The sequence below is a fragment of the Temnothorax nylanderi genome, unplaced genomic scaffold, assembly GCF_030848795.1.
Source record: "Temnothorax nylanderi isolate EJ_2023f unplaced genomic scaffold, tnyl_v1.0 TNYL_tig0340_pilon, whole genome shotgun sequence".
Lineage (NCBI taxonomy): Eukaryota > Metazoa > Arthropoda > Insecta > Hymenoptera > Formicidae > Temnothorax > Temnothorax nylanderi.
The window spans coordinates 8385-69470 of NW_027249402.1; the positions used below are offsets into that span (position 1 = coordinate 8385).

Below are 61086 nucleotides of genomic sequence, written 5' to 3' on the forward strand. Positions count from 1 at the left end.
GATGTTTGTCATTTAGCTAAAGCAACGCGCAATAATTTAATGAAATATATTTTCGAGTTTTGTTCAAAAGTTGCTTCGTGGGCGCATATCGTTCAATTTTATGAAAAAGATAGCAAACAGTGGATAAGAGCTGCTCATAAATTATCGAAATGTCATATTGAACCAAATGGATTCCAAAAAATGAAAGTCAAATTTGCTGTGCAAGTATTTAGCAATCATGTAGCTGCGGGCATGTGTACCCAAATGTCATCTGGTTTTCTTCCATCTGAAGCAATTGGAACTATTGAGTTAATAGATCGTTTCGATAAGTTATTTGATATTTTAAATTCTTCTGCGATTGTTAGTCCGAAAGAATACGGAAGCGCTTACACTGGAAGTGAAAAACAAAAACAATTTTTAGAGGATATGCTTGAATTTATAAAAGCAATTGTAGTAATTGATAAAAATGGTTCGCCTGTTAAATCAGTAAAATGCTTTCAATGCTGGCAGATCACAATCAATAGTATAATGCAATTGTGGGATACATTAAAATGTCACAACTTTTCGCAACTTTTTACCCGCAGATTAAATCAAGATTGCGTAGAAAATTTTTTTGGTTCAGTTAGACAACAAGGTGGTAATTGCTTAAATCCAACACCTATACAATTTGTGCGCGCTTTCAAAAAACTTTTTAGCATAAAATTTATGAAACATACTGATGATACAACAAATTGTGCTCCAGATAATGATGAAATGTTAAATGAAATTGGAGCAGTTACAGAATCTATAGTATCAGAATTTACTCCATCTACGCCATGCAAAATTTTAAATATACCGAACCATGATTATTATACACTAGATCTGCCAGAAGAGAATGCATTTAAATATGTGTGTGGATTTTTAGTCAAAAAATGTTTAGAAATACATCTTTGCGATACATGTGCAATGTATTTAAAAGAAAATAAGACTGTTTTAGATGATACAACAATATATTGTTCTTTTCGAGCATATCAAAGTCAAGAAGATAATCAATATGGGAAATTGACTGTACCAAGTAATAGTTTTTGTGATTATGTACGTCAATTAGAAAAAATATTCGTAGAAAATTTTGAGAGTAATTGTTTCCAAAAAAATGTTGGCAGTTATTTGCTTGAGCTAACACAGAAAGTAATTTTTAAACCTCCATGTTCTGACTTTCCCATTTTATTTCTCATTAAATTGTTTTTGCGCATGCGAATTTATTTTACATTATCACAACATAATAAATCAAGCAAAAGTATAAGCAATAAAGTAAAGAAAAAAAATAGAAAACTTTTAAATATTTTACATCTCTAATTGTATTTTTATATACATATATAAGTGTGTCCTTTTCATTTCATCTATCACAGTCTTGTTTTATATAATATGCGTGCAATGTATTAATATGTTTTTTTCTTTGAATTGCAACAGTTTTATTAATAATGTAATTAAATTATTATATAATCAATTGCATGTTTTTTCACAGTGTGTTTTTGTTATGTTCTAATTGCATGTATAATTGATATACATATAGTTTGAACATTTTTTAATATTAATGTTTTTGTAATTTTTTTCTCTTTTTTTCTCTCTTTCCAATTTGTATTGAGGTGGATCAAGTAGCTGAGATACGAAAAGGAAAGAGAGTTAAAGAAAGAGAAAAAACGTTTTAATGTATAAGGTGCTGTATGCGTATATACATATGTGTTTAAGTACATTTTAAGGCGTTATTTTTTTAGCATGTAACTAAATAAGTATATATATATGTAAGGTGTGTTATGTAAGATGGGAGGTTTTAGTGGGTAGGGCCAGTTTCGGTGACGACGGGCTGGAGGAGTCCCACACTACCCCGGGCTTTCGCGGCGTCCCGGGATGTGCCTAAATGCATTTTCTCCTCCCTCCTTTAAAAAAGATTTTAAATAACGATATATTTATTGTTTGCCAAAACTAAAAATCGATTATTTATATATATAATGTATATGTTTAAGAAATTCTTTTCATTATAATATTAAAAAATGTTTATTAAAAATTGTTGTAATTTTGCATATATTAATTGTATTGTATAAAAGATCTTTTCTCTTTTCTCTCCTGTGTAAAATTTAATATTTAATATTTAATATTTAATATTATATTTAATATTTGTCCTATTATGCGCAGGCCCTAATATTAATAAGTACAAAATATAAAATTGGAAAAGAATAAACTTAAATTTTTTTATTCCAAAAACCAAAAAGCTTTAACGTGATAAATATATGTTTATTTTTTAATATACATTATTTTTAAGAATTTTTCTGAGAAAATTAGCCTTAGGTTCCTGAAATTATTGATACAGCCTGATACAGAGGGCGCTACTGTCACTTGCCCTAAGTCGCGCATGACCGTGGTCAGCTTGGCTTCACCAACATCAAAGGTGCCGACACAGAGTTGCGCTACTGTATAGTGCGTGTCAGGTCAGGTCAGGATGTAACCGTGTAACCCTGAGTCAGGTCAGGATGTAACCGGACACGGCTAAGTGACGGCTCAGATTCGCGAATTATATGAATCTACTGCCCGGTCGCCACTCGGTTTAACAAAAAATCTACCGAGAAGGTTTAGCTTTTATATCTCGTTAATGTTAGATTTCGATATTAACCATCTTTTCTGTTTCAGGTTCCTGCCTTCGATGGATCGTCGCTGGACAACGACAGATTACCAACAATGTGACTCTGGATCGCCGCTGGACAACGCTGGATCGTCAATTGAATCGCCGCTGCTGGACTTCCCCGGATCCTCGCCTTACCGCATACCGGATTGCCGCTGTGCAAGACTGGAACGTCAATTGGATCGCCGCTGGACAACGAATGGATCGTCAACGCCGGATTTGGTTCGCCGCTGGACAACGCGTCGTCAACATCAAAGGATCAGGTAAGTATCTGGTAAGTATTCACTAACTCTCGACACTTTTGGTAAATGTGCAGAATAGTGGCCTCCTCACCGATTTCGTTGAATTTAGGCTTAATCGACGCGTTTTTGCGTGAAACGAAAGAATCTGGCAGAAAAAAGGGCTTAACTTCCAAATAGCCCCTACCTCCGAATTTGATGAAATTTTCAGCAAATGTTGACCATTAGAGGACACGTTCGTACCATAAAGGATTTTGTACGGAAACAAATAGGAACGGAGAAATTGGCGTCAAAAATTCAAAATTTTTATTCTAATTTATTGACAATCTAGTGGTTAAATTTTGATGAAACTTGTGGAAATAGTACATGTATGAAGAAAGGAAAGTCTTTTAAAGCAGCGAATGGAAATTTTAAAGCAGTGAAAAGCCCACGCATGTACTTTGAAGGCACACTATGTGTCTAGTTTAACAATAGTGGAGCCCCCCGCAGGGGGGCGGAACCTACTGCCTCCACGCATACACTTTTCACGCGAGACGAGTTGTCACATGGGTTTACAACTTTCCACGCGTGGAAAGTCCATGCATGTACTTTGAAGGCACACTACCCAGGTAGCAAAAGTAGGAAGTTAGTCACTACATGTTGAGGACAGCTATTTAACTACCGTAGGACTGTACACGCTATTGCACGCGTGCACATATCCGTAGCATGCAAGATTTCATTATAAAATCGTGCTACTGCTGTGGATCAGAGATGCCAATGGTGCTGTTTTGCCCGCAGCCTGCGCGCCCGGTGGGGGACACGCACACAGCTGACGGAGCCGTGTACGTGTGCGCTGGGCGCTCGGCGGCGGCTCGGTCTGCTTCGGGCGGGTAGAAGAGTGCAGACATACACTCGGATGTCTCGTTCTTCCGCGAGTCGTAGCGTAGCCATAGCCGGTTCATCGAAAGTCGTATGCGTTAGCGCGTCGGCTGACTTGGCTCGTCTATTATGTCTCGCGTATCCCTTCTGATGTTGATTTATGAATAAAACTAGCTGGTTACCCGGGCTTCGCCCCGGAGGACATATCTAATAAGACACACAAATACTCTCTCTCTCTCTCTCTCCCTCTCTCTCCCTCTCTCTCCCTCTCTCTCCCTCCCTCTCCCTCCCTCTCCCTCCCTCTCCCTCCCTCTCCCTCCCTCTCCCTCCCTCTCTCTCCTTCTCCCTCCCTCCTCCCTCCCTCTCCCTCCCTCTCCCTCCCTCACCCTCCTTCTCTCTAAAGTTCAATTCCGTCGTATACAATTCTTTGAGATTCACTCAATTATTTCCTAAAAAATTGGAAAAATTTCGTAACCGATTTCCAAAAAGATACCGGTTCCCAAAAATATCGGTAACGAAAAACTATACAGTTTATAGCACTCCCCTTGAAATTCTACCCCTGTTTTATATACAATTCTTTAAAATTTGATCAATTATTTCCCGAAAAATTCGAAAAACTTTTGATACCGGTTTCCAAAAAGATCGGTAACGAAAAATTATTCACTTTATGGCACTCCCCGGGAATTTCCCGAAAAATTCGAAAAACTTCTGATACCAGTTTCCAAAAAGATTGGTAACGAAAAATTATAGTCCTGGGTATAGTCCCTGAGAAGGTGGTGGTCTCTTCCGTCAAGAGGAAATGTAAAAATTGTTTTCTTTAATATTAAAGAAAACAATTGTTTACATTTCCTACGAATGCAGATAGAACAGAGAGAGAGAGAGAGAAAGAAAGAGAGAGAGAGAGAGAGAGAGAGAGAGAGAGAGAGAGAGAGAGAGAGAGAGAGAGAGAGAGAGAGAGAGAGAGAGAGAGAGAGAGAGAGAGAGAGAGAGAGAGAGAGAGAGAGAGAGAGAGAGAGAGAGAGAGACAGAATAGGTATAAAGGATAGACATAAAATAGATATAAAAGGATAGACAAGAATATAAAGAACAGGACATAGAAATAGAAAAGATATTAAGAGAATTAGTTTTAAGGTCACTTTACACGATTTATAATTCACGACAGTTTGTGACAAAATTGCATATATAAAAAAACATTAAAAAAATTAGAGGTACATATAAAAAATATATACATATACAGACATATGTATACATACATACATTAATTATGTATCTTCAAATGTTCTTTAGATTACAAAATACAAAACACAACAAATAGAATTATATAATTCTTCTGTCGTGAATTATAGATTGTCTAAAGTGACCTTTACACTAGAAATACCAAATAATTTTCTACCGTTTCAATTTTTAAAAGTAATGTTACATTAATCATGTTAAAGACCGAATAAATCGAATAATTTTTTTTATTACTATATAAATTTTCTACTTTTACAATAAAAAATAGAAACGGTCAAAAATAGCTTTTGGTATTTCTAGTGTTAAATCGGAAAAAAGTGCACATGTTTTACTTAATATAATACTGAAAATGATAACATATTTATAGTAAAAATATTACCGAAATTATGTAAACTATTACAACTACAGCCAATTTTTTAAATTAACCAAAGAAATATGTTATAATAAAATCAAAATAGATATAAATAATGTTATTACAAAAAGAACAGATATAAAACTTAATTTATAAACCACGGATTACATACACATATATGCATATATGTATATAATAAAAAAATAATATATATCTTTCTTCCACATTTTTTACACAGTGGACATTTAAAATGGGAAAAGTTTTTCGATTTTGCCAAGGGAAACATTCTATTTAAGGAATGTCGTATTTAAAAGTACAACTTTTTTTGTGAGCAAAATTATGTACAGCTATTTAAAAAAACAACGTTTAAAGGACTGTCATTCAAAAGCCCTTTTTATCTTGAAAAACTAACGTAAAATACATACATTACGTCCGTACATTCAACGTAAGTTGAATACCTCGTCAAATAATAATTTATTTTGCTCCTTATTAATGACTATTTTTAACATTTTGTAAAATATATTGTAATAAATTTAATATTTATATTGCAATACATTAAATTTTTTTGCAAAAACCTTGCAATTATAAAATAATGTACTTTCTTTTTTCTTGAAATACACATTTATAAATTTTTCTACATTTATTCACATAGTAAAGCAATTTTAAAGATAACTTTACATTTTATTTTATTCATTATTATTATTTTTATAAAGAAAAAGAGTACCATTGGATCTAATATGCACTTGATCGGATTTTGGATATGTATATATCTGCATGTGCGCATTGATATCTTGAATCCACTGTTATTCAGTCCACTTTAATTGACGGAATCCATTCTTCTGCATAATCCAGTAATGATTAAACGTTGGAATCCATACTTTTTCATAATGATGAGAAGGAAGACTAAATTTTCTTCAAAATACATTTTCTTGAAATGCATTTATGCTCTGAAAAGAGCATAGATGAAGAGTTTTCTTGAAATGCATCTATGCTCTGAAAAGAGCATAGATGAAGAGTTTTCTTGAAATGCATCTATGCTCTGAAAAGAGCATAGATGAAGAGTTTTCTTGAAATGCATCTATGCTCTGAAAAGAGCATAGATGAAGAGTACAGATGAAGAGTGCACGTGAACAGCACAAATCGTTTTCTTCTTCTTTTTCAATCCTGTCACTCCGGAGTAAGGCGGAATAAACCGTACAAATAATTAAACCACAACTCGCGAGCCAGTCAATGGAGTTGTTATCTTGAAACAAACTGGCTTGTCTAGGTTTTATTTTGGAGCTTTTCCTCCTAGACCACTTGCTAGGCTCGTGAGACTCAGCTTCCCATCCTTTCAATCTTGCAAGCAAAACGCCTCTTTCGCCGAATCTACCATTCCGTACAAAATCTGTCTTCATCACCATTGATGACTTTACCCGTAGCCCTGGGTAAGGCGACTGTGTTATTTCCCACAGTACTAAGACTCCAGCAGAACTTATTCACTTCATAAAATGTCTTCTTGTTGTTATCCTTCATTTTTGTAAAGCTTGATGTTTACTGATTTATGATTGCTCCTTCAGTATTTTTCAGCAGTAGGACTCCGGTAGAACTTAATCACTGTGTAAAACGTCGTCTTCTTGTTATTCTTCATGTTTGTAAAGCATGAGTTTACTCATTGATGGTTGCTTCTTGCTTTCTTCGGTATTTTAATGTTTCTTAACATCAAATTAAATTGTTGATGAAGAATATTTTCTTGCGGACGACATTAATGCCGGCGGCACTCGTTGTTTTTATAAAAATGTATTATTAACTTTAAAATTGCATTCGGTAAAAATAGTCTTTGAAAAATATAAGAAAAAATGTTTTTTGGGGTTTTATATCGTCTTACAATTGCAATGAAATTTGCAACAAAAATTTTAATTCAACACAAAACGTGCATTTTTTATATATTTTGGGTAATAACAAAGAATATTGAAAAAATAGTCATTGATAAGGAGCAAAACAATTTCTAATTTAACGAGGTATTTGACGAGAACTCAACGTAATTAAAAGTAAATTAAAAATGTTATTTTTGATATATTAAAAAACTGTTTTAAATTAAAACTTTTCTCTTCATATAAAATGTCTTGTAACGGCCTGACTTCAATATCGAACGCGGACTGGTTTGCCGGATCGGGAGTTCGATGAAAGGCCCAGAGACAATAATCAGTTTGTACTACACACGGGTTATTTATTTTATTTGACTCGGGATTCGGTATTACACACACAATGTATATCGCAACGCGGTATATGACAACGGCCGGGAGTGCATGTGCACTCGGCGTTCGATTCGGGATTCGGTACGACGCACAGTATAACGCAACGCGGTATGTTGCAACGCTCGGCAGTGCATGTGCACTCGGTACGCTCGGGAATAAGACGGGACGCGGCTTTACAGATTATAACGAAACGCGGTATATTACAACGGTCGGGGTGCATATGCAAGGACGGGACGCGGCTTTACAAAGTGTAGCGGAACGCGGTATATTACAACGGTCGGGGTGCATATGCAAGAACGGGACGCGGCTTTACAAAGTGTAGCGGAACGCGGTATATTACAACGGCCGGGTGTGCATGTGCACTCGGCGCTACGCGAAATACGACGGGACGCGGTCTTACAGCAAATGATGGGCCGCGGTATTACGACGCTCGGCAGTGCATGTGCACTCGGTGCTACGCGAAGTAATCCGGAGCGCGATAGGAGTGCGGGGTCCCAGGGTCACGGCAGCGAGAACCCTCGCTACGAGGCTGAGCACGCTCGACCTCGTCGGGCCGTGGCCGTCGGGCGTAAGTGGGCGGGAGTTCGGGGACACTTGAGAACTCTCATTCGAGGCCCACACTCTGGACTTCGTTTGGCGTGTCGCCCTAGGAGCTGGCGGGTAGGCTTCGTCAGGAACAGCGGGATGCCGTGGTGTAGACGAAGTGCCGTCTTGCCGCGCGTGCCGGCTTATATACCGCGCGGCGCGGCGCGTTCGGCAGGAGGGAGGCCGATCGTCAGGCGTGTCGCGTGGTGGTGGGAGCGGCGCGATCCCGCGCGTTCGTCTTCGGCGGAGATCGGCTCCCGTCGGCGCTCGTCGGCGCCGTGCGAGAAGGCACCGGTGCGGCGGGTTTCCTGCGCACACGGTGCGTTTCGGAGATTTAAAAAATGTGGGCGCACCGCGCCCTGTCCTCGCCCGACGGAGGATCGGTCGGGCGGCATCCGGCGGGTGGTGGCCGGGAGCGATGCCTTAGCGTAAGGGGCGCATCGTTACAGTCTTTTTTAAATTGCTTTACATTATTTTATTCACACATTCACAAAATTCTAAGTAAGATATACACAACATCTTGGCAAAATTAAAACATTCCGTATTTTGTTTTAATAATATTCTGCTTTTATTATTTTGTTGCTTCCTCATAGAGGAAGCTTTGTTTTCGTCAATTTCGTATATAAACCTTTGATTGCGTATAAAGTTGGGTCTAGTCAACCAAATTTAAAAGAATTATATATGAAATAGGGGTTGAAGAAACCAAAGAAAAGATTGTTTTTTGAGTTTTTGATGTTAATATGTTCAGAGTGTTCTAAAATGTCGAAATATCGCATTAAAATCGCATGTCCGTATGTGTGTGTGTGTGTGTGTGTGTGCGTGTGTGTGTGTGTGTGTGTGTGTGCGGACTTAATGTCCGTGGTTGCTTTAACTTCCGCAAATATTGAGATATCGGGCTGGTTTTTTTTAATCGATAGAGTATCATTCAAGGAAGGTTGGTATTGAATTTGGCGATGATCGGTAAAGGGGTTTTTTTTTTAAATTTTGAATTTTTTTAAAAATGTCCGTGGTTGCTCTAACTTTTGCAAATATTGAGTTATCGGGCTTAATTTTTTTTTAATCGATAGAGTATCATTTAAGGAAGGTTGGTATTGAATTTGGCGATGATCGGTAAAGGGGTTCTTTTTAAAAAAATTTTTGAATTTTTTTAGAAATGCCCGTGGTTGCTCTAACTTTTATAAATTTTAAAATATTGCGCTATTTCTAATTTTATTATATTTTTCAGTCTTTTCTACCCCTATTTTATATATAATTCTTTAAAAAAAATTCTTTAAAAAAATTTTTGAATTTTTTTAGAAATGTCCGTGGTTGCTCTAATTTCCGCAAATATTGAGATATCGGGTTGAATTTTTTTTTAATCGATAGAGTATCATTTAAGAAAGGTTCGTATTTCAATTTGGCGATAATCGGTAAAGGGGTTTTTTTCTAAATATTGGGCTATTTCTAATTTTATTATATTCTTCAGTCTTTTCTACCCCTATTTTATATATAATACTTTAAGATTTGGTTGATTATCGGTATATCTAATAATCGGTAAAAGAGTTCTTTCTTTATAAAATTTTTTTTTTTTTGAGAATTGGTGAAGGGATTACCGATTTCTGCTTAAAAAATGTATAAGACGTACATGTAATTTTATATAGAGTATCATTAAAATAAAGTTGTTTTGAATTTTACGAGGGTCGGTGAAAGGGTTATCGATTTTTGCTTAAAAAATGTGTAAGTTATTTGATGGATAGAATATTATTTAAGGAAGGTATTGAATTTGGCGATGATCAGTGAAGGAGTTACCGATTTCTGCTCAAAAAGTTACATGTATAAGTTGTATATGTAATTTTATATAGAGTATCATTAAAAGAAGGTTGGTATTGAATTTGGCGATAATCGGTAAAAAGATTCTTTCTTTATAAAATTTTGAATTTTTTTAGAAATGCCCCTGGTTGTTCTTATTTTTGTAAATTTTGAAATATTGGACTATTTCTAATTTTATTATATTTTTTAGTCTTTTTTATCCTTATTTCATATATAATTCTTTAAGATTTGGTTGATCGGTTCTTGAGTTAAAGGCATTTAAAATGTTGAAAAATTCAATATAAAGAAAGAACCTTTTTACCGATTATCGCCAAATTCAATACCAATCTTTTTTTAATGATACTCTATATAAAATTAACGATTATGTATATTAAGCAAAAATCGGTAACTCCTTCACCGATCCTCACCAAATTCAATACTTTTCTTAAATGATACTTTATCCATCAAATAACTTACACATTTTTTAAGCAGAAATCGTTACACATTTTTTAAGCAAAAATCGGTAACCCATTTACCTCGCAAAATTCAAAACCTTTTTTTAATAATACTCTATATAAAATTACATGTACCTCTTATACACTTTTCAAGCAGAAATCGGTAATCCCTTCACCGATCCTCGCCAAATTAAATAACAATCTTCCTTAATGATACTCTATCCATTAAATAACTTAGGGTAGATTGAGGCGAATCGGATTAATATAAGTTTTAAGACAATTTTCGTTAGTGTTTTATTTTAAACGAGCTATTTTATCGTGCTAATTAGTAATCCGATTTGCCTCGGTCTACCCTATTCATTTTTTAGGCAGAAATCGGTAACCCTTTCACTAATCTTCGCCAAATTCAAAACTACCTCCCTTTAATGATACCTTATATATAAGATTACGTGTATGATTTGTACACTTTTTAGGCAAAAATTGGTAACCCCTTCACCGATCATTGCCAAATTCAACACCAATTTATCTTTAATGATACTCTATCCATAAAAAAAGTGTGCAAGTAGAAACTTGCACATTGCTTCCTCATAGTTTTTAAGTGTGCAAGTAGAAACTTGCACATTGCTTCCTCATAGTTTTTAAGTGTGAAAGTAGAAACTTGCACATTGCTTCCTCATAGTTTTTAAATGTGCAAGTAGAAACTTGTACATTGCTTCCTCATAGTATTTAAGTGTGCAAGTGGAAACTTGTACATTGCTTTCTCATAGTTTTTAAGTGTGCAAGTAGAAACTTGTTTAAGTGAGCAAGTAGAAACTTGTACATTGCTTCCTCTATGAGAAAGCCAAATTAATAAATATCTACTAATAATTATGCATAAAAAAACAGGCTTCCTCATAGAGGAAGCAATGTGTCAATGTCTTACAAAATTGAGTTTTGTAAGATTTTCTTTCTCTTCTAAAGTAAAATCGGAATGCAGCGTAAACCATTCTTCTTTTAACCTGTTTTCATCGAAACCACTTAACTTTCTTGCAATAAAAATAACATCGTTAAAGGATGTTTCTCTGTTAATAGTATCAAATAAAGCTATGTGTGGTTGGAAAACTTCTAATTTATACAAAAATACGTTATTAACAGGTAACCTCTTTCTAATTTCCTCGGCAGCAGTGATGTAAAACTGCAAACAATTTTGTCTAAGATATTCTTCGCATTTTGTTCCCAAAGTTATATTATCAAGATGGTTCTCTTTTTCATGAAATGATATATTTGTATAAAGCACATCTTTTAATAATTCTGGCCTTAAAAAGTTTTGAGAGATTTGCACGAGGAAAGTAACGGATCTAGATTGTAGTAAATGAATTCTTGTTTCATGAGCTTGGAAAAAGGCATTAAATGAATTTAAAAAATTTAAAACATATTTCAGAAATAGGAAGTACGCTTTTGTATCTACATTTTGCATCAAAGACAATAAATATTCCCCAGACCCCTTTGCTTTTTCAACCACGACCATTTCAGTAAGGAAATTTCTTAGTGTATCCCACGACTCAAGAACTCTGTCAATACATGAATAACGCGAAAGCCAGCGAGTTTCGCATAACTTCAAAATTTTGTGATTTGTATCTTGAAAACATTCGCAAAATTCATTGAAAATAGCTGAACGCTTTGGACTACTGTTAACTTGCAATTTTTCTCAGAAATACTTTGCAGATATCAGGCATTTTAGAGCACGCAGCGTGCGCAGCTAATGCAGAACAATGGCAAGGACATGAAAATGTTAATAATTTTTTGCATTTTGATTCAAGTTTTGTTTTGAAAGATAAATATTTTCCTGTCATGACAGACGCATTGTCGCATGACAGAGCAATAATATTTAAAAATGGAATCTGAAGTTTATGCATTTCAGTTTGAAATGCATTGAATAACTTTTCTGCACTACAATCTTTTGCATCAATATCAATTAACTTTACTAATTGTGACCGAATATCTAAAGTTTCGCGATCAACATATCGAACAAGAAACTTCATCCATTTTTCATTTGTTATGTCAGATGTTTCGTCAATAAAAATAGAAAATTTACTATTTTGTATATGTTTTACTACACGTTCTGTCTCAACCGGACACAAAACATTCGAAATAATTTTTGTGCATTTCGTTTGACCTAAATGCAAGTTTTTCAAGACTTTAGGTTTATCTCCTATGTTTTGGCAAAGCTTGACAAGTCCTTTTGCAGCTTGAAACGGAAGATTATTTTCAGCAATGTATGCGGTTACTCGGATCTCCGCTGATTTTACTTCCTCATCAAACGTCAAAAGCGGATTATCAATTTGCGTATTTAAATCTGGGTTCGATTTGTTTGTTTCTATATGACTTTTTTCAGATTTTTTTCTGTGCATTGCGGATTCTGCGTGTAGATATATTTGTGATAGACCACCAGTCGAAATAAAAATTGATCTATCACAAATCAAGCAAAAAAATACATTTGCGTTGTTTGGTACTTCGCGTAACCAGAATTTAAATTCGTCTATGTCGAGCCATTGTGGCCTAAATGTTCTTGTTTTTTTATCTTGTAAGTTTTTATTACCAGTACACGAAACATTTTCTTTCATATTATTTTTATGACACGCAGAATCCGCATGCCTGGAAACGTGTGATGAACACGAAAAGTTTTTATTGCATACGTTGCAATAAAAAAGGGTGTTATCAATTTCTTTATTAATTTATTACTAATAATAAACCGCAAATATAAAATAAAAACTGAAAGTCATCGTTTAATTTTACATTTTTATGATATTAAGTCAGCAAATGTATTCCAACAATATGTACAGATATTTATTAAAATAAATGGATTAAAAATATATAATCGTATATGGTAAAGAGAAAATATAAATTACGCAGTGTACTGATGATGTACAGTAATATATTTTTATTTAAAAAAATGTAAGAATTGCAAACAGAAGTCATCTTTCTAATTTAATAACAAGATTTTTTTAGAAGAAAGCGTACATATTGGCCAAGAGTGGATTTCTATTATTTACGCTTTTTCTGTTTTTTATTTCTTTACTTAATTTATATAGGTTATTTTCAGAATAAAGATAATATAATTTCATTAGACATCATTTATGTAATTAATCAATTTTACTAACATTTTTTGTTAGTAAAATTTATTAATTACATAAATGATTTTTTCATTATTTTTAAATAATTAAGAGACACAGTGTATCGCGCCTAGTGTGGGAAGGGATATTTTATTCATCTGCAATGTCATAATATATATTTTATTCATAAATCAACATCAGAAGGGATACGCGAGACATAATAGACGAGCCAAGTCAGCCGACGCGCTAACGCATACGACTTTCGATGAATCGGCTATGGCTACGCTACGACTCGCGGAAGAACGAGACATCCGAGTGTATGTCTGCACTCTTCTACCCGCCCGAAGCTGGCCGAGCCGCCGCCGAGCGCCCAGCGCACACGTACACGGCTCCGTCAGCTGTGTGCGTGTCCCCCACCAGGCGCGCAGGCAGCGGGCAAAACAGCACCATTGGCATCTCTGCTGTGGATTAGCGAAGCATCATTATTCTTACTATACGTTGATGGAATATATCCAACTATCAAAGGTCTCTACGCCTTTTTATCGTGTATATGGATCCCTACCATATAGTGTTTCATCATTATATCGCGCTATTGTTATTGATAATCGAAGCATCTTTTTAGCCTATACTCAATTCTATAACGTATACATTTCGCTTAAGTATCATCATTTGTTTTTCTTGTGTAAACAGTAAAGGACTCCATGTTGTCTCTTTGTTTCTATCTGAGTGAAAGGAAACAAAAACTTCTCATTCAGTAGCACCGTAGAAAGCGTCACGAACGGATAGGACGACTTTATTTCGATTAAAAATAAAATTTGAAAATGAATAGTACCAATAAACTTCCAAAACAAAGCCGGAAAAATTGGGATTTATTATCGAATAAACAAAAAAGAATTCGCCAACAAGCGCATTATGATGCGATTAAAAGTGCCGTCGAATGTACACCAAGTACATTTTAGTACATCTTCAAATCAATCAATTATCGAAAACTGTGCAGTTAGTGCATTAAGTAGTAAGTGTGATAACAAGACAATAAGTGCGAGTGACAATAATTTTCATGAAGAAACTGATGTTGACATTGGTGATATTGATAAAGATATCAATGTTTGTGTTGACCGAGACGACGATGATTCTTTTCACAGCAGTGATGACGATTATTATGATGATGACGACAATTATGATAGTGATAATTCAAATGGTGCATTCGTCAATACTCAAGATCAATTTACTACTGACTTACCCAGGATGTGTGTTAAAACCAAGATAACTCACCGATGGTGCTAATATTTATAATAATGTTCGTTGCGATGTGTGGCCGATACAATTCCGAATAATAAATATAACCGATAAACGCCCAATGATAGCAGGCCTTTATCAAGGAAAAAAACAACCTGGTGATTTCAAAGACTTTTTCGCTGATTTTAATAAGGAAATCATCGAATTAACAAATACAGGATTAATATTTAATGGACAAAATATTAAATTACAGTTAACCCTTTGCGGCACAGCGGGATAGAATCTATCCCACCTAGATTACCACCATTTTTTCCGTTTTTAAGCCAGTTTTTAATCGATTTTTTCGGGTTTTTTTGTAATTTCAATATCGTAACATGTCAGAGAATCTAAAATTACACGCAATTGGTGAATATTGTCACCGAATTTGTTGATATCAATAAACAAATGCTAAAAAATATCACTTTTTAAGCGAAAAATTTATTATTAGGAAAAGTATTTACCGAATTCATGTATAATATCATACATAGGGGTTTTCGGGGTCGCTGATCACGAATATGACCTCAGATTTTCAAAATTCAAAATGGCGGATCCAATATGGCGGACCGAATTCGTAAAAAGTTTCTTGATCAAGCTGAAATTTGTCACTCGGGGGTTTCCGGGGTCGCTAATCACGAATATGACCTCAGATTTTCAAAATTTAAAATGGCGGATCCAATATGGCGGACCGAATTCGTAAAAATTTTTACCATAACCACCATTATTTTATGACATTGATCCGCTATATTGGATCCGCCATTTTTAATTTTGAAAATCTGAGGTCATATTCGTGATCGGCGACCTTGAAAACCCCCGAATGACAAATTTCAGTTTGAGCAAGAAACTTTTTACGAATTCGGTCCGCCATATTGGATCCGCCATTTTTAATTTTGAAAATCTGAGGTCATATTCGTGATCGGCGACCCCGAAAACCCCCGAATAACAAATTTCAGTTTGAGCAAGAAACTTTTTACGAATTCGGTCCGCCATATTGGATCCGCCATTTTAAATTTTGAAAATCTGAGGTCATATTCGTGATCAGCGACCCCGAAAACCCTCGAGTGACAAATTTCAGCTTGAGCAAGAAACTTTTTACGAATTCGGTCCGCCATATTGGATCCGCCATTTTGAATTTTAAAAATCTGAGGTCATATTCGTGATCAGCGACCCCGAAAACCCCCGAGTAACAAATTTCAGCTGTTTTCCGTGTAAAGAAAAATGTATGCTTCAAAGGGTTAAATGCATTTATAGCCGACACTCCAGCAAAGCACCATTGTCTTAATATTAAAGGTCATGGTGGTTATTACAGCTGCCCAAAATGCAAAATTTGTGGAGAACGTCATAAGAACCACCGTACCCATGTGTACAAAGGAATAGGCTACGCTCTTAGGACCGATCAAGAATTCATTTATTTTCAGAATAATGCTGGGAATAATGACGACGGACATTATAATGGGATTTCGGCTCTCTACAATTTACCCATGGGATTAGTGAGTCAAGTAGTAATTGACTATATGCATGGAGTGTGTATTGGAGTCGTCAAGAAAACTTTAGTGGATGCGTGGATCGAAGGAAAACACAAGACAAGACCATTGAATGTAGAAACGAAAAACTGTATTTCCGAACGTTTGTTAACGATAGCTACCTAATGCCCAAAAGAATTTGCACGTCGTCCACGAGGTTTAAATGACTGTCATTGATTTAAAGCAACAGAATATCGTCAATTTTTATTGTATACATCACCGACCGTATTATTAGATTTATTTGGAAATGATACTAGGATGTTACATTTTTTAAAACTGCATTGTGCTATTCGCCTCTTAATCAAGCCAAAACCGAACGACAATGAAATTGATAAAGCACATAAATTATTAGAAGCATTTGTTTGCAATTGCATTGAATTTACGGACGAAATTATTTATCATGCAATGTACACTGTTTAATTCATCTCGCTGAAGATGTTCGTAGATTTGGCCCCCTGGATCATTTTTTATGCTTTCCATTTGAAAACAATATGACTTTTTTCCGGAAGATTATTAGGAGTCGAACGAAGGAATTAATTCAAATTTATACATGTCGAAAGATGAGTAGAGGGGATACGCACCATAGAAACGCTACGTACGTGTGCACTCGGTGGCCATCTTTCGACGGGACCGCGTCTCCCATCTCTGATTTTGCATCTCTGAATCGGATACGGAGTGAGTGTTTTCTATGAGTATTGTGTACGCAATAGAGAAAGAGCGATTATTCACTGGAATTTTCCTCAAACGGGAGGCGATCCTAATAGATCAGCTGGCGAGGGCCGCAAAGAGCCACGAGACAGAGAGCATTGGGCCCCTTTCTTTTTATGAAGCAAAGAATCGACACAGTGTGAAAGAGGAATCACTCGTCTCTTCGGAAGTGTAATTTGTACAACTGAGTGAGTTTATCCTGTCTACACGATATTTATATGTCCAAAAAAATATATAAATTATTATTTATAATAATCTGAAGGACAACCCAGAAAACACGATAGGCGCCAAGACGTCCTGTTGCCTACCATGTTTTGTACCAATACATTGTTGGCTTTCAGGCAGCGAAGCACTGTATTATGTTATGGAGCCTCAAGGTCCTCAAGGTTTTGAGGGATGGGAGAGGAGAGCAAAGAAGAGAGGAGGAGGGGGGAGAGAAAAGGGGGGAACAGAATAGTCCCACCGCGATGGTTGATGTTCCCCGGGTGGAAGACCAGCCCGAGGAAGAAGTGTGCGTCGTCGATGGCAAACAGTGCAATCTGGAGAAGTTTAAGTCCAATATCAATGCGGAGAATAGGTACAGTCAGAACAAGCGAATGGAGGGAGGGGAGGGGAGAGGGAGGAAGGGGGAGAGAGAAAAAAGGAGAGAATGGAGCGTGGCTTTTTGGAACGTGGCCGGGCTAGAGAACAAGGATAAGGAGTTCTGGACAGGGTTGAGGGGGTGGGATGTGATGGTGATCATGGAAACATGGTTGGATGACAGAGGGTGGAAAAGAGTGAAGGAGAGACTACCGGGAGGGTATGAATGGGGAATGTAAGCAGCGAGGAGAGAAAATAAGAAGGGAAGAGCGATGGGGGGAATGGTCATGGGTATAAAGGAGTTGGTGGAGAAGGGGGAAGGGATAATGGGGGCGGGAGAGGGGATTGTGACGGGAAGGGTGAGGGTGTGGGAGGAGAGATGGAGGATAGTGGGAGTCTACGCAGGAGAGGGCGTGGAGAAGGCGCTGAGGGGGCTGGAACGATGGGTGGAGGACAGGGAGACAGGAGTCAGAGTGTTGATAGGAGGGGACTTCAACGCGAGGACAGGGGAGGAAGGGGGAGAATTGGGAGGGGAGGAGGGGGAAGAAGGGAGTGGGGGGCAAGGAAAGAGACGGTCAAAGGACCGGACGGTAAATAGGGAGGGAAGGATGATGTTGGAGTTCCTGGGGGAAAGAGGGTGGTGCATCTTCAACGGGAACACAAGGGGGGACGAAGAGGGAGAGTTTACATATATCGGGGGAAGGGGATGCACAGTGATAGATTATGTAATTGGGGAGGGAGGGGTAAAGGATAAAGTGGAAAGGATGGAGATCGGGGACAGGGTGGACTCTGACCATCAACCGGTGGAGGTATGGTTAAAAGGGGAGTGGGTGGGATGGAAGGGGAACAAGGGAGGTGAAAAGAATTGGAGGAGTGTATGGAGTGAAGAAGGGAAAAATAGGTTCAGGCAGAAGCTGGGAGGGGTAGAGTTGGTGGAAAGGGGGCTGGAAGAGGAATGGAAGGAGATGGAGGGGAGGTTGAAGGGGGTAATGAAAGAGACGGAGGACGAGCTAAATAAGGAGGAAAAGAGGAAAATGGGCTGGTGGGATGAGGAGTGTTTAGAGAAAAAGAGGGAGGCAAGAAGAGAATTAAGGAAATGGAGAGAGGAGGGAGGGATGGAGGAGGAATATAAAAGGAGGAAGCAAGAGTTCAGAGAGATGTGTAAGAGGAAAAAGAAGGAGGAGAATAACAGATGGGAAAAAAAGGCGGCGGAAGTAAGCAGAGAAAGTGATGTATGGAAAATAGTTAACAAGGAGAGGAAAAAAAGGAGGAAAGTGACGGAAGGGATAGAGATGGCGGAGTGGAAAGAGCATTTTAAGAGGCTACTTGGGGGGTGAAAGGAAGGGTCGTCAAAGGAGGAGGAGAAAAGAGGCGGGAGGGAGAGGGAGGTGAAGAGAAAATAAGTAAGGAGGAAGTGAGAAGGGTCGTAAGGAAAATGAAGGAGGGAAAGGCGGCGGGGATAGACGGTATCCCGAGCGAGGTGTGGAAGCACGGAGGAGAAGAGTTGGAGGAGTGGGTGAGAGGGTTTTGCAACAAAGTCTGAAGGGGAGGAGGGTAGCCGGAGAGCTGGAAGGAGGGGGTGATTGTGCCCATAGTGAAGAAGGGGGAAGGAGAGAGGGTAGAAGAGTATAGGGGGATTACCCTGCTATCCACCTTATACAAGGTGTACGTGGCGGTGTTGACAGAAAGGCTGAGGGAGGAGGTGGAGCACAAGGGGATCATCCCGCCGAATCAAACGGGATTCAGGAAGGGGATGGGAACAGTAAACAACATCTATGTGCTTAACTATCTAGTGAATAGACAATTGGGAAGGAAGGGAGAAAAGGTGGTGGCGTTGTTTGTGGATTTAAAGGCGGCGTTTGACTCGGTGGATAGGGAGGTGTTGATTGAGGCGCTGAGGGAGAGGGGGGTTAGGGTGTGACCGAACATTTGATCTTGGATGTGTGTAGGACTTACTTGGATATAAGTAATTATGGTCGCCACTGTGTTTTAAGCGATTACACAGAACGCTAATATTCTCGGTCGCCTTGACGAGAAGCTTCCTTCCTTCCTTCCTTATATATTATCTTCAGGCTGCGTGGCTCGTTACGTTTTTAGGCACGATGTCATCTGACAAGGGCACGTACTCGCACTCGGTTCGCGTTTCGGATATTGGAATTATCGGATAGGAAATGTAAATGAATATTGAGATTTGTATTGATTTAACAATAACAAAAATAAAATATATATTTGCTTTGGCACAAAGTACACGAAATAAAGAGATAAGTGATCTCTGAAACTGGCTGTTAACCGGGCTCAATCCCGAATCTTAAACTCTACTCGCTTTGTAAATACGCTACGCGAAAAACTATCTTTCCTCTGAACGTATCGCAAGATATTTCTGAGTAATTCTACAGGGAACGACCGACGTTTGCTCTTCGACGATTTCCCAGGGAAAGACCTCGAGCGGTTGCTCGGGCTAGCTTATATACCCTCGCTGGGCTGGCATTCCCACCCACAGGCTTCCAACCAATCAGAATCGGTTGCGAAGCTCGCATTCGCTTTCTCTTTCTATCATGTAGTCGACTGGTCTGAGCATGTTCAACGGAAACTCTCACGACGTAAACAAAGATATCATATTACCTCGCCGGCTAAAAGCTTGCGGCTACATCAAAGCAATGGAATTTAATTAATTTTTCAAAGAGACATGCGACTACATGAATAACATAACTTATTCCTTCAATGAACAAATATATGTAATAAAATGATGAATCCTGCGAATATCATTCCTGATATTAATTCCTGTCCTTTCCTTGATATATACATTCTTGCATACAATACAATAAGTACGGATGTCCCTGCTCATTACATAAGTATCTAATCCCGTATGTACATTCGTTCATGCATACATCAATTACTTCTCTTTTTATTTTCAGATTCATCACACTGGCTGTAAGATTCTTCAGGATTCACCAGGTAAGTATCGGTAAGTATGTAATACGCGAAATAATCGCTTTTCCCCCTTTTCAGGTAAAATAGTATAAAACGCTTCTAGCGCTTGTAAAAGGTATCCAACGCATTTATATATGTTCACGCTACATGATTCTATCATTAATATCTATTTAACACGCTTAATTCGAAATATCACGTAACTGACCTTCGGTAATACAATAATTATATACGTATCTAAATGCAATTCTGACTTTAGAAATGTCTTTCTTTTATCAACACAATATTTTCTGTGCAATAAAACACGCATATCTATATATATAAAAATCAATTATCTCATAAAATTAATAAAAATTTCTAATAGTGGCTCGAGTTGAGTAAACGATGGTTCGTTGGATTCGTTTTACTGTCAAGAACTTAAATCTATCGATAAAATATTAAAATTACGTTAATTACGGATTTTGACCCTGATAGGTGCACTTCTTAAATAATGAATTAAATTGAATTTAAATAGCATAGGAGGGTTTCTTACATCCCCCTGAACATGAATCTATCGCAATATTATGAAAATATTCGATAATTAACAATTTCACAAAAAATAGTAAAAATCCGCAATTTAGAGAAAATTCAAGTTTTTTCCTCATGGGTGACTTTAGTTAGTCTCTCTTAACGAGAATATGAAATAAAAACATTAAAATGTCAATTAATACGAGTTTTGACCCCGAATGGTCATTTTTTGAATTATGATGAAAATTGCATAAGTCACGTCAGATTCTCTTTCCATGTGTCCCCACGAACACGTACATATCGTCGAATTATCATAATTAGGCTTAATTACAATTTTCACCACTTTAGGGAAAATCTTTAAATAATTGAAAATTTCAAAATTAAACTACATAAATCGTTTCTAGGGATCATTAGAAATCGTTTAAGACGATTCGCAACTCAATCGGTCGCTAATTGGCAAAGTACATCTGAACAGGTGAAAACTCGTAATAACATGAAATATTGAAATTAAACTATATGGGCAGTCTCTCTGGGACTAGAGAAATCGTTTAAGCCCTTAAAATCAAAATCGCACCGTAAATGGCGAAGTTGCCCCTGAAAAGTGAAATCTTTAAATAAAGTGAAAAATCGCAAATAAACTATATAGACGGTCTCTCTAGGATCTAACAAAACGTTTGAGACCTTATTTAATAAAATCGCATCATTATTGGCAAAGTAGGCCTGTTTGAGATCGTGATCAGTCGCGATCATTCGCATCTCGAAAACCGCGTTCTGTTGCTCATTAGCGCATGCACGCCTGCGATAATTAATATTTGCTTAAATTATCGCATGAGATTTGTCACGGGAATATTCAGTATAGCATGGATCTTTCGTGATTAACATTCTGGCAACTTTAACTTGTCATCAATAATAAGGTCAGGCCTTGTTCGACGGCCCGAACGACCTATTTGTGCTTACGCAAAGGGAAGGATCCATGCTATAAACAAAGCAGTCAAAAACAAGTAACGATCGCTTCGGATCGACACTTGAAAACCGTGACGTAAGCACGGTGACGTGGGCCGCCGGTGGCCAATCACCCTCGCGAAATCATCAGTAACGAGCTTGGAGGGAGCCTCGTCTCGGAGGTAATAAAAGACCGCCGCTGCGCCGCGGAAGGTCTTGTCCGCCCTTTCGGCTTTTCGCTCGCAGATCACCCGCCAAGTATATTTCTATACGACCGCTGTATTCCGCTGTGTTACACCGCTTCCGCGTGGAATTTTCGCGCGCGCTTGCTTTCGCCGCTCTGCCGTTTCGCTGCTGTGCGCGCTCACGGCTTCGCTTTCTTCGCTGAAAGAAAGAACACTGTACATTTTGTAAATACAAAATTTATTTTTCGGTTACTTGCTGTGTCTTTATTTGTGGTCGTCTTCTACCTCGCGCTTTCTCGCGCTACCGCGTGCTCTCGAACAAGGCCTAAAAGTGTCAAAACTTAAAGTATTGCGATTTCTTTCAAATAAACCATATAGGCTTGTTCTGTGAGACGATACGAATGTGTCCATACCCTTTTTTAATCAAAATTATCCAAACTAAAGAATTTTATTCAAAAGTGTCAATTTTGTAAATATCGATCTAAAATCAATAACTGACATATTTTTGACGTCTGGCAATCACAAGTAACCAAGATCTATCGTTATCCGTGCGGATTTATCTTTCTTTCTACTAATCAGCTGATCGCACTTAATTTCATTCCGATGACAAAGTTAACATACATTGGGCACATTTGGACTCGTCTCGATTCACACAACGCGAATCTATCGAAATATGTCGTGAATAGACGTTGCTCTTACGCTGTTGGCCTATTTCATCCTGAAATCTCCCTTTTGGCCAAATAAAATCAAAATAATCGATTCTGACTCTATATGTCAAAATAAAAAAATAAAAATATGACTCTAATGACTAGGGCACTCTTATGAGCTCTCGTGCTCTAACAGTCTCGTTACGATTACAAAATAATTATCGTCATGCATCACAATTACATGATAAGTCTTATCCTCTATATGTACTGTTATTCTTATCGCAACAAAGCTATATCTAACCATTATTATAGTATTTAGCTCGTTTGGAAGAGCTTTCGATTAATAAGATAATAAACTATATGAATATTAAAATATATGACTTTTGTCATAATAAGGTAAGTATAGTAAGTAGTGACAGGAGTCACTCGCAAGGTAAGTATATCGTCATCAAAAAGGGAACTTTTTCCTTTTATTACGCTTTTATATTTTAATTCCTTTAATCATGTCCCTTTCTATGTTTCAGCTCTCCGACCAACCTTTAGTTCTGTGACTCTGCTGTTGTGACGTCATCAGGCTGCATCAGTTGACTGCTTTGCATCAGTTGCTCGACTTCTGGTGCCTCGCCGTCGCTGCTGTCCAAAGGTATCGTGATGTCTAGGCTCGTATCATTATCGTTAGGGTCAGTTTCGGGATTAGGAGTCGAGAAACGGATCTGGGTATCGATTGATTTGATCGCCGCCTTCGTCTTGACGGGTTCTCGTACCGGTGTCACCTCTCGTCCTGCTGTCCCTTGGCTCGATCTCTGGGATGTCATCGTTGGAACGGATGAAGTCGATGAAGCCGTCTGAGTTTTTACAGGCGGTTTCAAGGGAGGGTCTGGTGGAGAGGATAGAGGAAGTGTTGAGAAAGATGAGAAGTAGAGTTAGAGTGGGAAAGGAGCTGGGGGAGAGTTTCTGGCAAGAGGGGTGAGGCAGGGATGTCCGCTGAGCCCGCTGCTATTCATCATACTGTTGGCTGACCTGGAGGAGGAGATGAAGAAAGTTAAGTGGGGTGGAATCAGGCTGGGAGAAGAGAGGGTGTATGACCTGGAGTTTGCGGACGACATAGTGCTGCTAGCGGAGGGGGAGGATGAAATGAGAAGTATGATGGAGAGGCTGGAGAGATACCTGGACAAGAAGAGGTTGGAATTAAACGCGGAGAAGACCAAGATTATGGGATTTAGAAAAGGAGGAGGAAGGGTGGTGAAAAAGGTTTGGTGGTGGAAAGGAAGAAAAGTGGAGGAGGTGAAGGAGTTCCGATACCTGGGGTATACGCTACAAAGGAACGGAGGACAAGAGGCGCATGTGAAAAAAAGGGTTAAGAAGGCGGCGGCGGTAATGGGGCAAGTGTGGGGGATAGGGAAAAGGAGATTTGGGAAGGACTGGGGGAGAAGGCTCTGGCTATTCGACAAGCTGATTTGGACGGTAATGGGGTATGGAGTGGAAATATGGGGGTGGGAAGAGAGAGAGGGAATGGAAAGGTTGGAGGAAAGATATTTGAGATGGGTGTTGGGAGTGGATAGGAGGACGCCGGGATATTTGGTGAGGGAGGAGTTGCAGAGAGAAAAATTAAGAAGTAGGGCGGGCAGGAGGGCGTGGGGTTACGAAAGAAGGCTGGAGGAGGGAGGAAGAAGCAAGCTGGCGAGAAGGTGTTGGGAGGAGGTGAAGGAAAGAACGGGGAAGAGAGGGGAAATCTCGAGTTGGGAAGAAGGCAGGAGGAAGTTCCTGAATGATAGAGGCTTGTGGGAGGAGGGAGAGAGGGAGAGAAGGGGGGAGGAAGAGACAAGACTAGAGGAGATGGTGAGGTGGGAAAGGGAGGTACAAAGAACAGAGAGATGAAAGAAAATAAAAGAGTCCAAATACAACAAATGGTATAAGGAAGTAAAAGAGGAGGGAATACCGGAGTACCTTGCGACCGCCCCCTTCCAAGTCCTCACGCCGTTCTAGGATGGGATCGCCTCGAGTGCTACTCCGCCGAATGGACGCACCCGAGGTGGATCCGATCCCTGCCACCGGCACCACGGCCCCGCCATCGGAGCCGCAGGCGAGCTTTAGCGAGATATCGGAGGTCCAAGAGGTGGCGCTCCCGGCGCTACCGCCAGTCCCCATGATGTCGGCTCTCCAGATGCCGATCTTGACACCCACGCCACCGCCGCTCATGGACGAGATAATAGCGGCCATGGGCTATGGCTTACCGATTGGTCCGGAGGATCAGCCTTCGGACGATTTCCAGAGCCCGTCCGGCGATGAGGAGCAGGACGACGAGGCGTGGAGGCCCGGAGCGTTAGGCGAGAAAAACGGGTCCGCGATCCGAGGCGACAAGACGCGTAGAATAAATTAAGTTTCCGTTTCCTTTGACTCGCGTCGATAATAGCAATTATGTCTCGTTTGGTTTTCCTTATGGTTTTGGTTAGTTTGGGTTTCTTTACGGTATTGCCTCGAGATTAGATTTAAGATAGTATGTAAGTCCCGCGTGCCCATATGGCTATCTTTTGCGTGTTCAGCCGACGCGGCTTAATTAGGTTAAATTTTGGTTAATAGATCGCTGACCGAGTAAGACAGGTTTATTTTGCATTTTATTTAGACGGTTCACTATCTCAATGACGTTTATTTTCGCGCACAAAGGTCGGCGCCATAATTCGTGCGCATATTAGGTGAACCGCGACAATCTCCAGGAATAAAGGTTCGGAAGTTCATCACCCGGACCTGGTACACACGCCTACAAGGTCGGCGTCGTCGACGGAACACTAAGTCCGAAGGAGGATATATTCTCCAGGAACAGAGGCCCGAATCACAACTTACGGGACCTAGTAGACACGTCCATAAGGTTGGTGTCGTCGGCAGGTCACTAGTTCCTACGTGGAATATCTTCCACAGGAACAGAGATCCGAAACCATCTCCGAAGGACCTGGTAGACGCAGATATAAGATCGACAAAGGTCGAAATCGTAACCCACGGGACCTGGGGGACACGCCCACCGGGTCGACGTCAGCGGCAGGCGATGACAAGTACACCCGGACATCTTCCACGGGGAATTGACCCGGAATCGTCATCAGGGGCATCTCCAACGAGGTGCGCACGGGTCGGCGTCAACGGCAGGCAACAACGAGTACACCCGGACATCTTCCACGGGGAATTGGCCCGGAATCGTCATCGGGGGCATCTCCGACGAGGTGCGCACGGGTCGGCGTCAACGGCGCCGAAGAGCGGCCAAAGGTGAAAACCTGGTGCAGCGGTGACGATGGAGGAGGAGCCCCACGTTGTACTACGTATGGAAATTTCCACCCGGAAGCCTCGAGAAGGAAGCCACGGGGGGCGGTCGTGATGATCACGCGAGACGGTGTGGGTACGCGTGCGAAAACATGCAAAAACTGCGAGAGAAAGTTGTGACGTCACGGCGAACGGCGAAAACAACCCGAGAGTAGGGATGGTTCGGCATAGTGGGGAGCCACCGCGAGATACAGGGCTCGAGGCAGTCTCCCGAGTATAGCCATAGCGAACGGACGTGTCTTGAGATAGTAGCGTATAGTGCGAACATAGATTACGACGATAGTTATCGGAGATACTTAACAATCGGGAACTCCCGCGTAATTGCGCGTTAAATACTCGCTCGACAATAGCGAGAGGTACTTAGTTACCAAAGTAACATTCAGTGATAATTGAATATAGCGGTGACGAATAAGTGCGTATCGAGTATACTACCATCGTGGACATCGAGTCTCGCGACTACAAGATATTGTACGAACAGCGTTGCTTGTTGTATTTAATCGGCTGAGATCAATAACATGATTGATTGCGAGGATTTTGTATCATAAAGCGCGATACACACCGAAGTGCGGTGACTCCATTGTGAAGCATCTTTATGAAGTTGTGAAAAGACCTGTAGAGTTGAAATAACGATCTGAAATTAAAGAATTGTTAATTCTGAAACAAAGTCTCAAGATTAATTATACAATTATTCGTACTTACCTTCTACTTACCTTGTCCATCGGCGATGATCCATCGTTGTCCATCGGCGATCCGGTATGCGATAAACCGAGGATCCGGGGAAGTCCAGCAGCGGCGATGATCCATCCGGGGCAGGAACCTGAAACAAAAGAAGAGTATTAGTACATTAATAATATTAATTAGCGAGACATATGGTGATCCGGTATGCGATAAGGCGAGGATCCGGGGAACCAGAGCAGCGGTGATGATCCATCCTGGGACGTCATCCTAAAACAAATAAAATAATATTAGCATCCGGTTAATAATCGGGGCGATAAGCGAACTTACCTTCTCGGTAGTCAGAGGTCAAACCGAGTGGCCACCGTTCGATGGGAAGATAACCACGCAAATCGGGCTCAACTTGTACCGTCCGGTCACAACCTAAAGAAAGGGTGGGGGGAAAGCAGGTGGAGAAGGGTAGCGAGATTTAGGCTGGGGAACGAAATGAGGGCGGGCAGATATTGGGAGGAGGAGGTGAGAAATTTATGCAGACTATGCGAGGGGGAGGAGGAGACGTGGGAGCATACGTGGGAGCGTTGTAGGGATTGGGACGAAGGGGAGGGGAGTTGGCAGGAGGCGAGAAGATGGGTGCTGGGAGAAGGGGGGGAGGGGGAAGAGTGGATGAAGGAGATCAAGAAGGAGAGGAACAAGAAGGGATACGTGGAAGGGCTGGGAGAAGGGGAGGAGGGAGGTATGATTGAGGAGAGAGTGAGAGAAAATGAGTGGTATGCCGATGATAATAATAGTAATAAATAATAATATATTTTGATAATACAATTTTCAGATGCCAATTCAAATAGAAATAAGGAAAACATTCCAAACGACAATGCATTAAAGCACAAAGCAGTGGATGAAGAAAATTGTATAAAAGTCTGTCACTTTTAAATAATAATCATCTGTCGATTTTAAAATCAATACTATCTGAAATAAAGTAAGTGCTATTTATATATGAGCATATAATTTAACATTCTAATAAAATATAAATAAACAAATATAATTTTTAGAGAAATAAAAAAGGGACAAGATAAAATATTGGAAAAAATAAATAATTTGGAAAACAAACAAAAAGTAGTAAAGATATTATACGAGCTGTTCAGCAATTGAACCTTCCGGTGCAAACTGTAGAACAGTTTCAGATTTTAATAAAAAACGAAAAAGAATTATCCATTTTGGTAAGTTAAAATATAATGCTTTTGAATTAAATGTGTGTATATATATACACGTACATGACACAATATTTTATCCTTCTTGGGGGACTGAACATTTCAAATGCATTAGATGGCTTCTTGAAGGCAAGTGTAACGGACAAATTAATTAAGACATCTTTCACATGGAAAGAGGGTGAAAAAAAATTCGGTTTCGGGAAACGCATTTAAGTCTACAATATTATGGTAAAAATTACTTTATATTATTTTATTTTAGGTATGACGCACCCTTTAGACCAGAGTGGAAAAATATTGCTTCTGGAGCGGCATTTTCCCACTTCTGATCTACGTATATACTTATATTAATGTTGTTACAATTTTAACTCATCATTATTAATTAATACGTTTCCAATTTTTTTTGTTTCAGTCAATTTTTGAGTTGAAAATAAATTTAAAATGTGACAAAGCAAATCCTTAACTTAATTATATGAACATATTTTTATTGCAGGTGCTCTCCGACAAATCGAACAATTTAAAAATACCTCTGTTAAAGAGTTTGAATTGGAAATGGCCAAAGTAATAAAAAATGCGCAGCAGCGTCACTACATGGTTCAACAAAGAACAGTGCAAGGAAGCTCCAGTGCCACAGTATATACAGTATGTACAGTATATACAGTAGCGCAACTCTCTGTCGGCACTTTTGATGTTAGCGTGGATGAAAATGAACTGCATATGCGCGTGCGAGGTATGTAACCAATCAGAGCACCGATAATAATCTGTCTCACTTCCTCTCACTGTTATAAGTTTCTCTCTCTTTCTAATTTATCGTTGCGTGTCAGACGCGCGCGTTTGAAAAAAGCACGTATTTGATGATTGGGATAATGTATGGAAACGCATGTTTGACGTGCGTTATAACGCGCGGAAATGCATGCATAAACAACAAGGGTTACATTTGAGATAGAAATAAAACATTATGTACAACCAGACGCGCGCTATATATTTATTTATTGGCACTATATATTTTTTAATTATATATATATATATATATATATACATATAGGTATATACAAAATACAGATAAATTTTAATAATTTGTATAGCAATTGTACAAATGTGCCATATTACTTCTTCGTGTTATACACGAGTTGTATAACACAAATCAATAAATTATTTATGCTATCATTGCAATATTTAAACGGTCACAAAAGGAAATATCAAGGAAATATTAAGAAAATTATATAATACAACTTGTAACTTAATTTTATCTAATTCTTTTTATTCACAATGACAACTATGTATATGTATATAGGTATATGTATATGTGACAAATGTATAAACTCTCAAGTTACATGATTTCTGCAATGATAATTGCAATAACAAAGTAAACGAAATGAAAGAACTAATAAAAGTTAAATCTGTTACATGCCCTTTTAAAAAGCGGATAAAAAGTATGTAAATAAGTTGATGACTCGTGTTGGCAATATTCTGTGAAACAAAAAAGAAAAAAAATATAAAAATTATTAAATAATAAAAAAATAAACAAAACATACAAAGACTTATTGTTAATTATATAAATAATACAATAATATATATGTAAATATCATGCAAATTAAAGAATAGTAAAACAAAATAATAAATAATAAAAAGTGCATAAGATGTAAAAAGAATGTTAAATATAGTTTAAGTAAAAGATAGTGTGTATAAAAATGCAAATAGTAGGGGAGACCGGGGCTAAAAGGTCAACGGGGTTGAAGCGTCAAATCAAATATCTCGGAACCTGTATATTGTGTGAACTCGCTATTAACATTGTAAACGCTGCTCATGGTACCCATGTGACCAACGGAGTTTCGGCAGGTTACCTGCCGTATTATGATTTTTACGAGGGCAAACGTGTTTTCGGAAGGTGAAAGTTACATTTTCTGCGCGTGGAAATTTTGTAATATCTGCAATAATATTTGCTCTCCAAATCTCGAGGTACGTGATTATAAAGAGTAATGCATGCTGAACACGAATCCAGTGTAGTTTTTTCATTATCGTTGATGTCTAATATTTGGTGGGCGATCAAACCTGAAACTTGTGTTTGGGGCTAATCGGTCAGTAAGCAGTCCAGATGCATTTCCAAGGCATTTCCGGGCATTTCCAGGCTCACTGCATATGGAATATGGATGAGACGGGAATTACAACCATTCAGACACCGAATAGAGTCATCGGACGTCGAGGAGTGAAACAAGTCGGGCGAGTGACTTCTGCGGAAAGAGGAACCCTCGTAACTATTTTTTAATAATGTTTCGCATAAAAATTTTAAATAAATTTTTATATTTTTCTTTTAAAAAACAATTATTAAAATGTATCCTATTATTTTTCAGGATTAGATGTACGTATATGTATTGAAAATGCAGTGTGACGTTTAAACCCCGGCATTTTTGAGATTTCAATTTTTCCACCGTTGTCGTTTTTGCTCTATACCGGTTAAACAAAGCGACGTAGACAAAAATTTTCTATATAAATTTTGTAGCTAAAGGTTCACTCTTTACAGTGATATACCACATTTAACTAAAATTATTTATTTTGTTGTTAAAAATCGGCACCGAAAAAAAACTGACCTTTTAGCCCCGGTCTCCCCTATATTGAAGTCATATTTCTTTGAAAAAATTTTATTCTAGTGTACAATTTCACGAAATATATAAAACAAGTACAATATGCAAATAATGAAGAAAAGTAGCTAAAACAGAATCATAGATAGCTTACACCAACCAAACACATAGTAAATCTTCTTCCTTTATGATGGCACCTAGCCCCACCGGGGCTAATACGACCAGTTAGAAAACACAAGTAATATATGTATGTATATCAATAACAAAGTCAGTTCCAAGCATACATATATAAAACAGAAATTTACATTGACAAATATTAATAAATGAAAATAAAAGAATGTCATACTAAAGTTAAAAGTATACAATAATAAAAATATGCAATTTGTGTAAAACAACAAAATGTCTTGACTCCTAATATTCCTATACCTAAAATATATTTATTAATTTCTTGTGTCCAACTCAATCATTGATCCGTACTTCAGTTACTCGATCCAACTCAGTACGAACCAAAGAAAGAGTGGTAAAGAAAGTAACAATATTTACAGTTAAAAATTTAATATTTAATACTTATAACACTGTATGTAACTATAAAATCTATTTATTATAAACATAGCATGCAAACAGATAATAAAGATTAAGAAAATTATAAGAGTTGTTATAACCATGACCATAAACTGTTATAACATAAACACGTGAAAGTATATGCTCGCAAATACAATTTCACAATCAATTATACACTTAAGAAATATATATTAGTAATGGTGTATAAAAATAAAACTGTCTGTAAAACTGTGTGTGTGAAATAAAGAAAGCAATATATATTTTATATGAAAGAAAAGACTTATAAATGTAAAATATTCAAAAGTTTTCTGTTTCTTTTACCAATACGTTTACATGCCTTATTATGTTGTTTTAAAGTATAATAAATGCGCATACGGAAAAATAATTTTATTAAATAAATTGTTGGGAAATGTGGACACGGCGCTTCAAAAGTTACATTCTGTGCAAGTTGAAATAAATAGATACCAATGTTCTTTTTAAAGCAATTACTTTCAAACGTTTTCACAAATATTTCCTCTAATTGATGTAGGGGAGAATGGGGAAATTACAGTCATCAGGCAATGCCGGTCACCTGTATTTTACATAATCCAACAGTTATATCAAACTTTTTTTGTCTCTATCCGTTTACATACATGATTATCGAGTAAATTATTATGCCGTGCCTATTAAACCAACATAAATTAATAAAAATCTGGTGATTCTTATTTTACGCCCTTTTTCTTATAAAAATCGATGTACATTTAATAAGGGTTTTGCGAAATTTTTAGTAGTTAAAATTACATCTAACCGTTATTTATGACTTTTTTGGTTCTTTAGGTTCTTTAGCTTCCATTTTGCCCATATTAAAACGATGGCATCGTATAAATATATTATTATTAATATTACAAATTCACTCGGTTTTTGGGGTAACGGTAGTCGCTCGCACGGGGAAATTGCAGTCGTGGCGCACTTGTTAACCATCGGGCACATGCCTGCAAACGTCGAGTGACAGCGTAACGCCGGAATTTTAGGTTAAAATTTCAATTTTTCTGTTAATCATTAATTGTAATTATATTTTCAATTTAAGATGCCTCGTTGTAGACCAAGAAAAACCGAAAGAGGAAAATGGTCCTCAGACGAGCTCAGAGCAGCTATCGGGGCAGTAAAAGCTGGAATTCCGCTGACCGCGGTTATCCAAGAGGCGACCGTAATTATCCCACACGTCGGACAATTGCGGTCAATTCAGAGATTTTTATAATCAATGCAGGTTTAATTATTTATTAGCTTACTTGACTTTTATGCTTCTACTTTCGAAGAATGATTGATGAAGTATCCGTCAACTATTCCATTTTAGTTCTAAAGACATTTCTTTTTTAGAAAATAAGAAATAATTCTTACTGACTGCAATTCCCCCATTCTCCCCTATATAAGCACAAAAATTATTACTTGGTAAATTTAATTTTCCAAAAGAATTTTCCTCTGTATTGTAAGCTCGGAAAGAACAATACAAAGCAGTATCATCTAAAGCCGTAATCACACTACGGGTTGCGGGCTCGGTTGCGGTTGAGGTTACGGTTGAGTGTTGGAAACCAACCAATCAGAACGAAGCAGTTCGCCGGCTAGGTTGCAGGTTATACGGGTTGCGGGCTCGGTTGCGGTTGAGGTTACTTACGGTTGAGTGTTGAAAACTAACCTAACAATGTCACAAATTATTGAACTAATTATCAAAGAGCGAAAACGCAGAATTGCGTCTGCGTGTCTGTTGCTTTTTGCATTAGCAGATGAAAAAGTATATAGTCGTTCTGTGTGGACCAAGCCGTATTTGTTGCGAAGAAAGCATCGTGGTATGCATCATAACCTATTTCTGGAACTTGCGCTTGAAGATCCAAATCGATTTCGTAGGTAAGAGTTTATTGTGTAATTAATTAAAATATATACAAATATATTAAATAATCTTAAAAAAATAAACACAAAGATTAGTTTGACTTAAAAACAATAATAACTTGAATCATAATTACAGATGTCTGCGAATGAACATTGATGTCTTTCAATATCTTGAAAGAATTGCACCTTTTATTGAAAAGAAGACAACACATTTGAGGGAAAGTATACCTCCTGCTGAGAGGCTCTCTGTCACCTTGCGTCATTTGGCTACTGGTATGATATCTTATGCAAGTACAATATAATACCTACATATTTCTTTTGTGAAATAATTAATTATGTTTTAATTTGCAGGAGAATCACAGGAATCACTTAGCCTACAGTTCAGAATTGGTCAAAGCACAATATCGTCAATAATAAGAGAAGTATGTGCAGCATTGATCAGTATTTTAAAAGATGAATTTTTCCGAATGCCAACATCTGCAGAAGAATGGAATATTGTTGCGAACGATTTTGGACAGAGATGGAATTTTCATCATTGCATCGGTGCAATGGATGGGAAACATGTGCGAATAGATCCTCCTTTTTTATCGGAATCAGCCTATTACAATTATAAAGATTTTTATAGTATTGTATTATTGGCTGTCGTCGATGCACAATTGAGATTTATATACACTGATCTAGGCACCAATGGGAGAATGAGTGATTCCTACATATGGAATAAATGTAGCCTGAAATCTCATTTGTACAGCAATAATTTTCCTTTGCCTCAACCATCTCCACTTCCTGGACGTGTCACCAATTTTCCATATGTATTGGTTGGTGATGAGATTTTTCCTCTGACAACAAAATTACTTATTCCATATCCAAAAGATCAATGTCGCAATCGGTTAGACAGGTCAGAGAGTTTTTAATTACAGGTATGATCTAAATCTTCATATTATGAATCCCAGTTATGAATTGGATGAAAATTGACACATTATAGATATTAATGTTAATCAGAGATGTCAATATAATTATGTGCTACTGTTACGTCCAACCCCAGGATTAGGGTAAGAAAAACTGGGAGGCAAAGGAAAGGCCAACCAGGGTGGTCGGGGTAAGGAAGGACGCAACTAAAAGCTTAAGAATATCGCTCGCAGGTACACGCTCTGAGGCGCGTGACGCGAGCCCGAACGCACTTTCGATGGCTCAGGAAGGGTCAACGTCCGTAAGGGCGGTAGGACGCCTTCCGTGAGCGGTGCGATCGTTGGTCCTCTTTCGAGTCAGGGAATTCAATCCCTTTAACTCAGGATCGGACCTCGTGTGATTTCGAAAGGATGATGGTACAGGGTTAGGTCTTATTTAAAATAAAAGGAACATTTAATTAAATCTTAAAACAAATTAACATTTATTACAAATAAATAGTACGTGTTGCTGACATAGAACTAACTGATATTTGTTACAATTAAATGATGTTTGTTACTGATTAAGATTACATGAATCTAACTGTGTGTGTGTGTGTGTGTGTGTGTGTGTGTGTGTGTGTGTGTGTGTGTGTGTGATGTATATATGTAATTATAATTTTATAGTATGAGGGTGTTAATTACTAATCGAGGGTAACTACTACGGGATCGTCTTCTTGGTCGGGAATGTCAACCGTGGAGGCGGTCGAGGGGGTCGGGGACGAGGTTCGGGAAGAGGAGGGGGAATCGGGAGGTTCTAACAAAGAGGCTGGGTCGGGGTTGACGGGAACCACGCGATAAGGGGGACCCGACAAACTGGGCGAGAAAGTGCGGGAACATGGCGAGATGGTAGGATGATAGGGCGAGGTGGGACGACGGGGCGATCCTCCTGTGAGGAACAGGGTTCCTCCAAAAAGGCTGGTAGAGGCGGTGGAGTGGCGAGACACGAGGGACCGGGGCTAATTTGTTGTTTTTCTAATTTCCTTCGCTCTTGGTGCTTCCGACGATCATGCTCGTGTTTTACGGCCCTTCGAGATTTCTTAAAGGGGGGACCGCGGGAATCCACTACAAGTTAATAGCTTGTTAATTGTTTTAAAACCGTTAACCGCGGGGAAGTCGACTCGGTTTGGAGGGATTAGAATTAAAAAGAGGGGATTTGGTGAGGTTCCCAGCAGCGAAAGGAAAGGAGATTACTCCGAGCCCGCCGATGTATCAGCTGACTCAGGAATAATACAGAAAAAGATTACTCCGAGCCCGCCGATGAATCAGCTAACTCAGGAATAATATAAAAAAAAAGGATTACTCCGAGCCCGCCGATGAATCAGCTAACTCAGGAATAATATAAAAGAGGATTACTCCGAGCCCGCCGATGAATCAGCTAACTTAGGAATAATATAAAAAAAAAAAGGATTACTCCGAGCCCGCCGATGAGTCAGCTAACTCAGGAATAATATAAAAAAGATTACTCCGAGCCCGCCGATGAATCAGCTAACTCAGGAATAATATAAAAAAAAAGGATTACTCCGAGCCCGCCGATGAATCAGCTAACTCAGGAATAATATATAAAAAAAAAAGAACCAAAAGGGGCTAGAGGATTTGAAGGATCATGTACCCGAGAGACTTTCCGAACACAAAAATTAAGGGGAAATAAGAGGAAGTGTGTATACGACTTACTACTTGGTGAATTTGGAGGGGGCCTCCTCGTCGATGAGCCTTGGTTGAGGGATGAGACGGAGTAGATCGTGTGCGGTTTGATGTCCGGCACTGACTTTACAATAAATGCTGAATCGTGACTCAAAACGGAGGAGATCACGATTATAATGCCGAGAAACCACGAGACTAAACTTGGGAGGCTTGAGGAGACTCGGAAGATTTTGAGAGGGAGTGCCGCAATGTCAGGGTTTATATAGGAAAATGTAAGGAATGGAAGGGGTGGATTTCATGTGGGGTGTGTCTGGTTTTCATTTTTGGGATTTTTGGTTGGTGGGATTCTTCTAATTCTGTTTAGAAAATTTCTTATTGGGCGAGATGTTTCTTGCCCAAGAGGTAGATTTTAAGTTTTTCACCTATCCTAGAGAGCTAGAGACTGTTATCGGTTTTCACGGCCGTTTATTGGTGAGTAAGGCCCCCACTGCCTTATTGGGGGTGCAACTCATCGCTTCTCCCAGTGTCGCATTACGCATTTGTTTTCGACTATCGCCGATTTTCCTTTTATTAGGGGTCCTTATTTATCTCGCGACCCTGTTCTTATGTTAGCAGACGATCCATACCTCTCGATCTTAAGTGCAAACAGAAACTTCCACCATGTGTATTTTAAAATACGTGTTAGGCTTGGTTTCTGTTTGTCGGAAACATCGTACGAGCAAACCTCGCTCGATGCAATAAAGATCTTTACCAATTTTATCTGCGACTAAGGCCCCTTTCGCGCGTCATGTCGCCGGGTGGGCCAGACAACTGGTAGAATTCGTCTGGGAGGTCGCTTTTAGTTCCTCAAGCAAATAGGCAGTTTGATCGTAAAAAAAAAGGAATGCGAGGAGATCAAACCTCGCTCGCCGATCGATAACCGTCTGCGCTTAGTTTACTTATCTTAAACCTAAGGGCTATCTTAGGTACCTAAGAATTCTCGCGAAAAAGGGGAATCGTGGAGTCTCCAGGACGTAACACTACATTATTTTGATAGACTGTCACGTGCCAGACGCTGTTCAGAAAATGCATTTGGTGTGCTGGGTGCAAGGTTTCAGATTTTTCGGACAGCTATGAGATACGATCCTGATGAAGCAATTCGAATCACGATGACTTGCTGCTGTCTCCATAATATGTTACGTAGTCAATCTACAGGTTGTGCCATGTATACCCCAACAGGATTCCTCGATGAAGAAAATGTTTTAACGGGTCACATGAGACTTGGTGAATGGAGACGAGAATCAGCAAATGGCTTAGCACAATTGTGCCATCAAAGTGGAAACCGCCATGCAACTGATGCCTGCGTTCTTCGAAACACTTGGAGTGCATATTTTAATGGACCTGGGGCTGTACCGTGGCAAGAGAGAATGGTACTCGGTCAAAACGCATAATAAATATACAGAAAATTTACAAGAAAAAAAGAAATTTTTATACAATATATTAAAACTCAAGGCAAGGAAAGAAACAAAGAGCTATAATAAAGAAAAATAATGTTTGCTGTACATAACATTTTTTTATTGTTACTTAGATCATACCTAAACCTAAACACCTTTTATTATGTAAAGCTGACAGATTGTCAATGACAATTTACGGAAATTCTATGTACTATTATAAAATAAATAAAATAAAGAATTTTTGCATATACGTCTAATTTCTTTTAACTTAACACAAAATAAAAAAGTATATCTTATGGACTAAATGATAATTATAAAATAAACAATGTTTTATTAATATTGCGATGAAATGTTATTAGAAAAATTAATATTTGCTTATCTTATTGGTTGAACCTTTGAAATAAATAATTAATAATCCACAATTAAATATGCATTATATGACTAATATAAAACAAAAAAATACTCTTATTTGATCATTTGGTATCACTATACTTGTCAAAATTCGTAAAGTTATCATAAGTGCTTGAAAATTGCACAGTAAATATACTTAGTTTATTTCTAAATAAAAAATGTAAATTAGACGACGCACTAGATTTAACACATTAGTACTAATAATACATGCATATACTACTATAGAAAATTTATCTTAATTGTCATCACAGTTTCTCACAATTTATCCAAATATAAATATAAAAAATTGTTAAACTGAAAAACTGAAGAATATTTATTACAAGAATTTGTACGTAGTATAAAATTATATGTAACTGTAACAACATTTATAGCAAATGTTAATATTTTAAGTATAGAATTTATGTTGAAATCATAGACTTTTCAAATAAAAAAACTAGCATTCCACTTTGAGATATATGTGATATAATATTTAATAAACCGTTCAAACTAAAAATATAAAAAATAAAATGTTTTGTTTTTTGTTGTCTTAACTAACAGTAAATAGCACCTTCATTATTTCTTGCTCCAAGAGTTTTCTACGTTCAGGAGACATTTCCCTCAATTTAGCTCCTACGTAAGCTGTAAAATAATCAATAGCATCCTGAGCAGATCGATCAGAAGACTGAGGAAGAAGTATTGGCTGTGAGGCCATCTGTTTGATTGCATCAACAGCTTCTTCCATAGTTAAATCACTTTTTTGCTTCTTACATGCCCCTCTTTTCGTATAAAGTGGTTCATCTCCTGTGTGTTTCCTTCCACTCACAACAAGGGCAGAAGCAGGATTTTCAGGCGTTTTAATTAAAAGAGGTTGAGAAGTTGATAAGGGAATAGTTGAAGATTCTGACATAGAAGACGTATTGTGACTTGGAATAACTTCTTGTGATTCAGAAGAGTTCTGCGAAGATTCGGTATACATTTGGCTGTCTTCAGGGATTGATGTTAATGTCTAAAAGATTCAAAAACAAAAAAATAATGATCAATTTAGTTGTATTATATTAAATAAATGAGTAACTTATAAATTATAATTTAATAACTAACTTAAATTATAACTAACATAATACCTTCGAAGTTGCATCAATATAAATTTGCATTGCTGTATCTTCAGTATCACAAGGTATTTCCAGAGATGGAACATTTAAACTCCGAACACTATCACTGGAATCCTAGCAATCTTTTTCATTCTGAGATTGAGACTGAGATGATAGATGTGGTACTATAGGTACATATGGTGATAAATTAGATATACTTTGTGCACTGGACATTGTCTTTTTTAAAAATTGAAGCTTTGTGTAAAGAGGCCATCTCGGCTTAAAAATTTCTTCAACGCCACTACCACTTCTCTTTGAGTCTCGTACTTTTCTATCATTATCAAGAAATGTGCCCCTCATATTGTTCCACCGTTTTTTCACATGTTCAGCTATGAGAAAAACAAAAAATAATATAAAATATGTTTTTGCATATTATTTGCTAAATGGTAAAAGACATAAATCAATTATTATACATTACAATTCCAAGATGCTTAAAGACAAATTTGAAATTTTTACCTATTCTATTACTAATAAATGTTATTTAATATGCGTCGTTATGTGAATTATAATTACGCAAGCTAATACTAATATCTAGCTGATAATACATGTCAAAAATTAGAAAAACTATTTTACTTACTTGTATATGGTGCACCCATTCTTTGGCTAATCTCTTCCCATTGTATTTCTTTTAAATCAGTTCTACGATAATTATTCTGCGTGACATCCCATAAAATTGTTCTTACTTTCACTAAATCTATTAGTAACTGCTCGGCCTCATTATTCCATATATCCCTTTTGGGAGGCATTTTGATACAGATAAGAATCACAGCTAGTACACAATAACTAACCCGCCACACGAATATGTAAACAGTCGGATTCTCGCAGCCTATTGGATACGGTTGCAATCGCAAGGTTGAAAAATAGGCTCACGTCTAAATTATAACCTGCAACCTAGCCGGCGAACTGCTTCGTTCTGATTGGTTGGTTTCCAACACTCAACCGTAACCTCAACCGCAACCAAGCCCGCAACACGTATAACCTGCAACCTAGCCGGCGAACTGCTTCGTTCTGATTGGTTGGTTTCCAACACTCAACCGTAACCTCAACCGCAACCGAGCACGCAACCCGTAGTGTGATTACGGCTTAAGACAGTCATATTTTCATTTACATAATCTGTACACGCTTCACACGTATGCATTTCTGTACATTTTTTTTTATTAAATATCCGCAAACATATTTAAAGGCATTTTCTTTTGGTAGTTCCATGTTATGATAATCGTGATTGGGAATATCTAAAATTACACGTGCCGTAGATGGAATAAATTCTGAGGAAGTAGACGGATTCGAACATGACACACCAACTAAACTTAACATGCGATCAGTATCTGCAGCACAATTTTGCGTATCTGAATGTTGTAACATCTTCATACTAAATAATTTTTTTAAGGCACGACTAAATTGTATCGGTGTCGGATTTACATAATTACCGCCTTGTTGTCTAACACAGCCAAAGAAATTTTCTAAACAATCTTGATTGATTCTTCGTGTTGTGTCCCCTTTTTACGGCGGGACACCAGGGATCTTTTTATCCACGGAGGAGGCGGAAAGGATTAACAACACTTTTCAATAAACAATACTTTAATAATTACTTTGAGTTGTACAGATTATTCGCGTGAAACGCCCGTCCTTCCTTTTGTAGTCTCCTACGTCCTTCGTTATCGCTGAGTTGCCCGATCGGATGTAGGCCGATCGCGCAACTCATAATCTTGCTGACTCGACTTTGCGTAAGGGTGAAGTCCCATGGAGCCAGCGTACGACGTACCGGCGTACGGCGTAAAGAAGCTCGACCAATCACAGGCTTTACGCTCGTTTTCATTACGCCAGCACAGATGTTACGCTGGTTTTTCAAGCGTTCCAGCGTTTACGCTACATACACACACACACACACACATATGTACAGTAACTTGGTTTGTGAAAAGTGCCGAACGCGATCAGTTGATATCACACGCGTCGCGTCGTGACTCCCCGCGCGAGTTGCGCGTAATTTATTAAACGTTATTTTGTCGCGGTCCATATCGATCCGTGATCGGTCGGTTGCGGGAAATCGTGCGCATTTCACCTCTGCCTCGAGCGGCAACGATAAGACGGGCCTTCGAAGCGCGACAGCCTTCGCGGGATTTGCGGCGCTGCGAGGTTATGTTCGGCAAGTATCATCTCCGGTGTTCTTCGTCTTCGGGGACGCGACGAGAATCAACGGAGTGCTGAATCGACCCGATTTGTTGTCTACGAAGTCGCAGCAGCGTCAGTGAAATACCGTCGGCGAGGAACAAAAAGTGGCGGATTATTGGAAGTCCCAAGGCCGCAAGTTCTGCGACTTCTGCAAGTGTTGGATCGCCGATAATAAACCGAGTATCGACTTCCACGAGGGCGGCAAGAAGCACTGAATATTATTGTGAAAGAGAAACGCAATTTATAATGAGTGAAAACCAGTTCGATAATTTCTTAGTAAGTATTAGTTCATAAAATTTTCTATACAGCACGAAATATAAATACGGAATTAGAAGAAAGCTGAATTAAAAAGCACGCTAATCAATTTGAATCAATTCTGTTTTGGGATAATATTTTTATCTTTATTCTTAAATATCATATTATCACCTTTTATATAATAAATGCACATTATAGAAGGTACATTAATTTATAACAAATAATGTGTTTATTTCAGAACATAAAATGTGGTTATTGCGGCGAAATATTAGCTGTCGCCATACAAGAAGAAATATTTCGCCACAACTGTTTTAAACATTATAATGAAAAGATACATGCTGTATCCATCGATGATGATTTTGTTGTAACCATTGGTAAGTTTTGCAGCAATAATACTTGTAGATTTTCAGCAATGCACATAGTCGGCACTGTGTAATATATTTTTTAACAGAGTGCTTCACAATTCCTACACATCTCGAAAGTGAGTTTTGCCGTGTTTGATTGTGCGAGCCTAAAGAGCACATAACAATAAGAGTTCATTATCTGTGTTTTAAAGTGTCCGATGAGGACGTCACATTGTGTTATCTTGCTGGAAAGCACCTATTATGTTATACATAGTTAAAATGTTACATTTAATCTGCAACTAATTGTATTTTAATAAGTTCCAAACAGCAATGAAATAAGATCGAAGGACACTGGCGATGAACATCAGTCTTCAACAGATCACCGCGATGAGATGCTAATCAACATAGTCCAAACAAAGCCAGCACTATGGAATTTCCAAATTCCACTTAGCGAACGGACAAAGGCGAAAAAAAAAGCACTGTGGAAGGAGGTTGAAAATATGTTAGGAGGTTTGTATAAATATTTACAAGATATTACACGAAGTTATAAAGTTCAAGCTACAATTTATTTTTAACCTGGATGCATAATGAAAAACATAGGCAACAGGAACAAGGAATAACAGCAACAGATTTTCAACCTATCGGAACCTGTGTTATTCTCTGTTCTTGTTGCTTGTGTTTTTTATTGTGCATCCAGCTTAAAAATACAAGTTAATTTTGTTTATGATTACAGGGCTCATGACTGCAGATGATGCAATGAAAAGATGGAAGTATCTAAGAGATTGCTACGTGCGTTACAAACGGCAAGTAAACGCGTATGTTCCGAGTGGATCCGGTGCACAGCCAAGTAAAAAACAGAAAATATTCCGCTTTTATGAGGTCATGCAGTTTATTGACGATCCATTGGAAAATGCACCGTATGTATTTTTACATGTATATTCTTCATAAATTACTAAGTGATAAATAGTATAAGAAACTAAAATTTAGACCATTATACATATACATATTTCAAATATGCACTCTAATTATATTTAAAATATTTATAACCTTTTTAAAAATTGTGAAATTGAACAAAAACTCTTAGGAATAAATCCTTTACCCACTAAGTATGTATATATTAGTAAAATTTGGGCTTAATCTGACCTGGGCGTAAAAGTTTTTGTTTCTTAGGATTTTTTATTGAATTACAGGCAATAGAGATCTGAAAATATGAAATTCTGTATTATGATCGATCTTACTTTCATAATATATATTTTCATATTTTTTTGTACTTACTTAATATCTGTAATAATATTCTATTTGTAATAATTTTTTAGAACTGTCAGTAATTTATCCGATTGCGATAAAGCTGCTGGAGGCGCACAAGAAGAGGAGGATTTTTCCCCACCTTCAACTTCAATAGCAAACAGTACGCGTGAGAGTAGAGCTTTGCCTTCAACTTCAACAGAAAATAGCATATGTGAAAGTAGATCGTTGTCACAAGCTTCACGACGGTCATCACAAACATCTAAACCCATTACAACTTGTAAGAAAATTTTAGCTTTATTCTACATATTCTACTGTATTATACATCTTTTTAAAGAAATATAACATAATTGATGTAGTTATCTAGTCGATAATTCTTGACTCTAATTTTATCTTCTAATCGACTTATTTTGAAAAAGTAAACATAGTTATTGTGGAATACATAATATTTCCTGCTAGAAGAACGTCTGAAAATGTCCTGAAATTTAAAAATCTTCAGAACATTCAGAAAGCAGGTTTATTAACTGTAATTATAATTAGTAATTTATATCCATGTTTATTTCAATAATGAATGCTATTTGAATGTTCTTTTTGTTTTAGTTTATAAAAATTCAATATTGAATGTTATTTAAATGTCTTTTTTGTTTTAGTTTATAAAAAATTCAGTATTGAATGTTATTTAAATGTCTTTTTTGTTTTAGTTTATAAAAAATTCAGTATTGAATGTTATTTGAATGGTTTTTTGTTTTAGTTTATAAAAAATTCAATATTAAATACTCAAATTTTTGTTGTTTTAGTTTATCATAAATTTTAACATTTTTATATTTCTTTGTATGTATATACACTTGTAGGTATATATACATATTAAAAATTATATGTTTTAAACAAGATTACAAAAAACTGTCGACGTATACTACATCAAAGTGTCATTGATAAATAAATAGTACAAACTTTATTATTCTGTTTGAAATACATATTTTATTTTTTCATATGAAATATATAGTCTATATAGTATACATTTTTTATGTGGAACGAATAATAAAGAAACATTTATTTTGTACTTTTTGGTTTTTAAAAATTATTCTGCAAAACCTTCTCCCATTGCCATGGAACCGCACCGGTGGTTTCAAAAAATGCTGCAAAATCATCTCTGATTTGAGCACTACTCTTTGTTGGTCTGCTTCTGTCGAATGTCCCTGTATCTTCTAGACCCGTGCCACGCAATTCCCGTTCATGTGCATTCAATGTCATGTATCTTCTTTGAGTATGCGGTTGGTTAAGTTCTTCTGATATTATAAAATTATGTAAACACGTAGTTGCTTTAATTATTCTAGTGGCAGTAGATATGCTGGCAATTAGCGGTTTGCGAAATATTCGCATTCTTGCAGAGAGTATCCCAAATACATTTTCTATAATTCGGCGAGCTCGACTTAAACGATAGTTAAATACGTTTTTGCGTCTGTCAAGTCTGCCACTTCTAGGATATGGCCTTAGCATGTATTGCGTTAATGGAAATGCTTCATCACCGACTAGAATAAATGGTAAAGCCTGGCCACCACGTTGCACAGGTCGCGGCGGAGGAATTGATAGCGTACCGTTTTGTAATCGCTTGCCAATCTCACTAGCATTAAATACTCCTCCGTCACTACGCCTTCCTGGCGCACCAATGTCCAGTAATGAAATCCGATAATTAGCATCAGCTACAGCCATTAAAATCAAACTGTGAGTGCCTTTATAATTGTAGTACATTGAACCACTATTTGGAGGGGTGCCTATAATATATATATATATATATATGTATACAATATATATAGCGTCATAAAAAAGTCGAAAACACGGATTTTGTGATCTATTGTAATGTATTTATTGTGTATATGATATTGATATATAAAACAACACTATTATAATAGCACTTATAATTTCATCTGACTTCTCATAAAAGAAAATTGTCAAAATACTGAACATTTACCTGTAATATCATGTGTTTCCCATCAATTGCTCCAATGCAATTGGGAAAGTTCCACTTTTCTTCAAATTCATCGGCTATTCTTCGCCAGTTATCTGCAGTTGGTTTCACGAATACCGTATCTTTTAATGTATCCCATATTGCATCACATGTCTCTGATACTATTTTTGACACTGTATTGTGTCCTACACGAAATGCGTATGATACAGATACCATACTATCTCCTGAAGATACATATCGCAAGCAGATTTGAAGGCGAGTGCGAGCAGAAATAGGCTCACGAATAACAAATTGTTTCTGTATACGTGGAGAAACCATCTGCAACAGTTTTTCAAACGTTTCTGGTGTTACTCGAAAAAAATTGAAAAATTTTTCTGTGTCTTCGAAAACCATTTCTTGCACCAGATTGTTGCTAGCCCCTTGTGCTAATCGTCTTTCGGCATTAAAAATTGGTCTAACCCAAAATCTTCGAACGTTACGTCTAATTCGTGCATCTCTTTTCTTCTCTTCGGCTCTCATTGAATCATAAATTATATATAGTTGAACTAATTTTCGTCGAATAGCTTCTTTGCATAAAGTACTTTCCGGACACTTGTAAATTTTCAAGTATTTTATTAAATTAATTAATGCAAACTCAGAGTCCAACATTTTAACGAGTTAGGTTATGCACATTTGTTTTGACTTCATGTATGAATGTGTGTGTTAAAAAATCGCGCTGAAAATTTCATCGGCTGTCCCATGGGGCGCATTTACGCCGGCGTAATGATTGATAAGCCAATCACAAGACCCCTTGAGTATCCATTTTGAAAATAAGCTTTGTAAAAGGGTACAGTAATTGGCTTATTGATCTTTACGCCGCGTAAATACGCTCCATGGGACAGCCGATGTTTATACTGACGTAACGAAACGAGCGTAAAGCTTGTGATTGGCCAAGTTTCTTTACGCCGTACGCTGGTACGCCGTACGCTGGCTCCATGGGACTTCACCCTAACTCTTTCGGGCTTTCTCGGTCGCGTTCCCTATTGTTATTCTCGGTCTTTCTTAATACTATTTTATTAATTAATACATTAATTGGGGCCGCAACATCCCTCCCCCTTTGAGAGAAGGAAACTATGGTCTCTGTAGTTTTCGTTACAATGTTTCGCTGCTTATCCTACTTCTATTTCTATTGGGGTGGTTTATTTGCTTTATTATTTTCTGTGGTTACACTTTTCTTATCCTCTAGTATAACATCACTGGATCGCTCTGTATGTGCGGTTGGGCGCTCGCTTGTTTCTTATTTCTTTTTATTACATAGATACTTATTCCTATTACGCTTAATATAATTACAATTGTCAGGGTCGATCCTACGGAATATATGACATAAGGATTTTTTATTAGGCTATCTTGGGGTTGTTCTAATTCTTTATTTATTTCGTTTATGTCTAAACTTAATTCCATTAATTCGTTCGGATTCCTAATTACAGGTTCTAATCTGATTTCTTTTTTCGCTTGTTCTTTAGTCGGCCTATTTTCGATCGTTAGTGTTAGGTTAAAGTCCGCTAAGTGCATCTGTATTGGTTTCATGTTTGTCTGTCGTTTTGTCTTTATTATAATTTCGGGCGTAGTTAGTTTACAATTTTCGTTTATACTTATTTTTCCCTGTTCGCTCTATTTCGATTTTTTGTTCCGCCTGATCATTACATTGTATAGTTAGTTTTTGTCTTTTCGGCGTTGAGAATAGCCACGTTTGTGGTTCGATTAGCGTTATCCATAAAGTTACGTTTGACAATATTTGACGTTTTTCGCAGGTATTTACATATCCTGGCGCTTTTACATAAACTTGCACCTCGCATGGTGCGTCGGCTTTTATGAAGTATACCGGGTAGTTTCGGTTACATATATATTTTATTCCGTTTTGTTTACAATCATTTAAATCACGCTCCTCTAACGTTATATAATTATGATTTTTTTTATCTATTGCTAAAATGTTGTGAGTAATTCTTAAAAATGTAAAAATGTTCGCGTGGTTATAGACAGGTAATGGTGTCGCTCTTATTATTTCATACACAGGGTATGCTACCACGGGAAATTTAATTATCGTGTAAATATTCGGGTTATCGTAATACGCGTTAATTTCTACGTAACTCTGTATATCGTTCCAATTTTCTACTTTAACTTTGAATGGGAAATGAGATCCTCGCGTCAATTGTGACGTCGCCTCCTTTAATTCCGTTATTATTTTTTCTATCGGTACCAAACGAGTGAGTATGATTCCTTCTCGCGAATATGTGAGGTAATCTATCGTGTCTTTCACGTCTTCTATTAGATCTTCTGTGATTGTGGTTATTATTAACAACTGTTCGTCTATTTCTCCTCTTCTGGCGTACATGGCTGTGTCCAGCTGTATTCGTGTCGTGACGTTCGTCAGCAGTTGTTCGTTATGATATAACGATTTTTCTAAGGTCTCCATGTGACCTATTGTGGCATTTATCACCTTTAATTGGTTTTTCGCGGTGTGCCGTAGAGTCTGTTGCTGATTTTGTATCAGTTCAAGCTGCTCCTGTATGTGTTTCGCATCGTCGGCATCCATAGTACCGAACAGCGTTTTGCTGATCGTGCCGATCGCATCTATTAAACCACGTTTGTTATCGTTGGTTTTATATATAGTTTGTAATCGCGTTAATAATTGCGTTAGTTTTTCATTATCTTTCTCTATTGTATGGAGAATATTTTTGCACGTCTGCTGCGTGTCTCTTGCGAGTATCGTTTCGCATAATTCTTCGGTTTGCTGCAAAAATTCTTGGAGTTGGTGGTGTCGGTTTCCTAGGGCTTCTACGTCGATTTTAATCGCTAATTTCCATGTAGCTTCTACCTGTTGTAATTGTCCGGTTCGTTATTCGTTGCTGAACTGTCGTATCTCGTACGGTGGTGCTGTCTCGGGTTTCGCTTTTTTCGCGAAGTGCTGAACGACGATCAGCGTCCTGTAAGATAAGGACTCAAGTTACTTTTCTCTGAAGTTTTTCTCTTGGCTTTATTCTATCGTCTCCTTGCATTTATTCTTTCATCACGCGTTTAGTCGCTCTTGAGTCGTAGCCCTGAGCACTGTTATTTGCAGATTGTCAAATTATCCCATTATTATGAAGTGTTACAAGTGTTACAAGTGTTGGTTCGTGCCCACCACTTGCGATTCTTGCTGGCGCACGTATTGGTTACGTGCGGCTCGTGCGGGCGCCGTGACTGTGCGTGCCGCGCCGAGTGGGCGTGTTGGTGCGAATTTGTGTTCGGGGCCGATGTCGCCCCCGCCCCGGTATGAAGATGCGGGCCCAGCCTCTTGGGTCCCTATATTTCCCTTACGGATTACTGTGGATGTGGCCTCCGGTCGGAGGGAAGTTACTCTCCCTCGTCGTTCTTGATTTTCGGGAAGTACTGATTATTTTATTTTTTGTTATTCTACTTTTCTTATTGCCTATTACTGTCGCCTACTTTCTATCGCCTATTTTCGTTCCTTTGCATGGCTGTTATTGTTCTATAAAGGGCTTTAATCGGTTTACGTGTACTCGCGTCGTTTTCCGTCCCTTTTTGATGGTATAATTGACGTCTGAATGTTTTTCTATTATTTCGTACGGTCCTATCCGCGGGGATTCTAATTTTTTCGATCTTCCTCTGCGCACCGTTTCGTCGTGCAGCAGAACTTTGTCTCCTACGCGGAAATTGATTTCTTTCGTTTTCTTATCGTACGTCTCCTTGGCCTTAGTTTTTTCGTTTCGCAAATGTTCCTTTGCAACTCGTTGGGTCGCTCTTAGTTTTTCTTTTAATTCCTGCGCGTAATCATCGTATGTATACGTCGGTTTCGGTGGTTGCGACAGTGCTGTAGGTAGTGTCGCTCGGTGCCCGTATACTAATTCAAAGGGCGTAAACCCGGTCGCCGTGTGCGGCGTCGTGTTATACGCGAACATTGCGTATGGCGTCCATTCGTCCCAATCTGTCTGGTCCGCGTTAATATAATGTCGTAGGTATTCTGCTAATGTCCTATGAGAGCGTTCTAGCGCTCTATTGCTCTCGGGGTGGTATGCCTGTTTGAATTTTTTTATCTTTAATAATTTGCAAGTGCTTTTGAATATCTCGCTAAGGAAATTCGTTCCTCGGTCCGTCAGAACTTTTTCTGGAATCCCGTATTCAAAGATTATTTTCGTAACAAATTTTTTCGCGATCGTATTCGCTTCTTGATTAGGTACGGGTATCGCTTTACTGAACTTAGATAAATTATCCTGAAACGTGAGGATATAAATTATTTCCGCTTTCGGTCATTGTCAAAGGTCCTACTATATCTAGAGCACATTTTTCAAACGGTTTATCCGCGGTGTCTGTAATTACTAAGGGTGCTTTACTTTTTCGCGATAACTTATTCTTCTGACATAGTTCGCATTTGTTAATATAATTCGACGTCTCGTGTTAATCCTCGCCAATTATGAGTCAATCGTATTCAATTTATGGTGCGTTTCACTCCTTGATGTCCTCCTACAGGTGCATCATGGTATTCGTACAGTATACGTTGCTTCTCTCGGTGTATCTTCTTTCGACGTCACGCCGGTTCCGTTGGGTTAAACTCTCTCGCGCCCACGTAACAGTCGCCGTCATCAATTGTTTAAAAAATTTTGCTTCCTGAGAGTCATTTAAACTCTCTCGGTCGTAGTGGACACATCGGCTGATAGAAGTTGCTGTCGTTTGCAGTGGAAAAAAATAGGTTTTGTTCTTCTTTTAACAAATCTATCTTAAGAATGGATCACAAAAGGTATGTTCAAGAATTTGATCAGTCCTGGAAAGTTAATTATTTCTTCAGTTACATTTCCAATCGTACGGTTTGTTTACTTTGCGGTTTTGAACCTTCGGCAGTAAAAAAATTTACAGTAGAGAGGCATTTCATAAATAGTCATTCAGTCGATTACTCGAATTACTCACATTCAGAAAAGTTAAGTATTATTGAAGGATTGAAATTAGTTTATCAAGAATGGTTATTTTTTGAAGAAAGTGCAATATCTTCTTCTAAATCTTCCTCTCAAAAATCCCTACTAGCCTCTTATGCTATTTCTTTGCTTATAGCACAAAATTCGAAGCCATTTACCGAAGGTACTTTCGTGAAAAACTGTATCATCGAAGCAGTGAAAGCTTTCGGTAATTCCTTGACGCTTGACGAAGCAATGCGTATTCCCCTCAGTGCAAAAACTATTACTTCGAGAATTACTGATTTCAGTAATTCTATAGAAGAAAAATTAAAAAATCTTTTAAAGTCCTGTATGTATTTTTCTTTGTGTTTGGATGAGAGCACCGATATCCAACATACGAGTTAGTTGAGTATTTTTATTCGAATCGTGCAAGACGATTTCTCATGTGTCGAGGAGCTCTTAGATTTTGTCTCGTTACATGATACAACAACCGGACTTGATATTTTTTTAGCAGTCGAAGACTCGATTAAAAAGTTTGACGTAGACTTCAATAAATGTTCTTCGATTACGACTGACGGCGCAAAAGCTATGGTAGGTTCAAAAATAGGATTCGCCGGCCAATTAAAGCAGCGAAATTTTAATATCCCTATTATACATTGTATAATTCATCAGGAAGCACTAAGCGGCAAAGTTATCAAATTGTCAACAGCTATAGAGACTGTTACTAAAATCATTAATATAATTAAAGGTGGACACAAGTTCCTCAGTCATCGAAAATTTCAATTATTTCTCCAAGAACATAATGCTGTCCACACAGATGTCCCACTTTATTGTTCAGTACGTTGGCTTAGTGCTGCAAAATGTTTGGAAATATTTTTTGCAATAAGAAAAGAGATCCTCCTTTTGTTGAAAAAAATAAACAATCAAAAATTTCAGGAATATATATCTGTTTTAGAAGATATAACATTTCTTTCCGAACTTGCCTTTATTACTGACATGACTAATCAACTTAGGCTTCTCAATTTAAAGCTGCAAAAACCAAATCAAAATATTTCCCAATTAGTTAGTCATGTTGATTCTTTCCGAAGGAAATTACAGTTATTCAAATCTCATTTAAATAATAACATTTTCCATTTCTTTCCTTCTTGCCAGATTCTTCTCGAAGAACATGGCAGTAGCTGTAATTTCAAGGAAAACATCCATTTCGTAGATTCTGTTATAGAAGAATTCGATACGCGTTTTACCTGCTTCGAAAAACTTCGAACAGAATTAATTCTTTTTGAGAATCCTCTTACAGCGCCAATCGAAGAACAGCATCTTAATTTACAGGATGAATTATGTGATCTGCAAAATAATATTTCTTTTAAAACGGTTAAAGAAACCGGTGCAGATTTTTATAAAATTTTATCGAAATCATCCTACCCCAAGCTTCGAGATTTTGGACTCCGAATTTATTCTATGTTCGGATCTACATATTTGTGAGACTTATTTCTCAAAAATGAAACTTATCAAAAATGAAAAACGTTCTTGTTTAAGCGACAATTCTTTACCGCGTCTTATGCGTCTTGCTACGTGCAATATGCAGATCGACGTTCCTGCTGTCGCTTGTAAAAAATCCCGAAAATAATTATTCTGAATGTGAGTATTTTTTATTTTACTTAAGAGATTTATATATAAATATATACTAGGTGCGCAACTAAGTTTCCGGGTTTTTTTGATCAATAAAAAATGGAAAATTTCAAGAGAAATACAAAAAATGGTTTATTCAAAGTATCGTCCCTCGCTAGCTATACATTTTCGCCATCTCTCTGGCAATACATGAATACCGCGACAATAAAACGACGCGTCTTTGGACCGAAACCATTCATCCAACCAATTTTGCACTTCTTCGAAATTGGTCAAGTGTAGCCCAGCCAAGCCATGCGCCATCGACCGGAACAAGTGATAATCGGAAGGCGCCAGGTCTGGCGAATACGGCGGGTGCGGTAGCAGATCCCATTTCAGCGTTTTGATGGTGTCCTGGACGATGGAACTGCGATGGCACGGAGCGTTGTCGTGCTGCAATATCACTCGTTCGTGTCTCGTGTCCCATTCTGGCCGTTTTTCGAGCAATGTATGGTTTAAATTGATCAGTTGTTGTCGGTAGCGATGCCCATTGACAGTTTCGCCCGGTTTCAGCAGCTCATAGTACACGATTCCTTTCTGGTCCCACCAAAGCGCTCCTTGTCCTCAGTGTCGAAATCGCCACTTCTGAAGCGTTTAAACCAATCTTCACAGGTAGTTTTCGATGGTGCATGTTCGCCGTAGGCCTCCTCAAGCAAACGACGTGCTTCAGCTGCATTTTTTTTTTTCAAGTTAAAGCAGAAAAGCAAAGCTTCCCGCAAATGCTGTTTATTTGGCACAAAACTCGACATCTCCGTTGTTAGAAAAAATATTTTTGCGTTGCGATATGTGTTTATATAACGACTGGTTATTGTTAACAGATGTCCAAGCTATAACTTCAGACAACTTCAGACATGTAAGTCGAGTACATGTGTTATTGGTGCCATCTATGTGTGAAACCCGGAAACTTAGTTGCGCACCTAGTAATATCTTATGATATAAAATTTTGCCGCCAAGCCACATATTTCGTCATCTTCTTCATTATTTTTTAGTGAAATAGACCTACAGAAAAAACTAGTTAAAAAGCGCATCAACAATAGTACCTCACGGGTGATGTGGAAAGCTATCGCCAAATTGTAATTATTACATATTACTGTCACAAAAATGTATATTACTTTAACATATCTAATATATTATAACTATATTGTGTATATAAATTTTAGAGATGATTTGGCGGAAGGTACGATCCCAACGTATTTCTACATAGGGACGCTCCTGAGACACAGCGTCACGCGCGCGATCGGCAGCTCGGCCGGCGAGCCGCGAGCGGTAGTGGGGGGATAGGAGGCGTCGCCTCGAGAATCGGCCCGAAAAGAGCATCTAATTCCGAGCACTGAACTAAAACAACAACAAGGAGATATGCGTAATTTGATACATGAAATGCGGTTGCAAGATGATCAAACATTTTTTGAATACATGAGGATGACATGTGATATGTTTGACTATATATTGACTATAGGTAGGACCTTTGATAACAAAAATGGAAACTAATTGGAGAGTTCCTATTCCAGTAGCTGCAAGATTAGCTATGACTATACGGTATGTATACTAGAAAAAGAAAATAGGAAACACTTCATATCCTAAAATTGGGCTTTTAGAGTATGAAAAGTGTTCTCTATTTTTTTTCAGTAATGTAATTATGTTAACAATTTAAATATTTAATATTAAGCAATACATTAAGAAATATTTACAAGATAAATACTAAATTAGCATTCATGAACTGAATTTGTAGTTATTTAGCAAGTGGAGATGGGCTCCATAGCATTTCATTATGCTATCGGACTGGAAGGAGTACCACATCAGGTATAATAAAGGAAACTTGTCAAGCTATATAGGATTGTTTTCATGAAAAAGTGTTATTTACTCCTACATAAGATGGATGGCGAGAAATAGCTGAGGAATTTAAAGAAATATGGAACTTTCCAAATTGTATCGGTGCTTTAGACGGCAAGCATGTTGCTATAATTGTAAGATTATATTAAAACAATTTGGACTTCCGGATGAGTAAGAAAGGCGGGTGGTTGCTCGGAGAAGAGAAGGAGGAATTATGGAAGGAATAAAAAAGTAAGAAACGAGGAATGTGACGAAAGAGAAGAGACACATAAAAGAAGGACGGAGGAACGCGAGCACATGGAGGAGGAACCGGAGTCGTAAGAGAATCGGAGTAAGGCAGGATGGAGAATACGTGGAAAAGTGAGGTTAAGTCGGAGCGAGGCAGGGCCAGGAGAGAAGGCGAGAGAAGAGGGAGGAACACCAAGCGGAGGGACCGAAAACGATAAGGAGAAGAGAGGGAATTACGAAGAGAAAGTGAACGAAGAGATATAGGTAGAAGATAGGGGAGAGAGAGAGACGAACGAGCATGCGTGAGACGCGGGCGCGAAACTGCAGGGCACGGAGATGCGTGTGGTGAGTGGAGAGGCGAGATGGCGCTGAAGCGTCGGGGCGGCGCACAGTGGTCAATTCGAGAGCTTTTGAATTATTTTTTTTTCAAAAAACCTGCGGGGGGTCAAATATGAACGAATCAGGGTAATTTTTTTTTTAAAACACTCGTTACAGATAGTACTTTGACAGGTCACTGCCTAAATTTTAAAATAAACAATTGTAAAATTATAAAAGTTAATACAATTTGCGATTTAGTAATTACAATAATTATTTTTTAAAGCATCCATTTTTCCTTATTTTCAACGAACTTGAAAATGTATACTCTGGGGTTTTCGAGGTCGCTGATTATGATTCTAAGGTGAAAATTGGTATATTCAAAATGGCGGATCCAATATGGCCGACTTAATTTCGAAAAACGATGCAAATTTTATAACTTGGGGGTTTTCGAGGTCGCTGGTTACGAATCTAAGGTCAATATTGGAATATTTAAAATGGCGGATTAAATATGGCAAATAATAATAATACGTCTATGTAACAGAACGGATATTTTTAAATTTTTTTCTGATAGTAATTGGGGTGAAATTGTGGCAAAACGTTAAGATATTATTTATCTAACAATTTGTAAGTTAGAGAATTACTTTATCTACTCGATTAGTTTAAAATTGATATCATAGCTAGGTGTAGGAGCTCAGTTTAAATTATTATTCATATAGTTATCTAGCTAAAAGAGTTTATATTCTTTGCTCTTCGTTCATATCAAGTTCGTTATGATTGTACAAATTCTATGTCTTCAAAATGAAATAATCTTTTTCCAATTTCTTTGACTTTTTTATGTTAAGCATCATTAGCTTAATGTATCATTATTAGCAGAAAATGGAAAAGTAACGTAGCATTTACAAAATTGTCATGTAATTTTTGTTAAATAATAAACGTAAAATTGTATTGACCAAGAATTAATTTCATACTTATAGATATTAATTTGAGGAAATATGAAAATAAAAAATACATTTTGTAACTCATACGTAATGTGAATTTTTATAAGAAACTTAATTAATAGTTTCCTTTCTTCGAAAAAAACGATAACTGAAATTTTGCAATAATAATGTATCATATTTTTAACGTATTTTTTTAAAGGTGCTTTATCATTGCATTATGAATCTTAAAGAACATTATGAGCTAGTGAACCTATATTTTCACGTGGAATTTCATTGTGTAATAATTAAAAGCATGGGACTTCGGGTTTAAAAATTTCAAGTATACCGTAGAATACCCTCTATATGAAAACTTGTTTTCAGCTACGCTAAAATAAAATATTCTACTGTCCATGAAGTAATGACATGTTCTGTGTATCAACGAAAAATGCATTCGACATATTGCAGAAAATGGACACATACGCAATCGCGCGTGTATGCATGCGCAAAAATAAAAAATGTGGCAAACACTTGTCGAAAACTTAAGGCATTCTGATTCACATTATTAACATTTCTTTAGCATCGTCAGATAGTTCTTTAACTTTTTTAATTTCTATATATCTGCGAGAGCTAACCAAAGGATCCGAAGAAATTAGCATGTAATGAAGAACATCTTCGTTTGATGCAGTTCGATTGAACATTCGGCTGCATGATAATCGGGCTTGTCGAAAATGTTTGTTATTTGCTTCCTGGCATTCTTCAGAATACCATCCAATTGGTAATGGAAATGCTTTTATGATGTTACTTTCATGGATCAGAATTTTATGTATCGCAGGTGGCATGTTGTACCACGGGTACAAATCGACACATAATCTTGCTGTATCCAAAGCATAAATTTTGAATGCATTACAGTCTACAGCTTTTCCGCTTGTAATAACCTGTAAAATATTATGTATTCGATTTATGAGAGTTTCATCCAACTGCGTTATTTCAGCCACGTGTTTGGAATTTGCAAAGAATGCTCGTGCCACGTTACCCGTGTTTGTTGTACCCCAACCTTGCTTAACAACATCGACTGTGATGGACAATTTCGATTTAAGCAAGGTTTGAATATTTTTTTTTCGTTGAGCTCTGGACTTCTTATCCTCATCAGATCTTACGGCACTTGCTTTGATATCCATGTAACACGCGATGTGGAGGAGGTATTCCAAAGAACGAATCCAGGCATGCAATGTTGACAAACCGAACTTATAAGATTGTGTGTCCGGTTCACGCTCAAGTACACCGTCTATATCATTTATTTCTGATGGGCCCACATGACAAATGTTGCAACGCGTGGATGCTTTTTCTCCAGTCAGAATGTTGCAAATTTTGCCGTCAATCATTGTGCATTTGAATCAAAAAGTGACTTCAAATGTCTTATTGGCAACATTTACATTGCACGTACCTACTTTTTCGAACTGCGAATTGTAGTGGTTATAAATTCTTTTAACCACGTCATCAGTTTCTTTCACAAATTCAAATAATATCGGTCGACAGAGAAGAACTGAAGATGGTGTTTTATTTTCCCAAATTATGTTATGGTCGCTTTCCAGACGCAAAGGCGCAATGGAAACTAAAAATACGGTTTTGTCCGACTGTACTGTTTCCTGTTCAAAATGACATTCATCGTCTGAAGCTTCCAAATCGGACAAAAATCGTGTGTTTTCATGAGCTGACCATTTTTGCCGTGTCGTTTGTTGCCCGGACGCGCCATCCATCCCCCACTTCCCATACAACTTCAATTTGTAATTCTGCATTTTGTCTATGACACCCTTATCTACACTGTTGATTATCCTTTTTGCTGTATGTTGTAGTAACGAAACCATGTTAATTTTTGCTCCAGATTGCGTTACTTTCATATTGTCTGGATAACAGGTAAGTTTGTATGACATGAGCTTCGGATAAGAAGGGTACAATTTATCCCCGTGAATCTTTTTATTGTGGAATCTCAGTTTCTCGTATTTTCGTTTAGTTAGTCCTAAATCCATGTACATAGCTAATATATTAGCGATGTACGCTGGGTCATCGTCATAATGTGCATTATCATCATCGGGTTCATCATGATCATCAATATCATCATCGTCAGCAACATCGTCATTATTATCATCATCATTACCGTCAACCTGATCATCATCATCCTCATCACCATGATCACTGCAGTAAGTTTCAGCATTGTCGTCATCAGTTTTCATGCTTTTCAATTTGACAGCCCTCGTTAGCTCTTCTAAGGTATACAAGGAAGCGATGTCACTAATTCGCCTTCGCTTCGTTGAATCGGATCCTTTCTCGTAACTTACACGTTGACGACCTCTTTTTAAATTTGCACTATTTCCTGGTGATTTTTGTTTTAAGCAACTTGTGCTAGTCTTGCCTCGGCTATCGTTAAATTGAATCTTGAATTCATTCTGTAAGAATTCGCCCTGTTTCGATAAGAATACCTGCCTTGTTCTATTGGCCTGCATCCATTTTTTGTGATAAGTGGGCAGAAAAGTTTTTTGCAACATGCTTTTGATTGTATTAATCTGATCGGCAGATAATGAAATATTCAAGAAATGAATATGGTCCATTAAAGCATTTAACTTTCCTTTATTGTCATTTACTGAACAATTCCAAATTATTTCACACAAAGTAATATTTTTTATTTTAAACTCCATGGTTTTCAAAAAGAAACGATATCCGGTGAATATATGTTTCTGAAAAAATATCCAAGTAGGAATAATGTATCGTGGAAATAATATTATATCGGAGAGACAAAATATATGCTAACATACGTTCGGAACGGAAAGAATCATATCATGTAAAGATTTCTATGTGTTAAGTCTGAATGTGTGAATGTGCGAAGATATCAATTAGGACGCAACATAGACCTAGAATAAGATTCGGACGCTTCCGTGTGCTGTCGAGTCGGTTAGACTTGGAAACATTCGGACGCTTCCGTGTGCTGTCAAGTCGGTCGAGCGTATTCATTTCTTGAATATTTCATTATCTGCCGATCAGATGAATACAATCAAAAGCATGTTGCAAAAAACTTTTCTGCCCACTTATCACAAAAAATGGATGCAGGCCAATAGAACAAGGCAGGTATTCTTATCGAAACAGGGCGAATTCTTACAGAATGAATTCAAGATTCAATTTAACGATAGCCGAGGCGAGACTAGCACAAGTTGCTTAAAACAAAAATCACCAGGAAATAGTGCAAATCTAAAAAGAGGTCGTCAACGTGTAAGTTACGAGAAAGGATCCGATTCAACGAAGCGAAGGCGAATTAGTGCCACAATTTCACCCCAATTACTATCAGAAAAAAATTTAAAAATATCCGTTCTGTTACATAGACGTATTATTATTATTTGCCATATTTAATCCGCCATTTTAAATATTCCAATATTGACTTTAGATTCGTAACCAGCGACCTCGAAAACCCCCAAGTTATAAAATTTGCATCGTTTTTCGAAATTAAGTCGGCCATATTGGATCCGCCATTTTGAATATACCAATTTTCACCTTAGAATCATAATCAGCGACTTCGAAACCCCAGAGTATACATTTTCAAGTTCGTTGGAAATAAGGAAAAATGGATGCTTTAAAAAATAATTATTGTAATTACTAAATCGCAAATTGTATTAACTTTTATAATTTTACAATTGTTTATTTTAAAATTTAGGCAGTGACCTGTCAAAGTACTATCTGTAACGAGTGTTATAAAAAAAAAATTACCCTGATTCGTTCATATTTGACCCCCCGCAGGTTTTTTGAAAAAAAAATAATTCAAAAGCTCTCGAATTGACCACTGTGCGGCGCTGGGTGTCGGCGATGGTGGGCTCCGGCTGGGGCTGAGACGGCGCGGGGTGCCGGCCCCTCCAAAAGAGTGGGTTGGCACCACTGCGGAGCGTCGAGCGCAGCACTGGGGCCCACGGTGCCTGCGCGCGCGGAGACGAATGGGAGATAGAATGCTGCGGTGGAGAGGGCGCGCAGGCAGGTGAGAGGAGAAACGGACGAACGGCGGGTTGGCGCCACTGCGGGACGGCGAGACGGGTTTGAAAACGCGCGGTGAAGTTGGTAGTTGAGAAGCAGTTGAGCAGTAAGTAAGGATAGCACGAGAGCCCTGAGAAGACACAGAAGTTGAACTGAGAATGCGAAGGAGGAAAAACGTGGAGGAATACGCGGAGGAACGTAAGTGGCAAAGTAGGTTAGAAGCGTTTGACAAAAAGGGGGCTGAGAGTGAAAGCGAGGAGGGCTGAGGCAAGAGTAAATGAGCGGACAGGTTAGAAGTACAGCACACTAATATAAGGTTCTATTTGTTATAGCAACAGAAAAGGAGAGGATGCCTAGAGTACGACAGAGGATGGAGGAGGCTGAGTGGGCTAAGGAAATCGTGAAAGAATTAAGAGAGATAGGGCAAGGAATTATGGAGGAAATAAGGCGAGAAGGAAAGGAGGTTAAGAAGGAAATGAGGGAGTTAAGAGCGCAGTTAGAAAAGATGGAGAAGAGGCAGACGGAAATGAGGCAAATCAATGAGAACGAAGGACGTAGAGAGGAGGAAGAGAAGGAAGCGGATGAGAGCTGCGGACGGAGTCAGAAGGAAAGAGAGACAGAAAAGGTGGAGAAGAACAGAAGAGGAACGGCGACGAAGGAAATGGTAGAAGAGGAGAGAGGAGAGAGCAATGAAGGAGGATGGAGTGATAAAGAATGGGGAAGAGAGTGGTGGGAGGAAGCGACAAGTGAGGAAGAAGGGAGAAGCGAAGGGAGGAGGAACGACAGCGAGGAAAGGAAAGGAACGGTGGTAAGACGGGGGGCGAAAAGACGAGGAAAAGGAAGGAATGGCCTGAGAATGAGACGGAAAGAAGAGCAATGACTGAGGAGGAGGATAGAGGAAGCAGAGGAAAAAGCGAGGTTAGAAAAGACAAAAGAGGGATAGGGGAAAGAGATAAGGAGAAGGAACACGATGATGAGAGGAACAGGTTGTGGCGAATGGCGGAAGATAGAGAAAAGGATGTAAGAAGAAGAAGAGAAAGGAAGGAAAGAGAGGCGGAGCGAAAAGACGAAAGAGAGAAAAAGGAGATGGCCGAAAGGAAGAAAAGGAGCCTAATTTGGAGGAGAGTGACAGGAGAAGGACCAAGGGAAAGAAGGGAACTGGTGGAAACAATAATGGAAAGGGTAGAGGGAAGAATAATCCCAGTAAGAAAGGTTGTAGAGGTGACGGGTGCGGACAAAAAGGAGGTGATGTTTATGGAGCTTGAAGAGGTGGACGATAAGGTGGAAGATATAATTGGAAGGAGTGAGGAGATATGGAGAAGATGGGAGGTAGGAGTCGACGAGGAACTTACGATGGAGGAGAGAGCATATAGGCACAGGATGGTAAGGAAAGCAAGAGAAGAAAGAATGAAAGGAAGGTCAGCGGTAGTGACGAATAAGAGACTTTGGATAGATGGGAAGGAAGTGAAATGGGATGAGGAGGGAAACAGATGGAGGAGGATTTGAAGGTTAGGAGAGATGCAGATACGGAGGAGAGGAAGGTGAAGGAATAGTGGTTTGGCTAGATAGAGAGAGAAAAGAAGAGATGATGGTAAAAACAAGGCAGAAAAGAAATTGAGTGAAGACAGAAGCTCGAAGTATGAGAGAAACAAAAAGCGAAGAGAAGAATAGCAAGCAAGCAAGAAAAGAAAGAAAGAAGATCGGAATAAGGCATTATACAATAAATGTTTTTATTTGTTCTGATGGTAAAAACAAGGCAGAAAAAATTGAGTGAAGACAGAAGCTCGAAGTATGAGAGAAACAAAAAGCGAAGAGAAGAATAGCAAGCAAGCAAGAAAAGAAAGAAAGAAGATCGTAATAAGGCATCGTACAATAAATGTTTTTATTTGTTCTGTAGTAGGTTGCAGGTAGGGAAAAGAGGAAGGAAAGCCAAAAAAAGGAGGAGCCGGACAGATGAGACAGAAGCAGGAGGGACAAATGAGAGGAAGTTATGAGGAATATTCAGAGGAACCGACAAAGAGGGAAGGGAGCCAGAAAGAGGAAAAGGAAGGAAGGCTGAAGGGAAGGCCGGAGAGTATTAAGGAAAAGGGAGGGTGGGTAATAGCATGTGAAGTCGCCCAATGGCGAGGATTTGAAGGGAAAATATGAGTTTGTAAAGGTTTGGGTACGTTCCTTAAAAACGCCTTGTAAAGCCGCGAGGCATACAATAAACCAATTGAATTGAATTGAATTGAATATTAAAACAATTTTAAGAACGTCTAATTTTTATAAATTTTGAAAAAAATTATTATAGGTAATAACTGTTAGTTTCACAGTGTCCCGAAAAAGCAGGAAGCACATATTATAATCAGACATCATAACTGTTATAAGACAAATGTTAAAAGTTATCGTATAAGAGTTAATATATTCAATTAAAAAATTTTGGTTACGAATAACCATTATGAATAATTAAAATTGTATTTTGGTTACGAATAACAATTATCAATGACGGCAATTAAATTTTGGTTATCAGTAACCATTATCGATGACCTGAATTTTATTTTGGTTACCGATAACCATAATCGACAGCGAAAAATTTTTTTTGTTACCGATAACCAATATCGACGGAAAAAATTCTTTCTGGTTACACTCGAATTGTCAATTGTTATATATGTAAGTTTATTGCGTTTCCCCGTAGGGTTTACAATCTATAAGGCGTTTTTA

General features: G+C 37.9%; 4 protein-coding genes and 3 pseudogenes across 4 annotated transcripts; 6 read left to right on the top strand and 1 right to left on the bottom strand.

The window, feature by feature from the left end:
• The first annotated feature begins 14741 nt into the window (after positions 1–14741).
• On the top strand, positions 14742–17152 carry LOC139781462 (uncharacterized; annotated as a pseudogene).
• A 1839-nt stretch (positions 17153–18991) lies between these two features.
• Positions 18992–19477, top strand: LOC139781463 (uncharacterized). The gene is made up of 2 exons (XM_071720318.1): positions 18992–19072; positions 19220–19477. Exons 1-2 carry the CDS (start codon positions 18992–18994, stop codon positions 19475–19477), a joined length of 339 nt encoding a protein of 112 aa, XP_071576419.1.
• Positions 19478–27235: 7758 nt separating this feature from the next.
• LOC139781464 (uncharacterized) lies at positions 27236–32236 on the top strand (annotated as a pseudogene).
• An 864-nt stretch (positions 32237–33100) lies between these two features.
• LOC139781471 (uncharacterized) lies at positions 33101–33865 on the top strand. Its single transcript, XM_071720327.1, has 2 exons — positions 33101–33227; positions 33306–33865. The coding sequence occupies exons 1-2, from the start codon at positions 33101–33103 to the stop codon at positions 33863–33865; spliced, it is 687 nt and encodes a 228-aa protein (XP_071576428.1).
• Positions 33866–40363: 6498 nt separating this feature from the next.
• Positions 40364–42885, top strand: LOC139781475 (uncharacterized). The gene is made up of 5 exons (XM_071720330.1): positions 40364–40955; positions 41173–41308; positions 41597–41788; positions 42012–42195; positions 42595–42885. The coding sequence occupies exons 1-5, from the start codon at positions 40926–40928 to the stop codon at positions 42866–42868; spliced, it is 816 nt and encodes a 271-aa protein (XP_071576431.1). The 5' UTR covers positions 40364–40925; the 3' UTR covers positions 42869–42885.
• Positions 42886–43594: 709 nt separating this feature from the next.
• LOC139781465 (uncharacterized) lies at positions 43595–44882 on the bottom strand. Its single transcript, XM_071720320.1, has 2 exons — positions 44492–44882; positions 43595–44292 (listed from the first exon to the last, which is right to left on the bottom strand). Exons 1-2 carry the CDS (start codon positions 44880–44882, stop codon positions 43595–43597), a joined length of 1089 nt encoding a protein of 362 aa, XP_071576421.1.
• A 13311-nt stretch (positions 44883–58193) lies between these two features.
• LOC139781478 (uncharacterized) lies at positions 58194–60608 on the top strand (annotated as a pseudogene).
• Positions 60609–61086: the final 478 nt, after the last annotated feature.

Excerpts from the sequence above, each read along its gene's own strand:
- LOC139781465 (XM_071720320.1), bottom strand. The coding sequence starts at position 44,882 with ATGGTTTTCGAAGACACAGAAAAATTTTTCAATTTTTTTCGAGTAACA. Across the intron at positions 44,293-44,491 it reads GAAACACATGATATTACAGG|CCCCTCCAAATAGTGGTTCA; the intron begins TAAATGTTCAGT and ends ATATTATAGGCA.
- LOC139781475 (XM_071720330.1), top strand. The coding sequence starts at position 40,926 with ATGAGTGAAAACCAGTTCGATAATTTCTTA. Across the intron at positions 41,309-41,596 it reads TGATTTTGTTGTAACCATTG|TTCCAAACAGCAATGAAATA; the intron begins GTAAGTTTTGCA and ends TATTTTAATAAG. Across the intron at positions 42,196-42,594 it reads GATCCATTGGAAAATGCACC|AACTGTCAGTAATTTATCCG; the intron begins GTATGTATTTTT and ends ATAATTTTTTAG.
- LOC139781463 (XM_071720318.1), top strand. The coding sequence starts at position 18,992 with ATGAAGGAGGGAAAGGCGGCGGGGATAGACGGTATCCCGAGCGAGGTG. Across the intron at positions 19,073-19,219 it reads GAGAAGAGTTGGAGGAGTGG|GTGTACGTGGCGGTGTTGAC; the intron begins GTGAGAGGGTTT and ends ACCTTATACAAG.
- LOC139781471 (XM_071720327.1), top strand. The coding sequence starts at position 33,101 with ATGAACATTGATGTCTTTCAATATCTTGAAAGAATTGCACCTTTTATT. Across the intron at positions 33,228-33,305 it reads CTTGCGTCATTTGGCTACTG|GAGAATCACAGGAATCACTT; the intron begins GTATGATATCTT and ends TTTAATTTGCAG.